Source organism: Copidosoma floridanum, unplaced genomic scaffold (assembly GCF_036245765.1).
Source record: "Copidosoma floridanum isolate Cflo_tuat_1 unplaced genomic scaffold, Cflo_Japanese_pri ptg000034l, whole genome shotgun sequence".
In the NCBI taxonomy this organism is placed as follows: Eukaryota; Metazoa; Arthropoda; class Insecta; order Hymenoptera; family Encyrtidae; genus Copidosoma; species Copidosoma floridanum.
The window spans coordinates 6558618-6630706 of NW_028321911.1; the positions used below are offsets into that span (position 1 = coordinate 6558618).

At 29.9% G+C, this 72089-nt stretch overlaps 1 protein-coding gene across 1 annotated transcript; it reads right to left on the reverse strand.

Annotated features, from left to right (window-relative positions):
- Positions 1–15239: 15239 nt before the first annotated feature.
- On the reverse strand, positions 15240–58517 carry LOC111643201 (uncharacterized). The gene is made up of 5 exons (XM_089597574.1): positions 58094–58517; positions 57500–57646; positions 57400–57433; positions 55225–57336; positions 15240–15318 (listed from the first exon to the last, which is right to left on the reverse strand). Exons 1-5 carry the CDS (start codon positions 58515–58517, stop codon positions 15240–15242), a joined length of 2796 nt encoding a protein of 931 aa, XP_089453700.1.
- Between the last annotated feature and the right edge of the window lie 13572 nt (positions 58518–72089).

Here is a 72089-nt window from a genome sequence, read left to right on the forward strand (position 1 = left end):
TCGCGAGTTAACCCGTCTCTTCCCCACGTAAAGCCGAGAAATGATACCCTTACTCGTGACGGTGCTGACAGTTTTTAGATCGCGAACGGGATACTCTTCAATACGCCGCTCCCGGTAAAATCGACCAACCTTAAGCGAGCTGTGAGTAAGTACATCGGGATATTGCACAGCAGTGGGTCTTAGTCGCGTGAAAGCAGCCGTAGCACCTTTGCGAGTACCACGTTATCAAGTTGAACTACCCCTTTAGCCCCGCGTCCCACCTACGCACCCACTGCGAGTCCCGAGTTATTAAGCGAAAGCTAAGGCTCGAATAGTTCGTTGCGCCGACGTAACCCAAGTTTACATTTTATGAGCAATCTGGAACTCACTCACGAACCTGCTACTGCCTCTAGCCCGATCGCCACCCAACGGCAAAAGCTCAGGCAACGGAGAAAATGCCACCACAGTAAGCCTACCAAATTACCAGCAAATATCAGTAAATCAACTTACTAAAACAATATTTATAGACTCTATTACAGACATTGCACCTCCAAAAATCGATACACTTTTACCCCATAATACAAGAACACCGAGTTTTATCTTTAGCCATCTATACTAAAAACGCAAGAACACAAGTTTAAAAGCCCTCTCATCATGGAGCAAGAAATAAATAAATCTCTAAACTTTATCCAGTAACAAAATTTTCTCAACCACTTAATCGATATCAATGACGCAATAATTTGGACAAAACATCGTAAAGATACATTAACGACTTCTATAGAAATGATCGTCTCCTACAGTTATATATTAGGACTGGTAAAAAAGTGGAACACAACTACCCAGAAATAACACAAACATCTCAGGAGCGTAAAAACAAGCAACAGCTTGTTTTATAGAAGGGCTTAAAGTTCCAGTAGGTCACTACATGTGCCCACCCGCGTACTGTGCAACTCTCAAAGAGTGCCACCAATACGCCAAGTGAGTCGACAATCACTCACGAGATCTTAAAAACCTAAGACTCCAGCAATAATTAGATATAACTATGTTATACAAAAAAAAAGTGATTCCCCTTTAATTTACTTGGAATACCCTTATTTCGTTTTAAGATATTAGAAATGACCTTAAGTTGTATTATAATTACAATCATAATAATGACAAGTGCCGAGGTCATACCTGAATTTCATCAATAAAACTTTAACTTAGGAATCGCTTTTGAACAGACAGAAGACATGAGAATAAAAAGCGAATTTTGGTCCATAGTGTCAAAGGTCCATGAGCAGTCAGAATTCAAAAACTAGGCAACCCTAACTCTATATACTACATGTTGTTAATATTGTATAGAGTAGATAATGCAACTACTGATTCTTATGAAATTAGAAGTTTTAAACAAATGTGTAGCACAAAACAGCAAACCATTGGTAAATATGGAAAATCTACCTATTACATAAAGAACAAAGTAAACCAAAGCAAGATAGCAGCAACGGAGTGACTTTAAAACTAACAAGCAAATCTCACTAAATATAAAAAAATTGTAAGCACACCCACTAAGACACAAGCGCAAGCAGACGTCTTGTTACTTGAAACCTACCACATCTTTGTCATCTTTAAAAGCTCATAGAAAATATTATTAACTCAATGCAACTCAATACAAAATAAATTATTATTTTTAGAAGGATTAATACAATATGTTAGTTACTTTATCAACACCCTTTCTCAACAAAAAATGCCAATTCCAGTTGAAGCAATAAATATTCAATCTTTATATAAATACAGTCAACTTTAATTTTACATAATTGATAGCGAAATCATTGTACATATAAAATTTCCGCTCGTACAAATGATAAACTTCAAGCTATTTAAATGCATATCATGACCAATATTTCAGAAATTAAATAGCCGCATAAGCAGAATCACAGCTTGCATAATACCCAAAGCAGATTCTTTAGCACTAACAGATAGTCACCATAAATTCCTTTTTATTGATCAATCAGAACAAAGTGAATGTCTTTTTATTGACGTATATTTATGCTAAACACTACAGTCTGACATAAAACAAAACTCTTGCGAAATAGAAATATTCCCTCATCCTAAGAATATGGATCTCTACAGGTTTATTATACAAGTATTTAACGCTGGTCCGTCTTATACTATTAGAAAATAGAACTTCTCTCATGGGATCGTTTGAACAGAAAATAAACTCAACGTCACGGTCCTTTGTGGCAAAAATAAATATCACCCACCATCTGTTAAATATCACCACAGTATGAATATCATAAAAGCAAATTCTAGATGCACTATAAAAAACGTAGAAAAACGCTTTGACTCCGAAACCAATAGATACGTAAACAGCAACATAATCATTAAGCTTTTTACTCTTACGATACACGAAACTTAAAAAATTTTAAACTATACTTTTACGTATTTGCCACAACAACAAATGTACCTTGCGGTTAATCCAAAAACCCCGACGAACATCATTATAGCCACGACAATACTCCTGATTAGCATATTGCTATCCCTATTAATATTCATTCTATGTCATGTAGTTTTCACTAAAAGGGCTTTCGAAAAGCTAATAACGAAGCTAGACCAAAGCAACACCAGTTGTACACCCATCGGTAGCATTGAACCTGATTTTTACTGCGACTTTAAAGGCCCGAAACGTACTCCAGAAGATAATGTTAACCCAGCAGCCAAAAGGACAAAAAAAATTGACGATGTCCCAAACTTTCCTCCCATAAGAGTTGCACATAACATAGGATTTCTGCATAGTAATAAGAAACGAGTTACATTCATAGAAGTAGGCACACAAAGGTGGTGCACTCTTTAAACATTTGCAAAGACAATATTATTACTCTGTGACGATAACACCAATATCTCCCACTGTGATGGCCACCCGAGACCTGTGATGCACCCCCAATACCCTTATCAACTAATTATATTTTTCAGTAGCCATGCCCTTGGTCCCAAATTTTTACGAAGTCAAGACCATCTTTTCGCAGCTCTAACTGATGTAAAGAAAGTAAATCTTATCACGCCCATTTGTTTTGTACAACATTTAAACAAGGAAATCCCAAGCGGTATTTAAACGCAAACACAACAAATTTTTCTCATTATTTTTCTTGAGTCTCTCAAACTTATAATACCTTTACTTCCTCAACTCCAATATCTTTTATTCGTAAAGATGGCCCCAATTGTAATTCTGACAGAAGAAACCCTGACACCCAAGATCTGTGTGATGGTCCACGAAAGAACAGTTGGGAGAAGTGCTGTCTCATGACAGATGACTGCTGCACTAACCACACAGAGCGCAGAGATCCGTTGGCGTTGACTAGAGTCTCTCCAATGTGGAAGAGCTTCACTCCTACTTTTAGTACGGTAGCAGCACAAGATAGTTCTTTAACTTTTTTTTTCTTATGAAATACATTGATGTCACTGGCTGTAAGAAAATAATACAAGTACACTGAATTTTTAAATTATACTCAAATTTTTATTAAATTATATTTTATGTAGTGCTTATTCATTTTAAATCATTTCATAAAATGTTAATAATTTGTTCTTGTTGAATTTATCCTCAGTGTATTTTAACAAAACATTTTTACGAATATAATTACAACTCTTGCATGCTTTTATAACACATAACATTGTTTTACACAACAATGTGTTATACTGAAGCTTCTTGTTGTTCATGGAATGTATAGAAATTTTAAGAGTGGTCATTTCTCTTTTACATGCAGCTTTTCAAACGACAACTGGTTTTCATTCACACATACCAGAATAATTTGTAATTCCAATGTATATCAATAAAAACAAGATTACACACAATTAAATAAACTGTTTCTTTTTCTCTTCATCAAAATAAAAACCAAAAGTATGCATCAGGTGTTATTAGACTCACAGGAAAACTGTAATAAAAAAACCAGCTATCTTAGTCGATAAGAAAGCCTTTGCCTCAGATAACTAGTACAGTAACTGCACCATATGGGGCAACAGCAATACTGTATAAGTAGGGCAGCAGCTCTTCCACTTTTTAGGGCACCAACGTGAGAGAACACTGCCTTATCACAAGGTGCACAGCACCTCTCCCAATTGTTTCTCCATGTAGTGCTAATGATGTTAGTGTTTTGGATTTTTATACAAACAGCCACGTCGGATTCCAAGCGAAGAAGGATCAAAACCAGTAAAGAAAACAGGAGTAAGAACGCAGTGCTCACAAGGAGCAATACCAGGACAGTATCAACAGAAAAATACCAGGGCCAGGAACTCCTTTGGGCCCTCAATCCTTCGGGCCTCGGTTTGGGGCTACTTCATCGTAAAGAAAAGAAACTACCATGGAGGTATTTAGAGACAAGATTCATTTTCTGATTAACAAACTCGTGTGGGAGCAGGAGTATTTAAGGAAAATAATTCATGACACCTAGCAAAGTCTTGCACTGAACAAAGCGATAAAACGAGGGCTTAAGATCCAATAAATGCATCGGGAGATCAACACGTTATCGGGTAATCCTCAAAATAACGCGTATGAGCTGCGCTGCCAACAGGCAGTAGCCACTAGTACTCGGAGAGTCACTTACAGAGGATAATTAGGAAAAGGCAACATTAGTGGGAGGAACAGCCTCGCCAACTGCCCTAACTATGGAGAATGCCAGGAAAGTAATAAGGGTCTACCGATATGGAGATCGTGTACCCAATATCATGACAGGTATGTTAACTTTAGATTGGAGGACATCTAAACTAAATGTCTCTTCGAGTGTACTTACAAAGAGCATACACGGGATTTGTCCAAGAAAAAATATTTCTGGAATTGCGGAGGAACCCTGGAGCTCAGGACCGTAATCATCGTTCCACTAGAATTAAGAGATATAAATAATGAAAATGTATACATTTTTTTTTTACTCACAGCAAATAAATGTAAATAACAAAATGTAACAATGATAACAACAATAAAAAAATAAAAAAAGACACAGATACACGAAAAAAAATTAAAGTCAAGACACAAAAATAAGCAAACGAAAAATCGGACAAAAACAAGAAAAACAAGAAAATAAATTGGTCACGTGCTCACCAGCAATTTCTGCTTCCTAATTCCATGCTCGTCAAATTTAACAGCTGACTTAGGTCTGCAGCTGCTCCTCTTATCCAAGAATATGTTAATCAAATTGACCTCCACTCCTTGTTTTACGACAGGTTCCACCCCTGTTTATCAATTCGATTTAGAGATTAAATATAACCGCACCCTGTGACCTCGATCTCTTTCCTGGGAAAACCGCTGATCACCAAGCAAGTAGCCGTACAGTGAGTTATATTATTAAACGTCCAATTGTGTTAATTATCATTATAATTTTCAGTTTCGCTAATTATTTAATTAAGCTTCACATTTCTTACAACATATTATCGGCTTAACACGCAATCTACTTCACCAGCCATCGCAGGTTAGTACTAATAGGTTTTCTTATACCAATCATGGAAGCAACTTTTGTTGTCATGTCGAATGATAAACATGTCTTAAAAAGGTAAAGAGCTGTCAGCTTTGGTCTTAATTGTGAATTGTATAATACTATTAAAACAATTTAACTGATTCAGAATCTTGTTTATTTGTGTTTTTCTTAACAATTGCTAAGATGTCATCTACATAACGCTTGTACAGAAAAATTTAATCTTGTAGTTCAGACAATACATTCTCTTTAACCTGTTCTAAAGATATAGGAGCAAATATCGGGCTTATATATCCACCCACAGTACACACTATGGTTTACTCAAAAAAATTCTTATTAAATGGGAAACAAGTTAGGAAAAGCAACAACTTCACACGTTTTTTAAATTTGTCTATAAACATGTTTACATAATTATGTTAATACTTCCACTTATTTTTTAAACCTCTGGTGATGAGATCTTGGGCTAACTTGATCAACAAAGACTTAACATTAGAAAGACAAGACGAATCACTTCAGGTATTTCAGTGTTCAAAACACAGATTTTTACATGATAAGAATTTTTAACAGTAAGTTTAGGTTTCAAAATGTGTTTTTTTTATTATTTGGCAATTAATCGATCAAGGAAATAGGTCAGTGAACCTATTAATAAGACTAAAAGTCTAGTCAGTAAGTTAGATTTGTGTACTTCCATAGTTCCATATGCCCTTGACAAAAAACTGTTGTAAACCACAGAGACAAAACTGCTTAGTCTATGTACATCAACGAAAATATTCCACTGATCCTACTTTTTTAACAATGTTTTAACTGAGTTTTTATGTCAGCTTCAAGGTTGACATTAAGTTTATTGTAATGTTGTTCGTCAATCAAACATGCTTCTACTTTTTAAATACATTTAAATCTATTAATAATAATAACAACAGCAGCACCTTTATCAGATTTAGTTGCTTAAAGGTCATGATTATTTTTAAAAAAATGTTTGTTGAGGGGATATCGTTTTGTATTCATTTGTTAATATATGAGGATCTGATATTGTTAATACACGAAATATTAAAAATCTTACTAAGTTCTTTTCTCAGTTAATGACTGTAATGATCCTTAAAGCTATTAAAAATTATACTAGATTTAAAACATTTAATAATTTCAAAGAAAAGTTTCTTATTAATGCTTATTTTGCTGTAGTTTAAATTTTGGCCTAAAGATACAATTCAATTTTAAGTAATTTTCTGTGGAATGTTGATATAAGCTCAGTTGATGACTTCGTCGGTTTGTTCTGTTTTTCTTCAAACATCAAATATTTCATTTTAATAAACATTTTTAACAAGCTAATTTTGTCTTAAACTGTGATTAAAATTATGGTTATTTTTACATTTAAGGAGCTTATATATTTTGTGTTAAGGATTATTAGTGACATTCTACTTTCTTAAGAATTTTTTTATTTTTTTTTTTTTAAGAAAAAAGTGTTTTTGTGGTGTTAAAAATCAGTGAGATTATAAGTAATTTGTTTGGGCAAAAATAGCTGTAATGAAAAAATTATTTTACTTTTTTCTCTCTCTTAAAAATTTTATATATTTGTGCAGACCGTCAATTTTATTTTCAAACAGTCTTTTTCAAAATTTGTGGTGTAATTAGTCAAGTTAAATATTATTTATCATTAACTCAATGGCTATACAATTGATTTTTTTACATAAATGTATAAAGTATACAGGTCATATGTCGTGATATCTGCAACGTAGTAAGTATACACTCTGGTAAAAAGATTATTTCGAATTCTTACAGTTTTTGTCAAGTTTAAAAAAAACTTTTCTTTCGACCTATTTCAAAAAGTTGATATAATTTATGCCCTATTTATTTGCTGGAATAGGTGTCTGGGAGTAAAAGTTTTTTTTCGTCTCCTCAAGAATAAAAAAGTTTTAGTTACAATAGTTTGTGCTCGCTTGTAGTGATATGTTAGTAGTAGTCACTGTTGGGGTGTGTTTGTGGCTCTTTCTTGTATTAAATCTAATTCCTTATACGACAAAAACAGTTTTTTTTTCGAAACAAAAAAAAATTTTATAATAAGTACAATATTATTCAAAATTACCAACACAAAACATACAAACCATTCAATAATGACAACAACCATAATTCTAACTTCAGTTTAAGACAAAAATGGCTTGTTGAAAATGTTAATTAGAATAAAATATACAATGTTTATAGAAAAACAGAACATACTGATAAAATATTTAACTTAACTGATATTGACATACCACAAAATAGTACATTATGTGACAAGTGTGCATCACGTCTCACGCACGAGTTACAAATACTATTTTTTGAAACAGTGTGTGAGGAGATCGACTTAATCCGAACAAAATATCAGCGCCAATGGATGGTCGAATATGGTACCAACTTTACCGTGGGGAGAAAAATACAAACCATTTAAAAATCATAGAGAGAGAGAGAAGAAGATCATACAGACTTTTGCAGAGGTGAGGAAAATGTTTTCAAGTACTTATATCTAAAATACCAATGAAGAGCTTTACATCGCTGCACGTATTTAGCTGCAAACGGATCCAAGATTTACTTTTTATTCTCTGTTTTGGTTGCATGTTCACGACGGGCTCCGTCAGGCTGCGTATACACAGAGTCTTGAACTTCCAGGACCATCCATAAGCTCGTGTGAGTGTAAGTGAGAAGCAAGAACATATTATTCTCTTTCTCGCACTTACACGGGCAAATGGGCTGGTCCTGGAAGTTCAATAATAAGTATCATAATCAGTATCATTTGATTTACTGTCCAAACTCGTGTTAAACATTAATATTGTTAACACATACTTATAAAGCGTTGATAATGCACACGGGCTTATACAACACAAGAATAAGTCTGATAAGCAGAGGCGTAGGATTACGCTAAGTAATTGATGCGCTTTTCTGAGTCACTGCTGTTTTTTATTGCTAGGTTATGAAATATCCTTGCGCACCAGTGCCGATTTCTTCACGTATGACTTGAAGCAGTGCGTGAAGGGCGTTCCTTTCGAACTCTATAGGTGCATGTGAAGTTGATCTTCACACACACTATTTTGAAAAATTACTTTTATATCATGTCTAGGCCAAAATTTAGACTACAGAAATATAAACCTGAACAAGGAACTTTTGTTTTAAATTATGAAAAGTATAAAATATAGTATAATTTTTAATTGTTTTAAGGATGATTACGGTCATGAACTAGGAATAAAATTTAATAAAATTTTGATCAAATGGTGTATTAACAATAATAGATCCGCTTATACTGACAAACAAATGTAGAACAATATATCTCTGAATATATGTTTTTTAAAAGATAATCATGACCTTTTAGTAGCTAAATGTGAGTAAGGTGGTGCTGTTGTTACTATTAATAGATCTAAGGACATAAAAAAAGGAGGATCATGTTTGAATGATAAACCACATTACAATAAATTAAATATCAACTCTGAAGCTGACATATAAACGCTCAGTTGAAACATTGTGAGAAAAATGGAGTTGGTGGAATATTTTTGATGATGTTCATAGACCAAGGAGTTTTGTCTCTATAATTGGCAACACTTTTTTGTCAAGAACATATAGAACTTCTACAAGTACAAAAAGATATAATACAGGCCATCATACAGGCCAGTTTTCTTGTCTCAATACTAGGTTCACCTACTTATTCACTAGATAAATTTATCTCTTAATTGATAACAAAACACATTCTAGAACCTGAACATACTGTCGAAAATTCTTGTGATCCAAAAAACTGTCTTTTTATCACTAAAATATTTAGAGAAATTTGTCTGGTCTTTTTTAGTGTTGTGTCTCTTTGCAGCAACCTACCCCGCAATCTCATGTTATCCACTTTTAAAATAAGTCAAAGTATTTACATAACTATGTAAAAATGTCTATGGATGAATTTATAGAAGGTGTGAAGTTGTTGCTTGCCTCGAACAAGAATTTTTTCAGCAAACCATATGGTGTCCTATTGGTGGACGTGTGAGCCCCGTGTTTGCTGATATAGTTTTGGAAGACGTTAAAGAGAATGTACTATCTAAAGTCCAAGATAACATTTTGCTATCCAAACGTTATGAATATGACGTATTAGCAATAGTTAAAAAAATACAAATAACAAAATTCAAAATAATTTAAATAGTTACAATAGTATTATACAGTTTGCAGTTGAGAACAAAGTTGCCAATCCTCTACCATATTACGACATCGTAACTATTAAACATGACGACAAAAGTTGCTTGCTTAATTGGTACAAAAGACATAGCAGTACTAACGGTGCAATTAATTACTACACACACTACCCGATGTCGGTGAAAAATGGCATTGTTATAAATATGATTGATAGAATCTTTCAACTGTATGATAGTAAATTCAGAACTAAAAACATTTTATAGATGCGATCTATCTTATCTGGAAACTGTAACCCAGAAGAATTTGTTACAAAAATAATGAAAATAGATGTAAAAAATACTACTATAGTAATAAGAATCAACAAACTTTTATTCAGGGATCAAAAAAACTGCTAAAAATTATATTTCACTATCAAATAATTGCTTTTAAATGCAATAATTTCTTGAAATCTAAAAAATCTAATGTAATAAAAAAGTATTAATAACAAATGATCTTCAATTATAAGACTGGGAAAAGATATTTTAAACACAGGATATAAGACTTACGTTGTATACTTAATAAAATATCAAAAACGTTACAAAATCTAGAGAGGCCAAATCTTACAAGATCTTATTACCAGATTAAAAGACCATAGGAGATCATACAAAAATACATCTGAAAAATCCGTCTTTTTTCCATATGCGAGATAATATAACCACAGTTTCAACATCAGCATTAACATAAATAACAAAAATATTAAAATAATACGTACTGAACAAAACCAATTACAAAGAGAAATCATAGAAATATTGAATATTTCTTACTTCGACCATAACATCAGTAGAAAAAGTAACTTGGATAAAATATCTAATATATACAAATATACCATATCTCAGTTTAAAAAGAAGCAACCAAGTAATATTACTTTAAGTTGAAACTAACACAAATGTATTTACCCATACTTAGATATTCCTTGTAACTATATCAACGATTACACATTTGTACACAGTCTCACTAATAGTGAGATCATCAAACTTGACTGCTAACGTGTACTTGTGCATGAAGACTGCGTATCTTATAGTTCCATTGCCTGTTTGTCCTTTAGTATGAACAGTGTACCTACAGTTTATTATCGTTAAAGTTTATCTCCTCCGTGTAAGGCATAACGTATTGACTTCGACAAGTTGGTTATATTTCAAGGAAACCAATAGTCTTGGACTATGCTAAGGAGTGAGGTACGGGAAAGGAAGCTGGCTGAAAGTGGTTCCAGCGATAACAGAGAAAGCAGCAACCATAAGACTTTATTTCTGGCCATGAACTCATTTGTGATGTTAAAGGGGCCACTGAGAAATACTTTACAAAGCATTCGGAAACCCTGAAGCCGCAGTTACAATCATCAGTGATACATGTAAGATAGTTATCAGTAACATTGTTAATACTGAGCTTTGCTATATTGATCTACGAAGTAGCTATAAGTATCTACAACTGTTAGCTCTAAAAATTAGGTATTTACAGTTGTAAGATTGGAATGATTTGAAAAAAAATTGCTTATAACTCTTGTTTTTTTAAAGGCAAATCACTTATTAGTGGCATTATTATTCGTATGATCACACTGAAATAGAGGGCTTTAACTACTTGTAGACACGAAAGCAAAAAAAAAAGTTTCTACTTTGGGTGGTTCTTTTTATATTTAGATGTTTAGATGTTTAGTGTGCCCTAAGTAGAAAAAATAGGGCTCGCTCCTCGAGCACAAGAAGTCCCCCACCCACTGTTTTGCAGGTCTCTTGGCCCTGGTGCTTGGCCTGGTGATATTTTTCTAATTAAAAATTTCTTAAATAATATTAAAATTTTTTTTAATACTGCTCAAAAATTTCTCAATTTGTCGTTTTTAAGTTATCGTTTATACGATAACACCTCTATTGGCTGGAAGATCTAAGAAACAATCAGATTTTTGAACAACTTTTCGTCTTACAAATTCACCAAAACCTTACAGCTGTGAATATCTACGTTTGATAATTAAAATTTATTGGTCTTTATAGCTACATGGTAATCGCATGGAGTCTTAACTCAAGTTGATTATAGCTACTATTCGTAACAACAATTATAGCTTAGAATTTTTAATGGTGATGGTCTCCATAGAACGAAAAATGTATTAATTTGCAAAATCATTTTTTATTATTATCATTAGTGCTTTTTTTATCGTAACTATTGGAGGTTCTGTACGCGTAAAAGAAAGAGAGAAGCGAGGAGTGGTGGGGGTAAGGCAGTAGGTAGATGAGAAGTGACTACGGTAGAGAGAGCATACGAGGCCAAAAGGCAGATTCGTTCTGATCGTGGAAGGAGGTGAAGCTACGGATTATGATTGCGGTTTAGTACTCGAGCAGTTATCTTAAGGTCTTTACCTGTCGTCAGAAACGTAAAAGTAAAAGTGACGATCATAGGTTGGGAGCTGATCTCCTTGGATGTCCAGGAGCTGCTCTCCTGGAAAGGTACGCTGACATATCAAAGCTGATTCCCTTGTGTTACGAAAGCTGATCTCTTTGGATTTGAACAGAGCTGCCCTTCCCAATGTCTGCGAGCGCATAAATTGGGTGGGCTGAAGGAGCTGCTCTCCAATTGCCTTCAAGCTTGCTGAAAGCCATTAACGTAAACGTCAAAAATGTACTTGTATCTATGCTTGTATAACTCTCTTTCAACGAGCTCGATGCCATACTGGCAAGCGCGCCAAAGACTAGTCACGCATCTGTTACGAGGTACAGCAGCTCTCGAACTTGACAAGAGCTCCCTGTTTGCATAGAGAAAAATATATGTGTGCGTTTTCACGTTTGCAAGCGTATCATTATACTTAATAACTGCTCGACAGGGTATGCTCGCTTTAAACCCACGTTGTCAATTACGATTATATGCGCTTCTTTACTGTTAAATGAGAATGATTATTTATTGCGCTTCTTGCGGTTCATTAAAATCAATCGGCCCATGGGGTCATAATCGTTTGTGAAGATGTAGATTCAGATCCTTAAATCGTTGACAAGGTATTTGCTAATCAGCAAACTCTATATGAAGAGTTCTTTGACGACCTCCTTACTACACTAATCGAGCTGGAAACAGCTGAGGCACATGACCAGCCCCTCCCCATTAAATAATTCTAATGTATCAGTTAACACTGATCACCAATAAGCAAAACTGCCTCAGTTAGCTCTCCCTACCTTCTCCAAAAAGTACGACAGCTGGAAAAGTTTTTCAGGGCTTTTTGTATCCCTTGTGCATGATATTTCTTCCATATCTGATGTGAATAAGCTGCAATACCTTAAATCATGCCAAACGGGGGTGACTGCAGACCTCGTTAAGCACGTGTCGCTTAAAGGAGATAACTACGCGTCGACTTGGATAGCTTTGCAGAAACGTTTTTGTAACCCTTGCCGAACCATGAACAATCTGTTAAAGGCCTTATGTGCGCTACCACATCTGACTCGCGAGTCCGCTACCAGCCTCCACTCCTTTGTTGACGCAGCTCAACGCACTGTCAGAGCCTTAGACAATTTTAAAATGCCGGCGAAGCACTGGAATGTGTGGTTAGTCCCCCTCCTCTTTAGTTGGTGAGACCCCGTCTCACGTAAAGCCTGGGAGCTACAGTGAATTATCACGGATCAGCTGATGATGTCTAGGGCAGTTGATAATTTGACGACCATCAGCAACATAGACAGATTTTCCACGTTCATCAGATTCATTGATTTTGTGAAAAATCGAGTCCAAAGGCTGTCCATGTTGGAAGTGGCATCAGGCCCCGAGACTAAACCTAACACGCGAGGTAAGGCCAGTGCCTACTCGCGTAAAGTATATATCTCTTAAAAGACAACCCAAAATCATAATTCGAATCACCCTATCTTGCCGTGGGTGGCTCTAGATTCAAGGCTTATGTTTTCACGGCAAGCCTGCCAAGGTCAAATCCTCTCATGGTCTCCGCCACAGCTCAGGTAATTGTAGCTGGTTTTTTAGGACATACCTCGAGAGCAAGAGCCTTATTAGATCAAGGGGCTGAGAGCTCTTCTATTACGGAGTCCTTTGCTCAGTTTCTTAACTTACCGAAAACTCCAATAAAAGTAGTGCTTCAAGAAATCGGAGAATCTCGAGCCGTAGTGGCCAGAGCGCTTGTGACAATAAAAGTGAGGTCCATCGTTTTTCCCGATTTTCAGATTGAGACCACGGCCTTGGTCCTTCCCCGTATTACTTTTTACCTCCTGGAGCGAGGTCTTTTGGACCTTCCCCCACAGAGTCTAATCGGGCTGGATCTGGCAGATCCAGAGTTTATGCGTAAACGAACAATAGATCTTATTCTTAAAGCTGATGATTATGGCCGCTTGCTCAAATCGGGTCTAAAGTGACCTCTGCTCACGAATCTGAAAGTTCAGAATAGTGGTTAAAGATGGATCTTCTCGGGACCATTGCAACTACTAAGTTGGCAAGGTGGGTGGCACCCCCCTCCACTCACCTTATCCAAGTGTTTATTGTCACTTATAAGGATAACCTCAGCGATCTGATACAAAAATTTTGTTAAGTCAAAGGAGTTGTAAAGACTCTAGCACCTCTGAGACCCAAGGACAAAGACTGTGAACGCCAATTCAAAGCCACGCAGTCTTGAGACCGTGCTGGCCGTTATATAGTACAGCTACCGTTACGAGAAAGAATTCCCCCTCTTGGCAGGGATACGAGATAATCAGCGATCTCTGCCCCGTCAAGTAACATAGTTGACTGGCCAGAGACCCATGGCTGCTTACCAAATACAAGGAATTTATGGAATGGTATGAAGCCCAGCATCATATGGCGCATGTACCATTTTCCGAGACCAATAACTCCCAATTGTGGTATATCTCTCACCAGTCTGTAGTGACCAGCCTAAATAACAATTGAAAGGTAAAAGTAGTATTTGATGCTACAAGGAAAACGCATAACCACTGTCTGAATGATTACTTACTTCCCAGGGCCCCTCTTAAAGCCGACCTCTCGCTTCTGCTTCTTGACTGGCTTGAGTATCAGTTTGTATTTACGACCGATATAGTAAAGATGTTCTGGCAAATCAGTGTAAACCCTGTTCATCAAGATCAGCAACGAATTGTATGGTTCTTCAATCCACAAACCCGTCCTGTCAACTACCAACTGACCACGATCACGTATGGAGTGAACTGTGCCCCGTTCCTAGCAATTCGTATGCTTCTCCAGCTTACCAATGACGAATACCATCGGTTTCTCCTGGGAGCCTAGATCTTGAAAAAAAACGCTAACATGGATAATATGCTTGTAGGAGACGAGTCTCTTGCAGGTGTGGTGGTAAAAAGGAACGAATTAGTCTTAATCCTGTTATCTGCTGGGATATCCTTGGACAAATGGGCCGCAAAGCTTCCCACATTGCTTTCTCGAACCACTTTGGCTCCGATCACCAACGACATAGAGCTTTCTCTATGTGATCCACTCTAGAAAAGATGTCGTGGGTATACATTTAGTTTGTTAGAACGGCAGCTGCTTCAGGGTGTGACTCTTTAACATCTTCTGCTAGTTAACGCATGACTGGCAATGCAAGAAAAGGTGTTGATGCCGTGCCATAGGTGACAATGTTGGCTCTATAATCTTGAATGGGATAACTGGCGTCAACACACCAGAAGATACGTTGCCAGTCAGTGTCATTAGGATAAATTAGTATCTGTTAAAATGTTTTCTCTACATCTGTAATGGAGGCATATTTGAAAAAGATGCCAATGTGACAATACTACTGAGATTACTGCCTGAAGCTTGGGGCCTAAAAGCAATATATCGGTGAGCGAAATTCCATTTGATATCTTTTGCAACACGTTAAATACTACGCAAATCTTGTTTTGGTTCCCTGGTCTAAAAATGGCATGATGAAGCAGATAATGATTTGACTGTGAAAGTGAATCATTGGGCACGAGTTCCATCTAATTCAACTGAATTTACCCAAGCATTAAGGATTTATACAAATTGGATGGTTACGTGCTCCTATGTAAGCGCATTTCTAATTAAATAAAATATGCGACAGCAGTATCTCAAGAGGTCATAAACGTAGGAATTTACAAAAAAGGTAAACAGACAATGAATCTACCTTCATTGTTGTGTAAATCAATTTTTGTAAGCTTCTTCTCACAGAAAATTTCATCTTCACTTTGGAAGTTTCAAGTGAGAATTTCTTCGATTTTCCAATACTTAGAGAGTTGTTTGAAAATTGAAGGCTTAGTAAATGTATGAAAAACGTGAATTTGACAGTTATTTTTTTTATTTTTGTTCTTTTACAAGTGTAGGACTTGTCAAGAGACAGCTGAACACAAACTTTTGGGTGATAGGTGTCCCAACTAGACTGTGTATAAGGGCTTCTTGCATAATAGGCAGGTAAACGTCTGTACCTACAATAACATCAACCTTTTTTGGACTACTAAAATGTTGGTCAACAAGGTCAACTCCCTTAACGTGAGACCAGTGAAACTAATTGATAGATGTACAAAGCAAATAACGAGTCAGGTTATTAAAAACTAAAGCTGATGTGTTCGTGTAGAGAATTTTGTTTTAACTAGACAATAATGTGACAAGTACTTCAGAACGAGCACGAGCAATAACTTGATCAACAAAACTCACAACAACAACAGCATTTTTTTAGTATGTAAACTGAGCAATTAAATTGATTGCTGTGATATGAGTAAACGCTCAGCCACTGGATATATTAAGACATAAATTGTGCATAAATTTTCGAATGAATCACTTATTATAATTTGGGCAGTTGCTAATAAGATAGTACTACCAACTGAAGCTGAATAATCTGAGATCGACGATAATGTGTTATTATAAGCATGCTCAAAACTTTGGAAAGAAGCGTCGTTTCCTTTAGATTTGTTAGTTTACGAGTTTTGAACCTGAATTGTGTCAACATTATCACTATGCAAGTTGGTGTGGCGTTGGCATTGACACGAACAACACCATTTTTAAAAGAGGCAATCGTAAACAAAATGATTTTTTGCAAGGAGTTCAAGCATAATTTTTTTTTGAAGTAAAGCTTTTTATAGGGCGTTCTGGAGCTGGGAGTGAGCTGGAAAAAAGTAACAGATTGAAAACGACCATTATGCTTCTCCCACTTCACTCAGTACCACAATAGCAGAAAGTGTATATACATGTATATAGCTGCTGCTGCTGCCGTTGCTACTGTAGAATTTGGAGTTGGTTGTACGAGCTAAGAAGCAATCGAGTTTTACTGCCTTGAAGGCTTTCTCTGATCTCTCACCGACTCCGTCTTCGTATTACTAGGTCATACTGTATTGGAAATATGCCTGTACCACGTGGCATGGTGATATATATATACGACTATTAGAGGAAAAAAGTATAGGCCTTACGGAAGAAATGAAGTTTTTATTTTTTTTCAAGGTGGAAAAGGTGTTGAACACAAAAAGTTTTAGGAGGTCATATATTTAACATTGTAAGAGTTAGGTTCTTAATTTTTTCATACCATGAAGTTATTCATTAAGACAGAAAACATTTTTTTAAAGGTACCAGGTACAAATAAATTTAAAATGAAGTTACTTTTTTACCCCTAAGTAGGCGCAACAGCGACAGCGGCAGCAGCAGAAGAAGCAAGTATCTCAATGTAGGGTTAACTGTACTTCGTACCTTCAAAATACTGTTTACGGCCTTAATAGACGATTTTATCGTACTAAAAAGATAACGATCTAACTCTTATAGTTTACAAAATATGTTATCTAATAACTTTTTCTATTTAACACATTTTCCACGACGAAAAACAATAAAAACTTAGTTTCTCCCACAAAGCCGGTACTACTTTTTTTTTAATTTTCATATACATATACATATATATCGCCATGTCACGTGACACTGGCATGTTCCCATTGTGGCTGCATGTTCAATGTACATTTTTTACATGTGTATCTGCGCGTGTGTGTGTGTATGTGTGTACAGTGCAGATCACTAGCTCTGATAAGGTTATTATACTGAACTAATACTTTATAGGAACATAATTCTTACCTTTATTCATTTTTGCTAATTTTTTTCGATTTCATTAATTTTTTATTTTATTATTATACATTTTCTTTCAGCAAACCATGGATACTTACATATTTGACATTAAATAGTTAGATATTTATCCCAAAATATATGTGTGTGGGTGGGTTAGTATGTAGGCGCTCGCGCATGATTTGGCATGTATATGTATGTGTGTATCTACAGACATTGTTGGTACAATTAATGTCAGATAATGTTTCACGCTTGTTTGTTTTTTATACAAATATTATATAATCGGGCTAAGGTATAGTGTCAAACTTTCTGCATTTGTAGATTGGATGATCACTTGTGGACTCAGGGCTAGATTAGACCTCATAGCTTTGATACGATTGATTATTTAAGTTTTTCAGCTAACATATGCATTAGTAGTGAAATACTTATTTTTACAATAAGATTCGTGTGTAAACTGGTCCTCATTCTTATATAGATCGTTATGTCAATCCACGAAAACTTTCCACTTATTTTCGAGCAATTCTAGTATCGTTCCAAAATGTGAAAGCGTTTGTTTTTTGAGCCTACTTTTATTGTTAAATTTTCATGAAAACTAGTTGAGGAGCTATGGAACTTAAGTAACGCCTTTTACATCTTTCTTAGTCTTAAAACCATCAGGTACAAACGCTTAAAATCACTAGAGAGCTGGATACAAAGAACACTACAAGCTTGGATAACTTTTAAAAGGCTGCAGTGCAATATTCACAACAATACTGTTTACAGGCTAAAGCGTTTGCTCACTACAGTTGTTTTGAGTTAAATACAAATTAAAAAAAGAATGAAAGAACTAAATATAGAGTCCTTACAGTACCGGCCTTTTCCTTGCTTGCTCATAATCGGCTTGAATGCTAAAGAAAGAGCTTACCAATTCAAAACCATTGGAACAATGGAAAAAAAAAAGCTTTTTAGAAAGGAAATTAATTATTTTAGCACAAAGAAGCAAGCAAAAATCCCTGCAGGCTAGGTCACCTTCTTTCTCTCCTCTCCTCTGTGCAGCTCGATGATGGGTTTAATAGACCGAACAGCTTGCGACAATGTTGACGATGACGTCACTTAACTCTTTTAACAACGTCTTGTAGATAGATTAAATGCTATGTCCGAAGCACCACACTTTGCTACCAATAGTTTTGAGTCTTGGCTTGCTAATAACTTTAAGCGGGGGAAAGAATGATCTTAAATATGTACAACTCAGTCAAAACAGAAAGAAAACAAATTAGTCAAAAAAAGAACAAAATAAGTTTGTCAGATTCAAACAAATAAGAATGAAAATTGGCAGCAATATGATTAAGGAGTTAAATGTTTTATCAACGCAAAGAACAAATACAACTAATTTTTTTCAATAAACTTTAGAAACATACTTACAAAATAATCAATATTATTTTGTAACAAAAAAATATAAAACAGTCAAAAAAAGGAAAAAGCAAGATGCACTTGAACAAAAAAATAGTAACTCCATCGAGAAAAAAAACGAACCAGAACTAAATTTATAAGCAATCAGAGTAGATGTAAAAAAAAACTTAACGAATATAAGCCTTATGACAAGACTGCTGACCCACTTTGGCTCTTGTATATCTTTTAACAAAAGAAAAAAAGAAGGCCCAAAAACTGGCTTCGACGATAATGAGCGCGTTATCTTAGTTCCGTTGACTATTAAGAGACAGTGCTGAACTATAGTAACGTCTTCACGAGAAGTAGACCGAGACCTGTCTCTCATGCTAGGAGATAGCAAGAGTCGAGCGCTCCCTACAGGCCATGGAAAGGGGGCCTTACATACGTTTATATACTCATGACAAGATCCAACTAATTTGTAAGCGTTATTTGATTACTTATGACCATTGCAAGCAAACTCCCTCCATCATAGCCAAAGGGAGTGCTCGACTTTGTTTCTAACAGTAGCTAATGCTTACAAACTACAAATGTAATTTATTGAGTATACGTAATTACAGAAGCAGCTAGCTTCAACTGTTCAAATTAATCAAAAAAAAAAAAAAAAATGTACTAAAAAAAAGTTCGTTTACTGATACACTATTAGCAAGAGCTGAATATTTATAAGCTAAGTGTGGAGAATTAATAACTAAAACAATGTTAGTTCACGATTAACAGCTTAGGCATATTGTGTTATGTAACCATTCTAAACTTTCGCAATATGCATTACTCTTTATGTAACTGTAACAGTTAAAGATCTTACGATAGTAAGACAATTACATGTGTCAACAAGGAAACTTTTGCAAATCTATTACTTATTGTTCATAAAATGTTAACCTTAAGGAAGAGTGGAAAAATTTTTTGTATCAAAAAACTTTTGATCGACGTAAACAAGAACTATAATTTTAATTTCAACATATCCGTGAGAACATAAAAATAGTAAGTTGCATGACAAATATCTATTTTTTACATTGTAAAAGAATGGTAAGCTGTTTCATAACTATTTTGTTAAAAGTAAACATAAACATACTGTTACAAACTTCACGGTCGATTTATTGACTTTTTTCTTCGGTAAAAACATTGTTTTTGATGTTTATAATGATAACAAAGAAAGAAGATTTTTGCGAGGCTTAACTATTGACTACCAAAGACGTTTTTTTGTAATGCATTTGTCATAAAAAAAACGCAAATTAGAAAAAAAGAGATCTCTAGCTAACTCTAAGGCTGAGATACAAAAAATTAGCTTTTTTGACAGTAATGGACTAATAGTCAAATTCTGTATTGCAAAAAACATTCTGCATCCTTTTTATGTATTTTTGTATCACACTGCTGAAGTACATAATCCATTTAATTGAAAGAAAAGCTGAAAAAAAATCAGGAAAATCGAACTGTAACAGCCAGGGCAGCTCAATGCTCCCATCTATACCTCTTTTCTGCAGCTAGGTGGCTAACCGGTTGCACACCGCACACGGCTAAACACTGGCTTTGGCTAGCATTTGAATTTTAATAAATTATTTTACATAGTCAAACTGTTTCAAATATAGTAATTAATATTGGTCTTACTTAATTAACAAATTAGACACACAAAAAATTTGTAAAAACAAGGTGATTTTTTTTAAATTTTTGTGTACATTAAACAATAGCTTTTTTAATACATTATAATTTTGCTTTTCTTATGATCTATTTTCACAACATTTACCGTCTGTCTACAAACTTTTGCGTTAAATTAGTATCAATTTTGTAATCTATTTTGTCCAATATCTTGTCCAGAGTTAGAGGAAGTTTTGATAAATCGTATAAGCAGTCTTCTTTCTCACTCAAACTTCAAAGTGCCTTATATTACAGGAATTATTTTCTTAACATTATTTACAAATTTTTGTTCAAGTCTAATTTTCTAGGGAACTTTTGAATCATAATTAAATATTTTTTAATAAAATGTATGGAAAAAAAATGCCAAATACTTTTAAGGGGGGTATCATAGTACACTACGCGTTAAAAACTTGGTGCGTTAATATCCAAGCTAATTACTCGTCCCCCTTTTCCCGTAACGATGAATTTTTATCTGTAAAAGGACTCGCACATCAGCAGTTTTGGTGAAGTTATCTGTTTGCTTCATTTTAATTAAATTCTTAGTTAAATTTGCTACTATACATAACTACATCCCATGAACTATAGAGCTATGCCCTCAGAAATTTAAAACAGTGCTTCTTAATACTGTCAATTTTAACATATTAGAAATTTTAACATGTTATATGTAGTAATAAAGTAAATGTTTTAAAATTGAAAAATTTTACATAAAAAAAAATATCATAATATTCAATTATCTTGCCCACTGCATAAGAAGAATAAATATCATTATTCACAGTGTATTAATTTCTTACTACAAAAAAAAATCTACATGGAAATTATTATAACCCTAGGTAAAATGCAGGATAGAATGGATGATGGAACTGATACCAATCCAACGCAAAAGTTTATAGACAGACGATAGTTAGTACAGAAGTAGATGATAAAAAAAAAAAGTTATTATGAATCAAAAAAAGCTTATGGTTTATGTACACGAAAAATAAAAGTATTTTTCAAATCACAACCACTTTTTGTATTTACGTTCTCAATAAGTCATGTTCAATATTTAATAACATGTTAAATACTGCATTATTGTGTAAAGTAACTTGAAAAATATTAAACGCCAGCCAAAGCCCTTGGTTTTTCTCATGCGCACTGCAATCAGTCAGCTACCAAGCTGCAGAAGAGAGGTACAGATTAGAACACAGAGCTGCCCAATAAGTACAACACGACATTTTATTTATTTTTGCTTCCTTCTTATAACAACTTATTAGGTTATTTAGCAGAGTAATGTAAAAAAAACATAAGACTAATACACAAATATTTACGCAATAAAAAATCTAATTATAAGTCCATTATTAAAAAAAGTAACAATTTTTTTTCGTCTCAGCTTTAACATGAGGTGAAAAAATGCATTAATAATTGTTATACAAAAAACTATGCAAGATTGACTGAAATATTTTTAATAGTTTAAATTGCAGATAAGCTTTCTTGGTGGTAATTTGTCGAAACTCCGAAAAATGAAGTTTTTTTTTTAAATAACTACCATTAAAAACACTAATTTACACAAAAAGGAAGGTCAAGAAAAAAGACGTCAAGTTTGTAACAATATATGAAAGTTTTATTTTAAAAAATTAATTAACAGAAAACTCACAAATTTAGTAAAATTTTTCACAAAGCTGTTTGTTAAACTACTAAGTATACCAAGTTTTAAGAAAACTAATTAAGATTTCCGTAATAAATTTACGTTGAAAGGTTGAGAGTATTTCAGTATACATAATTATTTTTTCTCTATCATGCTGATAACAAAGCATTAACAATTATAAATATATTCAAAAAATGTCGTATTAATACAAAACTGAAAGACAAGAGGTTAAGTGTACAATCACTAAACTTAAAACAACTAAGGTAAAATTTTAAGAAAACAGTATTAGAACTAAGAAAGAATTCTATTATGAATTCTTACACTGACAATGGAAAACGACTTTTTAGTTAAACAGAAATAAAATTTTTTGCATAACAAAAGAGGCTCTGGAAAAAACCACTTGTTTACTCGACAGAAAAACATGCAAAATAATTAAAATAATAATAACAACCAAGGTAAAATTTTAAGAAAACAGTATTAAAACTAAGAAAGAATTCTATTATGAATTCTTACACTGACAATGGAAAACGACTTTTTAGTTAAACAGAAATGAAATTTTTTGCATAACTAAAGAGGCTCCGTAAAAAACCACTTGTTTACTCGACAGAAAAACATGCAAAATAATTATAGTTTTCTGTCTTCAAACAGCAAACTATTTTGCTTCCAAAACCAAGCCCAAACTTTATCTTACGTGCACAATCAACGTATTTATCGATAAAATACTTTATTGAGAACCACGGAGTGCAACCCCAAAATAGCCCTAATTAAATTTGTAAGAAAAATTACATGTTGATGTTCATCGTACGTATTTAAAAGCAACATAGCCTTCGTTAACATTATCAACGTCCACCGTAACCAACATAATAATCATCATCACCATCATCTACATCACCATCTTAATAATCATCAAGATCATCATCATTGTTAAAGATATTTATATTAATTTTATCATTATTGTTGTCATCATAATCGTTGAGACTTCTATCATTATGAACATTATTAAAAATAATATTATTATTATTATTACACTCGTTGTCCGTGTAACCATGAATATCATCAATATAATCATCAACAACTTCATCATTGTCGTTATTATAACCATTATTTTTGAAAAATCATCATCATTTTTATCATTATCATCAAAACCAGTTTATAACTCATCCACATCTTCATTATTATCGCTATAAGTATCATAATAATCGTCATAATCGTTGATATTATCATAAGGGATATCATTATAAATACTATCATTACTATCGATATTCTCAACATCATCATTCTCAATATCATTATCATCATTATTATTATCATAATCATCATTTTCATCATCATTGTTATCATCATCATCATCATCATCATCATCGTCATCATAATAACTTTTATCGTTATCATCATCAGTATTAACTTTCTCATAAAAACTTTAAAATCCGTTTTAATCCTCGATGTAGTCACTATTACTATATTTCATTATTACTATATTTATTATCTTTATTATCATCATTATCATCAGCATTATTATTATAATCATCATCAGCATTATCAACATCATTATTATTATTATTGTCATCATTATTATCATTGTCACTATTATTATCGTTGACATGATTATTTTAATTATCTACATTATAATTATAATCATTATAATCATCATCATTATAATAATCATCATTATCATCATTACCAGCATCATAATCACAATTGTCGTTATTATAATCATCATTATTATCATCCTTATCATAATAATTATTATGACATTTATTATTATCGTCATCATCATCTACATTATCTACATTGTAATAATTGTTATTATTATCATCATTATAAATATTACTACTATGAATATCATTGATGTCATCATTATTATTATAATTTTTATCATTATTATCATTACCGTCATTGTAATCATTCTTCTTATTCACGTAATTGTCATTATTAACATAAACAATATCATCGTTATTGTAATAAACATTATTAACACTATCAAGATTATTATTATAGTTATCATAATAATTATCATTATTATGATTGCCATCATCATCAACATCAACAACATTATTATTAACATCATTAACATCATAAATTTTTAGCATCGACATTATCATCAATATCTTTATCATTACTATAATTATTATCATCTTTATTGTTATTATAATTATTATCTTAATTATCGTTATCATCATAATAAGAATGTTTATAATCATTTCTATCATTATTGTCATCAGCATTATCATTATCATCATCATTCTCATCATCATCATCAACATCATCATCCTCATCATCATCAACATCATCATCGTCATCATCATCATCTTTTCCGCTGTTACTATAAAAATTATCATTGTAACTATCTATATTATAATAATTTTAGTTATTCACATTATTATAACCATCATTATCGTCTTTATAAATATTATCACGCTCATCATGATCATCATCATTATCATTATTATCAATAATATCAGCATAATCATAATGATTGTTTTCACCATTCATTATAATTAACATTATTATTGTCATCAACAGCACTATGTTAACCAAAATTATAGTCATTGTTATAATTATCATAATTATTATGACTATCATCATTGTCATCATCATTATCTACATCAACATTTTCATCATTATCATCAACATCTACATTATTAGAATAATCATTATCATCATCATTATAATTATAAATATTATTAGCGTCGTTACTATCTTAGAAATAATCATCTTAATTTTCATGATTGTCTTTATTATAATCGTCATTATTATCATCTTTATTATAATTATTATAATTATCATTTAACATCATTGTCTTTATTCTTATTATCTTCATTCACAACATTATAATCATCATCATCCCTCTCTTTCCAATCAGCATCTTTATACCTATCATTTTTATTACTATTAATATTATTTTTTTTTAAATAATTGTAATTTTTATCGAATTATCATTACAATGATTATAATTAAAGTATCATTGTTATTATCATCATCGTTTCAATCAACATCATTATCATTATAATTATCTAGGCTATGTTGATTCTTAGTACAGTCATTATCATAATTTTTTAATACTATATTTACTATTATTAATATTATTTTTATGACTATCATTATCATTATTATCATTAGCATGATTATCATCATTATCCTCACAATTATCATCGTCAATATTATTATCATCATTATCATCATCATCATCATCGTCATCATCATCATCATTGGCATTATAACCATAATAATTATTATCATCGTAACTATCATTATTATTTTCATTATTATCATTATCATCGTCTTCGTTAGCATTATTATCTTTATCGCCATTACTATTATCGTCATTATACTAATTAACATCATTATTATCGTCATTATAATCATCGGCATCGTTATGATTATAATGATCGTAAGCATTATTGTCATCATTACTGTCATCATTATTATTATCATCATTATCATTATTATTATTAACATAAACATCGTCACTATTATCTTTATCACAATACATATCTCATCATAAATCAATCAGTATTCTCATCACTATTATAATTTTTATCGTAATTACTATCATTATCTTTAGTATCATTTTTCTTTTGATTAAATCCATTATTATTATAATCATAATCATCTCATTATTATGATTATTTTTATTATTATTATTTTGATCATCATGTTCATAATTATTATTATCATTGTTACCAGTCAATAATTTACGATATCATTATTAATATAATCAAGATCATTATAATGATAATCATTATTATTATAATTATCATCATTATCATCATTAGCACTATCATGATGATCATTACATTATTGTGACAATATTTTCATTATCTCTATTATAATTGTTATTATTATTACTATTGCCACGATTGTTACTCTCATTATAATTATCATTATTATTCTTACTATTATCATATATATTATGATTGTAGTAATAATTAAATAAAAATTATAATTGTTATAATGAAAATTATGATACTAGTAATAATAATGATAAGTATAAAGTTGATGATGATGAAGATAATGATGGTGATGATAACGGTAATGATAATATAAGTAATAATAATGATAATGCTGACAACAAAGATAATTTTGGTAATGATGATGATAATGATAATGAAACTAATAATGATATTATTAATTTTATCAATAAAAATAAAGATAATAATGATGATGAAAATAAAAATTATGGTGATAGTAATAATAATAATAATAATGATATTGATAATAATAATTGTAAAAATAAAGATAATTATGCTGAAAATGTGGTATTGATAATAATGATAAGGATAATGATAATGATAATAGAAATGATAGTAAATATAGTTATAAAAATTATGATTATAACTGTATTGACTATTAACATGGCCTTAATAATAATAATGATAAATCTGATGATTACATTCATAATGATGGCGATGACGATTGCGATGATGGTGATTTTAATAATAATTATAATATTGATAATGATGATAATAATGATGATGATGATGATAATGACGTTAATAATAAGAATTATGATTATAATGGTATTGATAATATTTGAATTAGTATCTTTATTATAAGCATAAAAATAATAAAAAAAGTTATAATGATAAGACATATAACAATGATGACAATAAAGTGGATGATAATAATGATAGAAGTGATAATAATAAAGGTAATAATGATAATAATGATGATGATAATAATTATTATGATAATAATGATAATGATGATAATAAAAGTGACAATGATAATTATAATAGTAACAATGAGAATGTTGATGATAATGATAGTGATAATGATGATGATGATGATGATAATAATGATGATGATGACAATGCTAGTGAATATTATGTTTATAGTTATGAAAAAGATAATAATGATGATAATTAATAAAACGACAATTCCGATAAAGATGATAAAAATGATAAAGATAATAATGAAGATGATGATTATAATAATAATTTAGAAGATAATGATAAAAATTATAGGAATGATGTAGATGGAGATGATAACGATGATGATAATTCGAATGATAGTTATAATGAATATAATAATTACTATGATGTTAATTAACATGGCACATTTAATAACAATAATGATGATAATAATCATAATAATGTCATTTATGGTGAGTATGACAATGATTATAATGATAATGGTGATGATAATAATGATTATGATAAAAATACTAAAAATAATAATATTGATAGTAAAAGTAATAATAATTATCATGGTAACAATAAAAATAATGAGGATACTGATAATAATAATAATAATTATAATTATAATAATAATTGTGTTATAAACAATAATGATTATGATAATTATAATAATAATACCAATCATATAAAAATAATGTTCATAATGCTAACAGTTATAATGATAATTATAGTAATAATAATAATTGCAAAAATTGTTATGACCATAATGATGATAATATAAATAACAATTATGATGATAATAATAGTTGAAGTATTTATCATAATAGTGATGATATTATCTTTCGCATTATCATTATTATCATTATTATTTAATTTATCATCATCGTCATTAATATTAAAATTATTACAATCACAGTTATTGTCATTGTCTTTTCTATAACTGTCATCGTTGTTATTACAATAATAATTATTATAATTATGACTATCATTACTATTATCATCATTATCATTATTATTATTATTTTCATCATATTTAAGCTCATCATTATTACTATTATAATTATCATTATCATGATAATTATAATTATCATCATCATTATTATCATCGACAGTAAAACTATAAATAATATCATCATCATAACTAGAATTATTAGAATTATTTTTATCATTACCATCATCATCATAAGCATTATTATCTTTTTCGCCATAAACATTATTATCGACATACTGATCGATATCATTAGTATTATAATTATTATCATTAGCATCGTTATTATTATTATCATCGTTAGCATTATTGTCATCATGACTGTTATCATTGTTATTATTATCAATATCATTGTTATTTTTATCAACATAAACATCGTCACCATTATTTTCATTATAATCATCATCATTATAATGTTTATTATAAACAGTATCTTCATCATAATCATCATCATCAACAACTTTATAATCGGTATAATCAGCATCAACATAGTTATCATCTTCATCATCAACATCATCATAATCATCATCACCATTATTATTATTATCATCGTTTTTATCACCATAATAGTTTTTATCTTATTGCTATCATTTGTATCGTATTATTATAAGTATTATAACCATCATCATTATAATAATCATAATCATCATCATCACTATAATCAGCATGATTATGATTACCATTATCATCATCATCATCATTACCATCATCATAACCATCATCATTATTATCATTGGTATTAACATTATCATAATCATAGTTATAATTATCATAAATATTGTTTTTATGATCATTATTATCATCATCTCTAGCATTACTATTATTATCGCCATTACCATTATTATCATCATCATCTAAGACGACATCATTATTGTCATCAACGTTATTATCAGCATTATTAAAATAATCATTATCATGAGCATTATTGACATAATTACTATTATTAATATCCTTATAATAATCATTATCAAAATCAACAATAACATTATTACTATCAAAAACATTGTTAAGATATCGTTTTTTCATCACCATCATCATAACTATAATCATCATCATTATCATTATTATTATCATTTCAATCTGCATTAATATAATTATCATTATCATTATCATTATCGTTATCATTATTAAAATAATAATCATCGTCATTACTATCATTATTTCCATTATCATTATTTTTTATTACTATCATTGATATCATCATTATAATGACTATCATTACGATCAATATCATTATCATCATTTTCATTATTATCATCATTATTATAGTTATTATTATCATTATAACCACCTTCATACCTATCATTATTATAACTATTATCATTTTTTTCATCATGATGATCATAGTTTTAATAAAATTATCATAATAATTATTATCTTTATCATAATCATTATTATCATCTTAATCATCATCATTATTATCATCATCATCATAATTATCATAATTAACATTATCATGATGATACTAATTATTATCATCATCATCAACATTAAAACAATAATAATTATCATTATCGTAACCATCATTCTTATCATTATCATTATCAACATCAACAATAACATCATAACTATTAATAACAATATTAACGTATTATTTTTTCTATTCTTTTATCTTAACTATAATTATCATTATCATCACTATTATTCTCATTTTGATCTTTATAATTATCATTATCATTATTATTATCATTATCGTAATCATTATTAAAATAACAATTGTCAACACAACTATCATTATTATAATCGTTATTATTATCATTATCGCTATTATTATCATTAACACCATCCTTATCGACAATATCAACATTATCATTATTTTCATCAGTATCGTTATAAGAATTATTATCTAAGTAATTAATATTATCGTTACTATCATTATTATTCACATTATTATTATCATCATTATTATCATGATTATTATTATTGTAATGACTATTAGTATCATCAATATTACTATCATCATTATCATTATCATCATCATTATAACCATCATCATCAATATTATTATTATCATTGTAATTGTTTTCTTCATTATTATCATCAATACTTTTACTATTATCATCATCATAAACAATATCATGATCATCATTAATTATTTATCCTTGTAGACATTATTATCATTATTATCATCATTATCATCATCATTATCATCTTCATCATAATTATCATAATTAACATTATCATAATAATTCTGATTATCATTATCAACATCATGGGCATTATAACCATAATATTTATTATCATCGTAACTATCATTCCTATCATTATTATTATTAACATCTACAATAACATCATAACTATCAATATCATTATTAACCTATCATTTTTTCTATTCTTTCAACTTAACTATAATTATCATCATTATCATTATTATTCTTATCTTTATTTTTATCATTATTATTATCATTATTATTATCATCAACGTTATTATTATTAAAATAAAAATTATCATTATAACTATCATTATTATAGTCATTTTTATAATTATTATCGCTATTATTATCATTAACACCATTCTTATCGACATTATTAATATTATGATTATTTTCATCAGCATCGTTATGATAATTATTATCGAAGTCATCGATATAATCGTTACTATCATTATTATTAACATTATTATTATCAGCAGTATTAACATTATTATAATAACTATTATTATCATCAATATCAATATCATCATTATCATTATCATCATCATTGTTATATTTATCATAACTATTATCGTTTTCCTTATCATCATCATCATTATCTACATCATAATAAGAATAACCAGCGCAATCATCATTATTAATCAACATTATGGTCATTATCAATATTGTTATAACTATTATTATTACCTGCATTATCATTATTATCATTATCACCATCACTCTAGTCATCATAATCATTATTCTTATCATTATTATCATTATTATTATTTTAATAATTGTTTTTTTTATTATTATCATCATTACGTTTACAATCATCATCATCATTAACGATATCAAGATCATCATTAATTAATTATCCTTGTAGACATTATCATTATTATCATTATCAACAACATCATTATAATTATCATTTTTACTGTGTCTATTAAAAACAGCTTTGTCACCATTTATACTATTATTATTATTTATATCTTTATCATTCTAATCATAATTAACAACATTATTATAGTCATTATCATAATCTTCATAACTATTATTATCATCATCATTATCATTATCATTATCATTTATATCATTATTATAGTCATCATCATGATCATCAATATAATTATAACAATCTTTATCATCATTATCATCAACATCATTATTATCTTTATCATTATTGTTATTATTATTATTGTCATCATCATCATTATCATCATTATCGTCATCATCACCAGTATTATTTTCATCATTATCATTATTATTGTAATTATTGTCATAATTGTCCTAATTATGTTTTTTTCGCTTATTATCACCATAATTATTATCATCATTATAATTATTAGCATAATCATTATCATTATCTTTACCATTTATTATCCTTATTATCATTAATATTGTTATCAACAGCACTATGTTAATCAAAATTATAGTCATTTTTATGATTATTATAACTATTTTTACTATCATCATTATCATTATCATCAGCATTACCATTATCATCATCATTATTATTTTTATTAATATTATGCTTTTTATAGTTACTATTTAAATTATTATTTTTACTTTTATTATTTTTATCATTATTATTATCATAATTATTATAATCGTTATTATCATTTTTATTATAACCATCATCATTATTACTATTATTCTCATAATAGCGCATAATTATTCTCTTTATTACCATCATCCTTATATCTATTATTTTCATCACTATTAACATTATTTTTATCACAATAATTAAAATTTTTATCAAGTTATAATTACAATTATTATAATTATTTTTATCATTATAATCATTATCATCATAATTATTATCACCATCGTCATTGTTATTACCATCATCACAATTGTTATCACTATCATCATCGTTTTAATCATCGGTATTATAATTTTTATTATTAAGGCTATGTTAATTCTCCATGTCGTCATTATTATAATATGATTTACTATTATTACTATCATTATAATCACCAACATTATTATTATCATCATTTTAATTATTATCATTATTATCATCATTATCATCATTATCGTCATTATCATCATAATTATCATCATCGTCTTTATTATTCTCATTATGACCAATACGAGTGGAATTATTAGTATCATCATTGTTATTTTTATCATTGTAACCTTTATATATTTTATTATTATTATTTTAAATAATTTTTTTTATTATCATTATAAGTTTTGACAAATCATCATTACAATTGTTTTTATAGTCATTTTTATTAGTATCATTAAAACCGTTAATATAATCATTGTTATTATAAATATAATTATGACAATTATTATTATTATCATTATCATTAACATCACCATCATCGGGATTCTTACCATTATAATTATTATTATGATAACTATTTTTATTATTTGTATTATTATTATTATTATTATTATTAATATTATTATTACTATCATCCTTATTATTATTACCATTTTTATAATTATTATAATTATTACTATCTTAATAATCATGATTAAGATCATTTTCATTATTATTTGCATAATAACTATAATATTTATTATGATCGTAACTTTTATTATCATAATTATCATTAGCATCATTATCATCTTTATTGGCATTATTATCTTCATCGCCATTACTATTATCATTATTATACTAATTGACATTATTATTATCATCATCATAATCTTTAGCATCGTTCCGAGTATTACAATTGTAAGCATTATTGTGATCTATAGATTCAACATTATTATTGTCATGATTATTATTATTATCATTAACATAAACATCGTCACTATTATCTTCATCGAAATTCATAATTTATTATTATTTAACAATCAGTATTTTCATAAACATAATAATTTTCATCATCATTAATATCGTTATTTCTATTCTTATTTTTATTTTGATCAAATTCATCATCTTTATGATTTTAATCAATTTTACTATCATAATCAGCATTATTATAGTCGTCATGATAAGTTTTATAATCATCATAACTCTCATTGAATTAATTTTTAGTATAGTTATCATCATAATTATAATTATCATTACCAGTATCATTATGATTACTATTATTATTCTCTTATCTTTAGTAATATCATAATCATTGCCATTACCATCATATACATTATCTTTATCGATAAAATCATTATCATCATCGTTTTAATTATTATCATTATAATTTTTATTATTTAGGCTATGTTATTTCTCCATGTAGTCATTGTTATAATTTTTATCACTATATTTACTATTATTACTATCATTATAATCACCAACATTATTATTATCATCATTATAATTCTTATTATTATTATCATCATTATCTTCTTTATCGTTATTATCATCACAATTATCATCATTGTCTCTATTATTCTCATTATGACCAATACCAGTGTAATTAGTAGTATTATCATAGTTATTTCAATCATTGTAACCTTTATACATTTTATTATTATTTTTTTAAATTATTTTTCTTTTTATCATTATAAGTTTTGACGAATCATCATTAGAATTATTTTAATAGTCATTTTTATTAGTATCATTATAATCGTTAATATTATCCTCCTTATTATAAATATATTATTATGACTATTATCATTATTATCATTAACATTAACATCACTATCATCGGGATTTTTACCATTATAATTATTATTATAATAACTATTATAATTATTTGTATTATTATTATTATTATCATTATTACTATCGTCATTATTATTATTACCATTATTATACTTATTATAATTAATACTATCTTGATAACCATGATTATGATCATTATCATTTTTATTATTATTTGCATAATAACTATAATGATTATTATGATCGTAACTTTTATTATTATAATTATTATGAGCTTTATCATCATCTTTATTAGCATTATTATCTTTATCGCCATTACTATTATTATTATTATTATACTAATTGACATCATTGTTATCATCATCATAATCTGTAGCATTGTTCTGAGTATTACAATCGTAAGCATTATTGTGATCATTAGTTGCAACATTATTATCATTTTTATTCATGATTATTATTATAATAATTAACATAAACATCGTCACTATTATCTTCATCGAAATGCGTAAATAATTATTTAACAATCAGTATTTTCATAAACATAGTAATTTTTATCATCATTACTATCGTTATTTTTATTCTTATTTTTATTTTGATCAAATCCATCATCATTATGATTTTATTTAATTTTATTATCATAATCAGCATTATTATAATCGTCATGATCAGTTTTATAATCATCATAACTTTCAACGCATCTATCTTAAGTATATACATTATCATATTTAAAATCATCATTATCAGTATCATCATGATTATTATTATTATTTTCTTATCTTTAGTGATATCATAATTATTGCCATAAGCATCATATACATTATCTTTATCGATATCATTATTATCATCATGATTATTATCAGAACCGTCATAATAATATTTATTATAAGCATTATTATTATAACTAACATTATAATTACTAGAATCATCATAATTATCACAATCATTACTATTATCAATACTGATACTATTTTTATCAATAATTTTATAATCATCATCATCATCATTATTATTCTCATCATCATCATCATTATCATCATTATAACACTTATCATCATTATCATCATCTTTATTTTAACCATTATTAACATTTTGATCATTATTAAATCATAATAATTATAATTTTTATTATATTTTTATTATAATCATTCTTTTCATCTTTATTCTTGTCATTTTCATCAACGTCATTTACATCATAATCATCATCAATTTTAATATTATCATCATCACTACATAATCGTTATAATCAATATTATCATCATCTATATCATTATTATTATTATTATCATCATAATCTCTATTATCTTTATAATTATCATTATTATCAACATCATAATCATAATTATCATAATTAACATTATCATAATGATTCTAATTATCATCATCAACATCATAGGCATTATAACCATAGTAATTATCATCATCATAACTATTATTCTTATCATTATCATTATCAACATTTACAATAACATCATAACTATCAATAACATTATTAACCTATCATTTTTTCTATTTTTTTAACTTAACTATAATTATTATTATCATCATTATTGTTCTCATTTTTATCTTTATTATTATCATTATCATTATTATTGTCATCAACGTTAATATTATAAAAATAATAATTGTCATTATAACTATTATTATTATAGTCATTATTATTATTATTATCGCTATTATTATCATTAACACCATTTTTATCGACATTATTAATATTATCATTATTTTCATCAGCATGTTTATAATGATTATTATCAAAGTAATCAATATTATCGTTACTATCATTATTATTAACATCATTATTATTATCAGTATTATTATCATTATAATTACTGTTATTATCATCAATATCAATATTATCATTATCATTATCAGCATCATTGTTATAGTTATCATCACTATTATCGTTTTCTTTATTATTATCATCATCATCTACATCATTATTAGAATAACCAGAGCAATCATCATTATTGCTCAACATTATAGTCATTATCAATATTATTATTACTATTATTATCACCCGCATTATCATTATTATTATTATTATCATTGTTTTGTTTATTATTATCATCATTACGCTTACAATCATCATCATCATTAACGATATCGAGATCATCATTAATTAATTATCCTTGTAGATATTATCATTATTATCATCATCAACAACAACATTATCATTATCATTTTTACTGTTACTATTAAAAACAGTTTTGTCACCATTCATATTATTATTATAATTTATATCATTATTATTCTAATCATAATCAACAACATTAATAATGTCATTATCATAATCTCCATTACTATTCATATTATCATCATTATTATTATCACTATCATTTATATCATTAATATAATTATCATCACCATCATCAATATAATAATAACAATCATTATTATCATTATCATCAACATCATTATTGTTATTATTATTATTGTCATCATCATCACTATTATCATTATCATCATCACCAGTATTATTTTCATTATTATCATTATTATTGTAATTATTGTCATAATTGTCCTAATTATGTTTTTTTCGCCCATTATTTTCACCATCATCATTATTATCATTATTATTATTAGCATCATCATTATCATTATCTCTACCATTTATTATCATTATTATTATTATTATTATTATTGTTATCAACAGCACTATGTTAATCAAAATTATAGTCATTTTTATAATTATTATAACTATTTTTACTATCATCATTATCATTATCATCAGCATTACCATTATCATCATCATTATTATTTTTATTAATATTATGCTTTTTATGGTTACTATTTTAATTATTATTTTTACTTTTATTATTTTTATCATTATTATTATCATAATTATTATAATCGTTATTATCATTTTTATTATAACCATCATCATAATTACTATTATTCTCATAATAGCGCAAATATTTTTACTATCATCATTATCATTATCATCATCATTATTATTATCATCATCATTATCATTTTTATTAATATTATGATTTTTATGGTTACCATTTTAATTATTATTTTCACTTTCATTATTTTTATCATTATTACGATCATAATTATTATAATCGTTATTATTATTTTTATTATAACCATTATCATTATTACTATTATTCTTATAATAGCGCATAATTATTCTCTTTATTACCATCATCCTTATATCTATTATTTTTATAACTATTGTCATTATTTTTATTACAATAATTACAATTTTTATCAAGTTATAATTACAATTATTATAATTATTTTCATCATTATAGTCATTATCATCATCAATATTATCACCATCGTCATTGTTATTACCATCATCACAATTGTCATCACTATCATCATCATTTTAATTATTATCATTATAATTTTACTTATTTAGGCTATGTTAATTCCCCATGTAGTCATAATTATAAGTTTTATTACTATATTTACTATTATTACTATTATTATAATCACCAACATTATTACTATTATCATTATAATTCTTATCAATATTATCATCATTATCATCATTATCGTCATTTTCATCATAATTATCATCATCGTCCTTATTATTCTCATTATGACCAATACCAGTGTAATTATTAGTATCATTATCGTTATTTTCATCATTGTAACCTTTATACATTTTATAATTATTATTTTAAATTATTTTTTTCATTATCATTATAAGTTTTGCCGAATCATCATTACAATTATTTTAATAGTCATTTTTATTAGTATTATCATAACCGTTAATATTATCATTGTTATTATAAATATAGTTATAACAATTATTATTATTATCATTATCATTAACATCACCATCATCGGGATTCTTACCATTATAATTATTATTATGATAACTATTTTAATTATTTGTATTATTATTATTATTATTATTATTATTATTATTACTATCGTCCTCATTATTATTACCATTTTTATAATGATTATAATTAAAACTATCTTGATAATCATGATTATGATCATTTTTATTATTATTTGCATAATAACTATAATTATTATTATGATCGGAACATTTATTATTATAATTATTAATAGCATTATTATTATCTTTATTAGCATTATTATCTTCATCGCCATTACTATTATCCTTATTATACCAATTGACATCATTATTATCGTCATCATAATCTTCAGTATCGTTCTGAGTATCACAATCGTAAGCATTATTCTGATCATTACTTTCAACATTTTTACTGTCATGATAATTATAATGATTATTAACATAAACATCATCACTATTATCTTTATCGGAATTCATAATTTTTTATTTAACAATCAGTATTTTTATAAACATAGTAATTTTCATCATCATTACTATCGTTATTTTTATTCTTATTTTTATTTTGATCAAATCCATTATCATTATGATTTAAATCAATTTTATTATTATAATCAGCATTATTATAATCGTCATGATCAGTTTTATAATCATCATAACTCTCATCGCATTCATTTTTAGTATAAACATCATCATGATTCAAATCATCATTATTAGTATCACCATTATTATTATTATTATTTTCTCATCTTTAGTAATATCATAATTATTGTTATTACCATTATATACATTATCTTTATCGATATCATCATTATCATCATGATCATTATCAGCACCGTCATAATAATATGTATTATAAGCATTATTATTATTGTTACTAACATTATAATTATTAAAATCATTATAATTATCACAATCATTACTATTATCATTACATATACTATTTTTATTAATAATTTTATAGTCATCATCATCATCATCATTATTCTCATCATTATTATCATCATCATTATCATCACAGTTATTATCATTATGATCATCTTTATATTTATCATTATTAACATTTTTATCATTATAATATCAAAAAATTATAATTTTTATTATATTTTTATGATAATCATTATTTTTATCTTTATTATTGTCATTTTCATCAACGTCATTTACATCATAATCATCATCAATTTTATTATTATCATCATCCCTACATAATTGTTATAATTAATATTATCATCATCTATATTATTTTCATAATTATTATCGTCATCATCTCTAATATCTTTATAATTATCATTTTCATCATCATCATGATCATATTTATTGTTATCATTATCGTCATTATCATTATCCTTATCATGGAATTCATCATTATATTCAACATTATTGTCATGATTATTTTTATTTCTATTATCATGATTGAGATTTTCATACTTATCATTATTGTTATCATTGTTCTTATATTTAAAATTAAAAATTCTTTCATTGATATAATTATTTTTATTAAAATCATCATATTTATGATAATATTAATGCTTATTACTATCATTAGCAATATTATGATAATTATTATTGTCATCATTATAATAATACTAGACAAAATCATCATTATCTCTCTCATAATTATTCTAATTATTACTATCGTCATGATTGTTACTATCATTGTCATTATCATCATAATAATTATTACTATCGTATGAATTATGACCATTATTATAATTATTACTTTAACTATTAAAATTATCCAAATAGTCATTTTTATTATTATCATCATTATGGTCATAACCATCTATCTAATTATTATTATTATCGTAATTATAAGTATAATTGTTAGCATTATGAACATCTCTACTATAAGTGGTATTACTATTATGATTATCATAATTATTATTATTTATAACATTCTTTTAATTATAATTATTATTATTATTTTTATTATTATTATCATCATTTTTATTATCGCTATAATAATTATTATTATTATTACTATCATTTTAATTCTTATTATTATTATTACCATAATCATTATTATTGTTATCATTATCGTCATTATCATTATCCTTATCATTGAATTTATCATTATGTTTATCATTATACCGTCATAATTATCATTATTTTTACCATCATGATCAAGATAATTATACTTCATATTATAATTATTATTGTTATAATGATTATAACTAACAATATTATCATTAATATAATTATGATTATTAACATCTTAATTATTATTAAAATGATCATTTTTATTACGATCATAAGCACTATTATGATAATAATTATTGTCATCTAGATAATAATACTTGACAATATCATCATTATCTCTGTCATAATTATTTTAATTATTATTATCGCCATGATTGTTACTATCATTATTTTTATCATCATAATTATTATTACTATCGTATGTATTATAATTATTATTATAATTATTACTTTAACTATCTATATTATCATTAAAGTCATCATTATTATCATCATCATTAAGGTCATAACTATCTTTCTAATTATTATTGTCATCGTAATTATAATTATAATTGTTAGCATTATAAACATCCCTACTATAATTGGTATTATTATTATGATTATTATAAGCATTATTGTTCATAACATTCTTATAATTAATATTATTATTATTATTATTATCATTCCTATTATCGCCATAATAATTATTATTATCATTACTATCATTATAATTCTTAGTATTATCATGACCATAATCATAATTATTGTTATCATTATCGTCAATATCATTATCCTTATCATAGAATTTATCATTATGTTTAACATTATACCGTTATAATTAACGTTATTTTTACTATCATGATCGAGATAATCATACTTATTATTATAATTATTATTGTTGTAATTATTTTAACTAACAATATTATTATTTATATAATTATCATCATTAACATCATAATTATTATTATAACAATCATGCTTATTACCATCATAAGCACTATTATAATAATAATTATTGTCATCTAGATATTAATACTTGACAATATCAGCATTATCTCTGTCATAATTATTCTAATCATCATTATCGCCATGATTGTTACTATCATTATCATTATTATCATAATAATTATTACTATCATATGTATTATAATTATTATTATAATTATTACTTTAACTATTTATATTATTGAGAAAGTCATTATCATTATCATCATCATCAAGGTCATAACCATCTATCTAATTATTATTGTTATTAAAATTATAACTATAATTTACAGCATTATGAACATCCCTACTACAATTAGTATTATTATCATGGTTATCAGAATCATTATTGTTCATAACATTTTTATAATTATCATTAATATTATTATTATTATTATTATTATTATTATCATTCTTATTATCGCCATGATAATTATTATTATCATTACTATCATTATAATTCTTATTATTATCATTACCATAATCATAATTATTGTTATTATTATCGTCATTATCATTGTCCTTAATATAGAATTCATCATTACATTTAACATTTACGTCATAATTATTATTATTTTTATTATCATGATCGAGATCATCATACTAATTATTATGATTTTTATTGTTATTACTTTTATATTTACCAATATTATTATTAATATAATCAGTCTCATTAAAATCATAATTATTATTATAACGATAATGCTTATTACCATTATTAGCACTATCATGATGATTATTATTGTCATCATCATAATAACACTAGACAATATCATCATTGTCTTTTTCATAATTATTCTAATTATTACTATCGCCATAATTGTTACTATCATTGTCATTATCATCATAATAATTATTACTATCGTATGAATTATGACCATTATTATAATTATTACTTTAACTATTAAAATTATCCAAATAGTCATTTTTATTATTATCATCATTATGGTCATAACCATCTATCTAATTATTGTTATTATCGTAATTATAAGTATAATTGTTAGCATTATGAACATCCCTACTATAAGTGGTATTACTATTATGATTATCATAATCATTATTATTTATAACATTCTTTTAATTATAATTATTATTATTATTATTATTATTATTATTATTATTATCATCATTTTTATTATCGCTATAATAATTATTATTATTATTACTATCATTTTAATTCTTATTATTATAATTACCATAATCATTATTATTGTAATCATTATCGTCATTATCATTATCCTTATCATTGAATTTATCATTATGTTTATCATTATACCGTCATAATTATCATTATTTTTACCATCATGATCAAGATAATTATACTTCATATTATAATTATTATTGTTATAATTATTATAACTAACAATATTATCATTAATATAATTATGATTATTAACATCATAATTATTACGATCATAAGCACTATTATGATAATAATTATTGTCATCTAGATAATAATACTTGACAATATCATCATTATCTCTGTCATAATTATTTTAATTATTATTATCGCCATGATTGTTACTATCATTATTTTTATCATCATAATTATTATTACTATCGTATGTATTATAATTATTATTATAATTATTACTTTAACTATCTATATTATCATTAAAGTCATCATTATTATTATCATCATTAAGGTCATAACTATCTTTCTAATTATTATTGTCATCGTAATTATAATTATAATTGTTAGCATTATAAACATCCCTACTATAATTGGTATTATTATTATGATTATTATAAGCATTATTGTTCATAACATTCTTATAATTAATATTATTATTATTATTATTATCATTCCTATTATCGCCATAATAATTATTATTATCATTACTATCATTATAATTCTTAGTATTATCATGACCATAATCATAATTATTGTTATCATTATCGTCAATATCATTATCCTTATCATAGAATTTATCATTATGTTTAACATTATACCGTTATAATTAACGTTATTTTTACTATCATGATCGAGATAATCATACTTATTATTATAATTATTATTGTTGTAATTATTTTAACTAACAATATTATTATTTATATAATTATCATCATTAACATCATAATTATTATTATAACAATCATGCTTATTACCATCATAAGCACTATTATAATAATAATTATTGTTATCTAGATATTAATACTTGACAATATCAGCATTATCTCTCTCATAATTATTCTAATCATCATTATCGCCATGATTGTTACTATCATTATCATTATTATCATAATGATTATTACTATCATATGTATTATAATTATTATTATAATTATTACTTTAACTATTTATATTATTAAGAAAGTCATTATCATTATCATCATCATCAAGGTCATAACCATCTATCTAATTATTATTGTTATTGTAATTATAACTATAATTTACAGCATTATGAACATCCCTACTACAATTAGTATTATTATCATGGTTATCAGAATCATTATTGTTCATAACATTTTTATAATTATTATTAATATTATTATTATTATTATTATTATTATTATTATTATTATCATTCTTATTATCGCCATGATAATTATTATTATCATTACTATCATTATAATTCTTATTATTATCATTACCATAATCATAATTATTGTTATTATTATCGTCATTATCATTGTCCTTAATATAGAATTCATCATTACATTTAACATTTACGTCATAATTATTATTATTTTTATTATCATGATCGAGATCATCATACTAATTATTATGATTTTTATTGTTGTTACTTTTATTTTTACCAATATTATTATTAATATAATCAGTCTCATTAAAATCATAATTATTATTATAACGATAATGCTTATTACCATTATTAGCACTATCATGATGATTATTATTGTCATCATCATAATAACACTAGACAATATCATCATTGTCTTTTTCATAATTATTCTAATTATTACTATCGCCATAATTGTTACTATCATTATGATTGTTATCATAATAATTATTACTATTGTATGTATTACAATCATCATTAAAATCATTACTTTAACTATAAATATTATTAAAAAAGTCATTATTATTATCATCATTATTATGGTCATAACCATCTATCTAATTATTATTAACATCGTAATTATAATTATAATTGTTAGCAGTATGAACATTCCTACTATAATAAGTATTATTGTCATGATTATTATAATCATTATTGTTCATAACATTTTTATACTCATCATTATTATTATTTTTATTATTATTATGATTATTATTAGTATAATTATTATTATTATCATCATTCTTATCATCACTATCATTATAATTCTTATTATTATTACTATTATTATAATTCTTATTATTATCATTATCATTATTATTATTATTATCATTTTTATCATCATTATAATTGTCATTATCATCATAAATAACATTCTTATGATCCTCATAATCATTACTCTTATTAGCAGCATCATGTAAATCAACATTATAGTAATTATTTAAATTATTATAACCATTATTCATATTATCAACAAAATTATCATTATCATATACGAGATGATAATAATCAACATTATTATCTTGTGCATTATTATTATAATTATTATCTTTATCATCATGATTATAATCATTATCATCGTCATATTCGTTGTCATTATTTTTATCATTAGTATCATCGTCTTTATTATCTGCATCATTTTTATCATCAATATCAGAATTGTCGTTATTACAATTCTCATCATTATTATCCTTATTACAACTATTAACATTACACTTAACAGCATTGTCATTATCACTAAGATCATCATCATTATCATTATTATTATTATTATCACTATCATTACAATCATCATCGCTATCATTATCAGTATAATCATAAGTATTATTATTTATTGCAGCCATGTTGATTATTTATACAGTCATTATTATGATTGTTATCACTACATTCATCATCGTTCCTTTTATTATCATCACTATTATCATTTCTTTAATATTACAATTAAAATTTTTGTTAAATTATTATTACAATTATTATCAAGAGCATTATCATTATTATTATTTTAATTATAAAAATTGTTGTTATCATCATTATATAATCTTTATCATCATTATCATTATCATCATCATAATTATTATAATTAGCATTATCATGATAAATATAATTAACATTATAATTATCACCATCGGCATTATAACCATTATAATTATTATCATCGTAACTATCATTCTTATCATTATCATTATCATTACCAACATCATCAGAAGCATTATAAACTTGATCACCATGACCATTATTATTATCATACCAATTAATATCATTATTATTATTATCATTACCATCGTTATGATTATTATCATCGTAAGAATAATTGTCATCATTACTATTATCATTATTATTATCATCATTATCATTATTATTATAAACATTAACATCGTCAGCATTATCTTCGTCATAATCATCATCATTGTAAGGTTTATTATCAACATCATTTTTATGATATTTATCTTAACCATCATTAACATCTTCATTATCAATAGAATCAGAATCAATATGGGCATTATCTTTATTATCATCATCGTTATAATCATCATCACTATTATCATTATTATCATCGTTTATCACCATAATAGTTTTTATTCTCATAACTATTATTTTAATCGTTAGCATAATTATTTATATCATTATTATCTTTTTTATAATTATCATAATCATCATCATCATAATTAGCATCATTATCACCATCATCATCATTGTAATGATCATCGGTATCAACATCATCATAATCATAGTAAATTTCATGATTTTTACCATTATCATCATCATTATTATCATAAGCTTCAGCATTATCATCATTTTCGCTATTACCATTATCATCATCATCATCAGCATCCAAAACGACATCATCATTATCATTAACATTATCTTTGGCATTATTAGGATAATAATCATCATAAGCATTATTATCATCATTACTATCATTATTATCATTACAATAATTATTATTAACATTAACAATAACATCATTACTATCAATAACATTATTAACATATAATTTTTTTTATTAACATCATTAACTATAGTTCTCATGATCATCATTATTATTATTATTTTCATCTTTGTTATCATCATCATTATTATCATTATTATCATGGACATCATCATTTAAATAATAATCATTATCATAACTATTATTATTATCATCATTATCATAATTATTATCATCATTATCATAAATATCATCATCTTCATTATTACTAGTACTATTACTAACATTATCACTATCATTATCATCTTTATAGTTATCATCATTATCATTATCATCTTTGTACCTATCATCATTAAAACTAATATAATTTTTTTTAACATGATAATCATATTTTTCATGAAATTATCATTATAATTATTATTATAATTATTCTATTTATTATTATCATTATTGTTAATATTATCAGTACAGTAACTAGCGCAATGATTATTATAAAATTACAATATAGTTATTATTATCGTTATTATAACTATCATTGTTACCTTCATCATAATCATTATTATTATAATCATTATAATTGTATCCATCATTATTATTATTAAAACCTTTAGTTTCATCATTATCATTACTAATATCATAATTATTATCATTATTATAAATATAATTTTTTATATAATTGTTCTCATTATCTTAACTATTATCATTATCGTAAGCTGTATCAACATCATTACTATTATAGTTAGTAAAATCATGCTATTATTATAATAATGGTCATTATTATTATTTTAAGTATCTTTATTATTATCGTCAACATCGTCTTAAGCACTCTAATAATTATCATCATTATTATCACTATCGTTATAATCATTAAAATTATCATTATCATCATCATCATTATCATCATTATAATCATCATTATCATTGACATTATTTTCATGATTAACATAATTATGATCATCATCATTCTCATTATCATCAAAACCTTTATCATTATCATTATAAGTATAAACTCAATTATAATAATGAAACTCATTATAATTATCATTTTACTGTCGTTTATTTAAACTTATTATCATTATGGCCATCAGCATTATAATTATCATCGCCATAACCATCATTATGATTATTCTTGTCGATATTATCATCCTCATCATCATCATTATCATCATCATTATCAACATCATTTTTACTGTTACTATTAAAACTATCTTTGTCACCATCCGTAATATTATCGTTATTATTATTATCATCATAATAATTATAACTTACATCATTATTTAAGTCATTATCATAATCTTTGTTACTATCATTATCACCATCATCATTATCATCGTTATCATCATCATCTATATCATTATTATATTCATCATCATTATTATTGTTATAATTATTATAATCGTTATGATCATCATCATAATTGGTATCATTATCATTAATATCATTAACATTATTTTCATTATCAACATCATTATTATCACCAGTATTAATTTCATCATTATAATTATCATTATTACTATACTTATAATTGTCATAATTATTTTCATTATTCTTACTAGCACTATCATGATCATTATTATTATTGTTATTATTATAATTATAATTATTATTATTATACGAGACAATATAATCATAATTTTTATTATATTTTTTAATATAAATCTTATCGTCATGATTATTATTATCATTATTATTATTGTTTCTTTCGTCATTATCACCAATGTGATTATCATTATCATTAATATTATTGATATTTCTACGATCATCATCATTATCATCATTTTGATCATATTGATTATTATGATTGTTTGTATTATTAACATCATTACTATTATTTGTATCATTATTATAATTTTTATTATTATTATTATTATGATTATTATTATTATTATTATTATTATCATGTTTATTATAACTATCATCATTATTATAATTATCATTGTCATCATCATCATAATCATTATTATTATTATAACTATTATTAAAAATTATCTTATTGTCATTATCATAATCATTATCATTATCATTATAATTATTATCCTTATTATTGTTACTATCAATATTATAACCGTTGATAATATTAATGTCATCATTATGACTTCTATTGTCATCATTTTTATCACCACCATTATTACCATTCCCATTATTATTATAATCATTATTATGAACATTACCAATAACATCATTATTATTATCATCATTTTTAACTGTATTAGCATTTTCATTATAATTATCATGATAAATTTTATCATATTATTATTATTATCATCTACATCAACAATTACATCATCACCATTAGTAACATTTTCAACATTCTCATCATTTTTATTATCATCATCATCATAACTATTATAATCATCATTATTATAATTATTATTTTTATCATTAATTATATTATTATTATCATCATAATCGTTATCGTATTTTACTAATAATGATTATCATTTTTATCGTTATTATTATTATTATTGTTATCATTATTAACATTATTATCATTATCATCATCATTATTATCATTATCATCATCATCATCATCATCATTATCATCATCATCATCATCATCATCATCATCATCATCATCATCATCATCATCATCATCATCATTATCATTATTATCGTCATTACTATCATCATCATTATTATCATTATCATTATTAACATTGTTATCATTATTATTCTCACTGTTACTATTAGAATTATTATTCTTCTTTTGATTATTATTAATATTATAATTATCAATTCCATCATAATCCATATCATTGTCATTATTTTTATTACCATTAACATTATCATTATTATTATCATTAGCATTTTCATGATTATCATTATTATCATTATTATTCTTATCATTATTATTAATATTATTATCAATATTATTATTATTATTATTATCAACAGCGCCATGTTGATCAATATGATAGTCATTATCATATACATTATTACTACCATCATTATCACCATAATAATCATTACCTGTACAATTTAAACTTTAATGATTATTACCATCGTCATTTGTATTATTTGCGGTGCTAGTATAATTATAAATTTTATTTTTTTTTCTATTGTTAGTATTGTTATTATTTTTGTCTATATCATTATTGTTACTGTCATCATGATTATCATTTTTAATATTTTTCTCGTAAGCTTTAAAACGGACTTTGTATTGCCTATTTTTTACCATAGGGCCATGGTTAAATTACTTTTTTGATGATTTACTACATTCATTCTAAGTTTAAAATTTTTTTTCTTGTTCTAAGTAACACGAGAAGGGAGTGGTATTTTACATTTTTTGACGTTACTTGTATTGTTTTTGAAGAATTAGCATTTAAATTATAAAGAAATGTCATATGATTTGATTTACTTACATGGCAAAGGAGGCAACTTATTAGAAAAACTCTTGAATTCAGTTTGAACATTTTCTTCATTCAAATTAATACCTGAAAATATACACTTATTATTCTAAATATACTATTTTATTATAGAACTATTATTTTAACAGAAGATACAGAGTACTGTATAGACTTACATTTTTCAAAAAAATTGGTCAAATGTGTATTTATTGTAGATTCTTAGTTCTATTAGGATTTTAAAACGTAATATATTATCTAATTAAACATATAATGCAAAATATGTTTGTGATAAAAGCATCTTGTAATTAAGCTGTTGTGAGGACTTTGTGCTTACATAAGTCATATCAATATTATTAATGTCTTTATTATGATTATAATCATCATCATTTTTATCATCACCATCATTGTTATTATTTCCATTATTATTATAATCATTATTGTGAACATTAACAATAAAATTATTTTTATTATAAACATTTTCAACTATATCAACATTATCATTATGATTATCATTATAAACATCATTATATTATAATTATTATCATCAAGATCAACAATTACATCATCACTATTATTAACATCATCAACATTCTGATCATTTTTATTATCATCATCATAACTATTATGATCATCATCATTATTATTATTTTCATAATTATTAATATTATTATTATCATCAGAATCGTCATCATAAGTATACTAATGATGATTATCATTTCTATCGTTATTATTTTTATCACTATCATTATTAACATCATCATCATCAGCATCATCATCATCATCATCATCATCATCATCATCATCATCATCATCATCATCATCATCATCATCATCATCATCATCATCATCATCATCATCATCATCATCATCATCATCATCATCATCATCATCATCATCATCATCATCATAGAAGTTCTTAGAGATAAACTTTTTTTTCCTAAGTCTGATAATTTGATAACGCGTCATAAGACAATAGTTTAAAATACTAAACAATGCGTGAGGGTATTTGTTTGCAGCTGCTTTATGATGAAGGAAAAAGAAAAGTTTTAAGTTATACGTAAAAGCAATTTTGCTCTCGTCAATAGCTGAAAATAATTGAAGTTTTTTTGGCACTTTAAAAATGTTATAGATCAACAAAATTGCACACTTTCAACTTTGATATTAAAAGCATTTGCTTTTTAGTTAAGAGACTGAAAGTTTATTGAATATTCTCGATGGGCTTAGAATTAACCTTTTTACATAGACACAGTTAAAGTGACTTCTGTATTTTGTACTATTAATTAAGGTACTAAAAAGTTAAAATCTCTAATTTATACATTATTCTTAACTTAAGGATACTGAAGCCTTTGCTATTCCCTATAATAAAAAAATTAGTCTTAACATTATAGGGCGTCTGATAAAATCACTTTTTAAGTAAGCCATAAATGTACAGAGTTTGTTAGGATGGAGCAATTATTTTTTTTATTCAAGTTTACTAGAATAGTAGGCCTTGATTGAAGAAAAAGCAGTTGGGTCAATTATCATGCATTGACTTATTTAAATAAGAAAAAATAATTTACTCTTTAACACTACACTGCTCAAATTGATAAAGAAGATCCTAGATTTATAATAAAGAGAAAACAGTATTAAAAATTGTAAGGCTCAATTCAAATTAAAACACTGTTGAGAGATGAAATGATTGTCTTACTGTAATAATTTTTTTTTCTTATTACATATCTTTCTCACTTTTTTCTCACTAAATTTTAATATATACCTCCATAACGCGGGAATAACAGCACATCAGTTATATTATACTGTCTTAAGCAAAGAGCTAAGTTAAAGGCAATAGAAAAGATTATAGGTAGCTTTTTTATATAAATAAATACACAAAAATGTTCACTACAGCCTCATGTGAGAGACTCCTAAAATACTGTATAGCTAACGGGGTATGCTTTGACTTGCACACAATATACTATGCTTGTATATAAAATCAGATGTTGAACAGCTATGGTCTATCTACAACGTGAATGCTATTTAAAAAAAACATATACTCTCGATACATATTATGCACTTGATAATATTGCTACGTAGGCTTATTGGAATAACACTTTTATAGAAAAATTACTTTTTAAAAAGCTTCTGCAATGCTTGCTTTAAAAGGCATGTAGCTCTAAGCATGTTGCTCCAGATTTCTTCACCGTTAGTTTCAGTAAATCTTTAAAAGTGGTTAAGTTACTGAAAGTAGCAGCAAGCAATTTTTCAAATACAAAGAGATCATTTCCGTACAACTATTAGGTTAAAAGATCCAGTGCTCTATACTCAAGCCATTACGACTCAAAGAATCATTAGTTGCCTGTTAAATCAGCCTAAAGGTGGTAGCCTGGGGACTACTTTGGAAGCAATCGCTCGCAGCAGTTTCTCTGAGCCTTATGCACGTTTTCATCGCGTTATTTTTTATTCAATTGCCTTGCACTTTCGCTCTTAAAGTTCTTGGCTTTCCCTCTTTGGCAGTGGTAATGATTGATTTCATTTTCTACGTGGAATCTGTTTGCTTGTGTCATTTCATAACCAGTCTAGTACGTTATATCCATGTACGAGTATAGTTACGAATTATTTCAAAACTTCTTTCTTGGCCTACCACCCTTAAGTTCTAGTTGAGATTTGCTTCGTTGATATTTGGTATATCGAAAAAGTGAAAGAATACTCACACGTCAATTCAGAAACATTAGTGTGGTCTCCGGGTGATAAACTATTGTGCGTGAGTTAAGAACTTCCGATAAATAAAGGAGGTACGTGAAAAAAAAATTAGAATAAAAGACACATCAATAGTAATAATACGATTATCTCTACGAGGGTCCTTAGATTTAATATAGATCTTGGCAATCTCAGCGTTAACTGTCATGATAATTGAAACGAATTGATTAGTGACTGAAATATGTGCAACTAACCAGTATCTAACGATGGGTGCGCATCTGATTTTGACTTTCCGTTTAACTTAAGCATCGCAGTGTCTCGTACAAATCGGAACCATAACACTATGCCAACTTTAAAATCTATATGACAACGACTCACGCATATTAAATTTCAATTGAAGTCATACCAACCTGTACAAAATATACCAAATTATGGAATTAGGGATGCGCCAGAGTCTGTCCTTAAAGTGGGAGGCTGAATTACGCTGATCTTGAAGACGAAATTGCCAACTTTAACAGCAATGCTGTTTGATCACCTAATGCGTTATATTTGCAATTTAACCGATTTTACGAAAGGCATGCTCATTTCACCAAATGAATTCAAGTATGTCGTAAAACAGGCACTAAAAGGATCAGCCGAGGATTAGTAATAAGTTGTTGCAGATTTGGTTGGTGATTTTCCTATGTTTGTAACGAGATTTTATCAGAAATATTAAAACGAAAAAATTCAATCTATCACTAAACTTGAACTAGAGTTGGAGTATTATCATGTATAATGAAACCACTCACGTAGTGATTATGTTATCTACCTATATAATTAGGCACAACACGTAACCAGAGCCTCTATTTAATACAAAACAGTTAGACAGTTTGCGAATCAATTTGTCGCGTCAATTATGTATGTCCCCACTTTACAATAGTAAGTTGTGGACACAAATTTAATTATGAAATTGACTCTTCCACTCAGTCTTTGAGTATTGATAAGGGAGTAACGGGACCATTAAGTAATGTTGTAATTAACTCTTTTTCGTTGGTAGAGCGTAATGAGGTCCTTGATAAAATTCAGTATGCACCAATTATTCATGACTCAAATACAAGCTAAAATTTATCGGAATGCCCGAAAATAAAAATAAAAATTTCAAATACACTGGTTGGAGCTTTACTCGATACAGATTGTAAGGTCACATATATATATCAGCGCCATTTTTTCAGAAGTATAAGGTAGTATTTAGAAATTGTTTATCTTTCTCTATGTTTGAGGTACTAGCAACGGATTTTGTCGGAGAAAATCCAGCACGAATCAAACGACAAATTGGCAGCGTTATTTAAGTTGTAAATCATGAATTAACACTTGATTTTTTTGTTACCTCGTAGTTATTACGTGATTGCATCATACTTGTCGATAGTCGAAAGGGCATGGAATTAGTTGTTGATATAAGAAAAAATATCCTAAAAATTGACACAGAACATTGTTTTGAATTAGTGCCATTTTTTAGCGATTAATCTTCAGGCAACGATGTGATACGTATCCGAAATAAATATTTTACCAAATTTAAAGATTCATAATCGTCAAATAACGAAATTAAAGACAAGTCAACTGATATTCCAAGACTATCAAGTAAAGACAAGAAGTCCCTCCGGTCTTTACTCATAAAATATTGTCTTATTTTTTGCAAAAATCCGAAAATTTATGGGTAACATTTACATAAACACAGTCTTATTGTAAATGACTTTTTTTTAAATGGTTTTTTTTTTTTTTTTTTTTTTTCGATGCCAATTCGTTTGGTGGGTCAAGTTTATGATGAAATTAAGAGCATGCTTGTGTGAGGTATGATTAAATGTTCATATAGCCTATTGATAAGCCCATTACGATCAGTTGTTAAAAGTAATAGGACTATTTGTTTTTGTCGAGATGCACGAGAACTTAATAAACGTCTACAAGATTAAGATAATGGTTCCCTTGACTTCAAGAATCTTTTAATACGTGCTTGGTCTGTTAAAAGCTCCAGAGTAAATAAATTTTTTAATTAATTTTATTATACATAGAAGCAAATCGAATTAAACATTGGTACACAGTACTTAAGTAAGCGTAAAAAAATACAGAACCAGTGGACAGTGGGTGCTTGGGTACCCAAGTATTAAGTTATAACTCTTTAAAATTATATGGCAAACAATATAATTTTGAGTATAAAAATACCTTCTATGAAACAATATTGTGTACGAAGGTGGTGCAATTATCGTGGAAATTAGTGCACCTACGTAAAGTAAGTGTGATTTTGATTAATGTTTAATGAGTTAACGATTATGAACAATATATGACGGCACAATATAATAAAAATAATATATAGGCTGACTAGTCCAAGACTGTGCACTTTCATTAAATCTTCCGGTGATTTTAGAACAACATTCTACTGCCTACGCTAATTACATCTGTAACGTCACGCTTACATCCATCACGTACGAATCCACACTTATTTCTCGTCTATATTTAATACCCAAAATATGATTGTATACAGAAAATTAAGAAAAACCATCCTGTAGTATAGTTTTCTTCAATAGGGTAGTATTGCATGCCAGTGAATGTCCCTTTAGGACGTTCATCACACGTAAGTTTTTTTGACAGATATTATTCGAACGTCAAACATATACTGAAATAGCATAAGAAATACCCACGAACATTGCAGCTCGTTTGACTGTACCATTATTTTATACATAATACATTTTAAAAAAATAGATGTTTAACATGTAACCATATAAAAAAATTACATCAAATGTCATTTATATGATTTGTAGAAATCTCTTAATTTTTTGGGTACAAAAGATTACTTTTAGAAAAACCTCTCAAATTTTTAAATAGTCACACAAATTAAATTTCAAATAAATTAAAAAAGAGGAAATGAGGTGTACGTAAAGGCATGTATTTGAGTACATCCACATAAGAAAAAGAACTAGTATCTTTACTGTACACATTAGCGTTCCTATCATTTCTCTGAACTTTCCCCCAAAAACTATGTAAAGAACGTCTTTAAGTCAAAAAATCACTCCAATCACAAATAAAAAAATTTTGGAAGAATAAAGTACAACAAAAATTAATTATTGTATTTTTACAGTACAAAAAATTACTAGTAATATTTAAAAATTTTGAAAAAATATGAAATAATTGTTTAAAAAATTATTCATTTATTTCAAAAGTAACAAATTAAATACGTAGGAATTAATGTATGTTTACTTATCAGGGTATATAATCCTCATGTGGGCTCGACGAGAGAGATTTGATTTGAAAGCTAATTTATTCATGCCAAGGGCATTACACCCGAATGGCAATTTTTTGAAGTACAAAGATTTTTTAATAATGTTATAATCGACAGTATTAAACAAAAGTTACAGAATTTTTACAGATTTTGATTTAGTTTGAACGGCGACAATTTAACATAGCAATCTATACATATATATATATATATATTCGTTAATTTACATTTGGTCGTACTTAATTTTAGTTTCATTTACAGTATACCCTAGATTTGAAAAAGACAAGTAATAATTAATCGTAACAAAATATTTTCAGTCTTGCCATAATGACTTAGTAGAGCTTACAATCTCAAACATAAGCGTGCTTAGTAGTCAGTCCCCCTGTTTTTCTAAATAAAAACGGTAAAGAGTCATCTTAAAGACGTTCAGCGAATCAACCTGCCTAATACTTAGTGGGATAGTATCCCACAACCGCATAAGTCTCTGGGAGAAGGCTGATGCGTATGACGATAGCGATGCAGTGGGAATCATAAATGTCGGCCGATCACGACGCGCTGAACAACGGAGCCCATCCGCAAATCGAGGGAGTAAGTCGAACAAGTACGAAGGCTCACCCGAGGCCAAGAGTTTATAGGCAAACACAGCAAGAAAGTACTCCCTTTTAAAGCTTGGCCGTAACAAATCCAGCCTTTTATAGTACTAAGAGAGTGATGCATCCCTCCTCAACCGAAAGATGTACCTAACAACAGTATTAGACAGACGATTGAGCTTGGTGGCCAGGTACCCTGAAAGACCCATGTAGACTAAGCAGGCATAATCGAAGTGGGGAACAACAAGACTCACAACAAGAGCAGCTCTAAGTCGGGATGACAGAGTGCCACCCCGATACCGGAGACGATACAACACACCATGTACCCTTGAGCATATTGCTGCAACGTGGGCATTCCACGAAAGGTCACTCGACAACGTCACCCCTAAGTCCCTAACCGAACTAACAAGTGGAATCACCTTCCCATCAGCCAGCAAAGGAGGTATGGCGTCAACGTCAATTCGCATTAAATTCTGACAAGTAGTCAGAAGCATAGCACGCAACTTTCCAAAGTGGAGCTGAAGACCAAACTCAGATGCCCAGGCTACAACCCTCCCGATATCCTCATTGAACCTGCCCACAGCTCCAGCAATCTCTGAAGGCCTGCATTGCATATACACCTGAAAATCATCAGCAAAAAGTATGCCCGTACTATGAGACAGCACCGCCAAAATAGAATCTATTACAATTAAAAACAAAATTGGTCCCAAAGAAGAGCCCTGAGGCACACCCGACGTACACGGCAGAAAATCAGTCTGCACCCCATCCAGCCCAACAACGGCCTGCGATCGGTCAGACAAGTACGAGTGGAACCACCTAATAGCGTCCGGAGAGAAGTTGATCCTGCTCATAGCCTTTAGCAGGACCACATGGCTGATGGAATCGAATGCACGCCTGAAATCAAACAGCACCAAAATCGTGACCTTTCCGGCCTCCATCCCAACGCGAACATCCTCCGTCAACTTAAGTAGAACTGACTGTGTGCTATGGCCCCTCCGGAAACCCGATTGCATGGGCGAAAGGAGTCTCTGACCCTCCAAGTAAGCCACCACCTGTCGCGACACAAGAACGTCCAGAACCTTTGCAAAATGCGCCATATTCGCAACAGGACGCACATCAGAAGGGCCAATGGGTTGCGCAATCTTACAGAGTGGCACAATCACAGACCGACGCCAAGGTGCAGGATACCTGCAAGATTCAAACGAGCGATTGATAAGGCTGGTGAGGAAATGCACAATTGCGGCAAGAGAGCCACGAAAATATGAGAGGGACAGCCCATCCAAGCTTCTACCCCGTGAACGAACCATGCAATGTGCCATCGCCTGAGACACGCCCACAAACGACACCGGAGCCAATGAGAAGCCGTCAGGCCGGGCACCAGCATCACTCAAGATACCCTCCAGCTCCCACACAGTGCACGGCAAGTGAGTACAAGACATCGCCGAGAAGTGCCGGGACAGCACCACGGGTGAAATAAAATGCAAAGGTGATCGCTGTGAGCCTCCAACTATTCCAAATCTACGGAGAATACTCCATCGCTGGGATGGCTCCCGTGCACCCTCCAAGGCACGACGCAGATACTCCTCTCGCGCCTCTCTTATGTCTCGCTTCAGGGCCGACCTCAGACCCTGATACCACAGCAGACAGCCAGGATCACCTGTGCGGCGAGCAATCCTATACACACGATCACGCGCCCTACAACGCTCACGCAATTCCGCATTAAACCAGGGCGCCGGCCTACGACGCTGCCTCCTCTCCACCAACGGTGCATGGATATCCAGAGACGACCTCAATACCTCCTGGAAGTGCCAAAGTAATGTGTCCACGTCCACACCATCATCCACATCGACCCTTGCCAACCCCGACGATACCGCAGCCGAGAAATCCTCAGCCGAGAAGTGTCGAAACTCACGAATCCGTGGCAAAACCCTCACCGATGGCTCACTCAAAGCGTAATCTATGTACAAATAATCGTGACCGTTGATGTATGGAGCATCAGACGACATCACAGACCGCACCACTTCACTTGAATTTGTTACTATCACATCGATCCAAGTATCGGCCGACGGACAATGGTGCGTTGCTCCTGTAGGCGCGAGGTACATCGAATTCTCAAGAATCAACCGCCGCAGGTGGCGCGCGTAGTAATCGTCTCCCAGCATATCGGAGTTCAAGTCACCCGCTATTACAATATCTGAGAAGCGACCCGAGCTAGCCTGGATTGTGCCAAAAAGATCAGTGAGAACATCACCCTTCGGACGCCTGTACACAGACGCAAAGAGCATACGTCACCCTCTTCCAGGCCGTAAATCCAATAACATGTACTCAGTTTCATTCAGACGCGTTATTTGCGGTGTCGCTATAATCCGAAAGAACAAATCATGTCGTATATAACAAGCTACACCTCCACCCTGCATAAACTCACGCCTCCCATTGTTCGTTCTGAGGCTCCTGTCATTCCGCACAAGAGTGTAACCAGGCAACTCGAAAAGCGATGAACAGTGGCGCGGTGTCAGCCAAGATTCTGAGATCGACAGCACGTCTATATTTTTCTGCTCGAGAAGAAGGCGCACTACAAGAAGATGCTCACGCAAAGAACTGGCATTTAGTTGAGCGATACGAATAAAACCACGGACCCCCACACCATCCCGACAAACATTAGATCTTGACCGTCATTTGAGAGATCTTAAATCATCTTCCGAGGCAACACAGTGGCGCTCCGACCGATCATCTCGCTTAACATAAACATATCTTCCTTTAGCCCAAACGTACTTGTAATTAAGGTTTTTTGCTGCGGCTTTAGTTTTTAATAATAACGAATTAGTAGCAGAAGACAACATTGGATAAAGCTTTATTAAATTGTTGCCAGTGAATTCCGGATAGAGCTCTGTAAACTTCAAGTCACCGAACGCTTTTTTTTTTCGCAGAATGAAGTCACGTGCCAAAGATGACTTAAGCCAAATAGCAAATGAGCCAAACCCACCCTCACCACCAAGCCCCAACCCCTCCCCACGCTTACTAACCAATGGCCGAACCTCAATAATATCGGACATATAGGCCTGCAAACTCAGAACCATCATTATTCTGTTTGCAACCTCAGACAGGTCATACCCCCTATTAAGAGGCAACCCCGTTACTCTCAACTCATCGGCGGAATTGTCAGGATATTCCCTCACACTATCACGGCAATCAAGTCTGGTTCTCAATGCAGCATTTGACGCTTCCAACTCGTCAATTCGGCGTTCATGGTCGTCTAAACGACGCTCAACACACTTGATGGACTCTTGAACCGACCGACTGGAGCTTCTAATTTCCTTAAAAAGGACGGCAAACTGTTCCGAGGGTGAGAAAGATTCCCAACCAACGGGCAGGTCATCACCAGATGCACTCGAGGCAACACCTTCATTCGCCCCCTCAGGAATATTATCCACATTTAAATCCATATCGGAGTCAAAGTTTGATATATCTGAATGATGAACAAACGGTACAACCACTCCCCTAGCAACGTCAAATTGGCGAGAGCGTCGGTCAACCTGAGGCTGAGACAAGGCACGAGAGGACACAGGTCTGGCACGACGCACGGACTCCGATAGCGCACGGGCACAACAATTGTCGGTTCCCGTGTTTAGAGGTATTCTAACAAAACACGATTTATGATAAGATCGATTACACGAATCACAAGTCCTACCACTACTCGAAACCTTGCGCGAACATCCGGAACACAAGACAACCCCACCCAGCATCTATGCACAAAGTTGTCAAACTTAACAAAAACAATCTAATCACATTAAAGCGGTACGCTAGTAAGGCGCTAAAAATGTATACAAATTAAACAGATAGATAAATACACAAACGATGACATAAAATATGCTACATAAAAATACCCACTTACACTAGCACACTAAGTTTACTTATAGCTCTGAAGAACGTGTTAAAATAATTTTAAATTTCAGAGGGTAGACTAACAGTACAGAACCGGCATACCAAGCACGCAATCACTATACAACGGTAAAACAATAGAACAAATCGGTAAAACAATAGAACAAATTAACAATAAGACGGTCAAATGCCGTACAAAATATAAAGTAGTCAGCACAACTTAATAAACTACCTTTAGAATTCACATTAGATGTGCTCATTTATTACAGATGCTTTCTCAGCCAATCTATATCGTTCGAGGCCGCTAATAGAGTCTTACTGTTCAATCCCTTATTACCATTACCTGTCGTCAATTTGCAGCACATGTAATAATGGGTTACCATTTGAGCAGCTATCAGCAACAGCAACCCAGCATCAGCCAACAGATGTCACCACTGAGCGAGCCGAGACAACCTCCCGACCCCAACACTTCCTGGCCTCGGAGATGATGCACCAACAGCTGGACACGGCAGCAACACAAATGGCACCAACAGACAGTCCCAGGCCTCAACCGCAACACCCTGGACGTTACTCAGCCTCGGCAACAACACTACAATGTAGGGATGCAAGCGATGCCTCCCCCAACGGAGCAGCAAAAGTCAGTCGGGAAAGTCTCCTAACCTCCAAAGGCCTCCGTTGTAGATTCAAGCTCGCCGTGGCTCAGATTACTTGAAGGAGCCCGTAGCTAGTTGCTCAAAAGTTGCGCGAGCCTACCAGCGAGCGAATCTACAACAAATTGAATAAAATTCACGGCAGTAAACAAGAAAAGGCACAAACCTGGAGGAGCACGCAAGAGGCACGTCCAGTCACACTCACCAGCGGAGCAAGAGAGAGAGAGAGAGAGAGAGAGAGAGAGAGAGAGAGAGAGAGAGATAGAAACCACATATGTATCGTGCTCCGTTTCTTTTTCAAGTGGTGCTGGGATTCGACTGGGAGCTCGAGTAGAAGCCTTCTAACCTTGGACTAGAGCAGTCGAGTCTCTGAGCCCATTAGCCTGTAGATCTGCCTCTTCTCTTAGCCTTTTTGCCATTTTGCTTGTTTGTTGCTGCTCATCACTGCAGTGTGGTACTTTTGTTATCGTTGGTTGTGACTGCCATTGGGGCTTAGTTTGTACCAGATCTCTCTCTCTTGTTCGACTTCGCACGAGGTAGGCCAATATACTTATCTGTACTATTAGCCGCCAGCACATCAATTGCTGAAACGGCTTTTATTATTCAATTTTGAAACAGTGCCAGAGTTACAGCTCGAATTAAGATACAAATCACTAATAATTTTGTACTGTTTATGAATCATAACTTTGTTACGCGACTTTCCTCGCAAGTTAAATTACATACTGTTTTATATGTAGTCTCATATATATGCATTCTTCATTATATTGAATAAATCAGCATTTAAGTTGACAAAGAAAAAGTAATTCAAGTTTGTCGTAGTCAATTCTAAAATCTCCACCTCGAGATTAGTAGCCAGCATGAATCTCACGACCCACACTAACTCCTGCTGTACGAGATCTCCTCTCGATGCAGCAATTTACATACTGTTAGCAGCTTCCACTGCGTATATCAGCTCTCGACAAAACAATTAATGAGTTGGAAGAATGCTCTGCTAAAATATAGTAATTGCTTAGTTTTCTTAAAAAACAAAAAAAAATTATTTGATTAAATAAATTGTTTATTTATTTAATTTATTACTAAACCAAACAAATAAATTAACACTCAGTAAAAATTTGTAGGAAAAATAAGTTAAAAACTTTAAGATAACATGAAGTAATTCATTTTTCTATGTTGGGCCTGCTCATAGCAGAATAGGTAAGGGCCGTAGCCAGAAAGTAAGAGGTTGGGGGTTCAAATCTATTTGAAAACTATTTTTTTTTTCTTTTTCTAAAAGTAGTTGAAAGAAACAGAAATGAGATTCATAAAATTTAAAATGTGCGGCACACTTTTTCTGAGGGTCAAAATCTGAAATCGTTAATTTACCCCCACGCATAACGCGCCTATAGAAGTATTACTTCAAAAAGGTTGGGATTCCAACGTTTCGTCCTAGATCGTTGGCTAATCTCTTCTTCGTATCTATGCCAAAAATCTTAGCCACAAATTTACAGTGCACATAATGACGATTTGCGTATCTACTTGCTGCGAATAGCTATGAAGGATAAGTGCTATTTTTCTCTTAGGCATAATAAGGATTCAAATCCCATTATTTTCCTATACCTTTCTTCCGCTCCACAAAGTAGTGTGTACTTATGTTGAATTAGACCTACTTAGAAATGTGAGTTATTAAATTAACTGAAAAATCTTCTCATCCGAGAGCACTTAATATGCCATGTGTATATTGTAAAGAAATACACGGTATTTAATGTCTTCAAAAGCAGAAACGATTGTCTTACCAACCCTGATATTGAATGCAAAATTATAATCAACGCTTTTAAATTAATTATACAAAACTTACTCTAGGTATTTATGTAAACAATAATCTTGTGTTCAAGAAAATATACTAATGTATTAAAAATTCAACATAAATGATAAATACTAGTGATTCCTAATTATGTACAGAGCTCTTGCTTAAATAAATTATAATAAGTAATCTGTTCTCGTTTGTTAAAAAAAAAGACAAATGATAATTCGGAAACTTTAGAATTGCCATGCTTGAAGCTTCTTTATTAAAAAAACTTAGATTCCTATAGCACTATTTAACTGATTACCTGACGAGTTATCACTCGAGAGTATTTATAATGGACACGGATCTTTATCTAACAACAAAGACTCATCACTATCGATTTTCCAGCAGAAGTAATGAATGCTATTTGTGCGTCTTTCAAATATTGAATGCCGAAACATTATCTATCTTTATTTTTACTGGAAGCCAATCTTATAGCTAAGAATATTTGTGTAAGCAATGCGTATTTTGAATGCGGACTCTGACGGTAAGAGTCAAGCTACTTGCAGCCAGCTCTCCATCAGCGAGAATAATAAGGAATGACTGAAAGTATCACGACTGTTTATTTTCAGTGTAATTATTAATATTTATGTTCTCTAATACATTAAATTACCTTAACGTGGATGGAAAATTTAATACTAACTAAGTCTCGTTTAACATGGTAATACAAAACCCAATAAGATTTTTTGCGAGATTATCACTAAATACGCTCACGGTGCATACTATGGCACAAGAATATTTTTGTTACAAGCGTTAAATTTAAACTTGACGCTGATAAATAGAGGTAAAGAAAGAGGACAAATCATAGAAAAAAAAGGGTGGTAATGAACTCATTTTGTTTTCAACCACTAGCTGAACTCTCTAGTATGGCGTGATAGTGATCTTAGCCGTAGACAACCACGACTGATACTTGCACTTATGCGCACGTATTTAGTGATAATCTCGAACAAAAACTTAGTGGGTTTTTTATTACCATGTAAAACAAAACTTAGTCAGTATTACATTTTTTATCTACGTTTGATTTAATAGATTATCATCGAGAAGAAGACACCAAAATTATTAAGTTTAATCAAGTTACCTAGAAATCTAATACATTTTTATAACCATTTCCAGCCATTATTCAACCAAGTCAGTCGTTCACTGGCAGACGTCACAAGTGGAGTGTTTTGGCTGCAGGCTGGATACTAGGACTACCAACAACCCTGAATAATTCTCTCAACTCTAAAAATTTAATTATAAATCACCGACCCTCTCCAAGGTCTATACTGGGCGAATCATACAGTGAAACTATAAGGGAAAAGTAAACTCAAGCAAATGGGACAGTCTGCAACAGGCAAGCATTATGGACCAATGTTCCTACTTTAGATCACCGAGAGAGCTGAGCTGTGCAACATAAGAAGGCACTTTAGACATCAACGTCCCTGGCTTAACACAAGGAGACGTTGGTAAAGAGCTTTGCATTTAGCTCCAGCGCTTCAGACGTTGTAGTTTTCTTTTCAATCAGCCTGGTGCTACAATAGCAGGCAAGGTAGTTAAGTTTGCTGGATACTTCATTTGAGAAAGAATTAAGCTTATAGGTCCTTTTTAGGTCCATCGGACTTGTCAACGAATGTATTATAACATAACAAAGTTAGGAAAAAAAGCCTTTAGGGCTTACAAAAGTTTTAACCATGCTAATAGTCATAAGAGAGTGAATTAGAGTTGAAACTTTAAATACTTTAAATGTATACTATTAAAGACGTCAAGAAACCGTTGCAGAACACTTGTCAAAGTTGAAACAGCAGCGTCAAAATTGACGAGTAAAGTATCCATCAAATAAGAGATCAGTTTACCATTATAACCCTAGTAGTAATTACTTACATCTTCTGGATTTTTTAATAAGTATAATAATATGTATGTGTATTTACTGTGGCAATAAAAAATGAAGAGATTAGTCCCCAGGACTTTGCTGCTTGAGTTGTAAAGTTTTGTGATTAAAAAAAAATTTTGAACTGTGTATTCTTTATCAGTTTGGAATCTTTACAACTCCAACAAATAGCGTTCTTCATTTTCATAACATGAAAAAGTGAGAATCAAGGGCTGTTTTTAGGGGCAATTATTATTTTATAAGTGAAAATAGCACGGTCCTTTCAGCATCACTATATTTTTGTTGCTTTTTACAGCTTGTTGTTTGACCAAACAAACTGCACAGCTTCCAAACTAAAATTTTTTAATAAGTCATTTTTTATTGTAAGAAGTATCAAAAATAGACGAAAAATTCTTGACTGAAAACATTTGACATTTCTTCTCAACACACTGAGGTGTTTCATTCAGTGAGTCTTAGACGGGTAAGGGGGGTGCTAGAACCTAATATTTATTACTTTGAAATACCCAGCTTCGATAAAGAATTATAAAATGTATTACATCGTAGCTCTGCAACGAAACTTTTACGTACGGACATTTGAGTATGGCGTGCAGTGTTTGAATAGCAAATATGTTTGTGTAAAGCAATATTTCGTGCAATAAGATTATGAAAAGAAATTTAGTAGTACCATTAGGTATAATAAACGATCTAACGTCAATAGTTATCCTGTGATAGCCAGTGAAGTAAGTTAAATGCTGCGTCAGTAGTTTTTTTCACGAAAAGAAAAGCTTACTACAATAATGAGTAAGACTTTATCTATGATTTTCAAGTATTACAACAAGAACTTAGACAATTAGATGAATGTATGTAAATATGACTCGCTAAATTAATACTGGCTACTTGCTCACTAGTTGGCTGCTTCTCAAGTGAAGAAGTTGAGCTAGTATGGCACGGTTCTATTTAAACTCTCAGTTAAATTAATAATTATAGGTAAAAGTGAGAGCAATTCATGACGTGGAGGTTTCAATTTTCTAGAAAAGATACAGCATGCAGGCTAAGGCCAGATGTTAAATTTAACAGGGGTGAAGTTAAGTAGCTAAGATCATTGGTGATCAGACAACCAATTAGCCAAGCGTTGGTATCAATCTGAAAGTGCTGCCAATATGGCAAGAGACGCCATATGGTAGTTGTTACCAATGGTAGATGGACGTCACGAGACGTGACACGTCTAACCTCAATTTTTACTTACCAGGTGAGCTGATAATTATTATTCCAAGGTTATGTATTATGGATATATATGTTTTCATAATTTAATAACCAATGCCTATAAGGTTACATTTGTATAAAATATCATTCTACCACAAGTAGTGTACTCACAAAGTGCTCATATCATTAATATTTTTACAAAGTCTTACTTACTGTTATTTTAATTATTGTTATTATTATCAATATCATTACTATGTCAGTGCTTGAGAAGATAACATTTTAGTATGAATATTGGATTCACTTATTGACAAAGCACATCTGCACCCTGCTGATAAAGTTTCTTAACTATGTTCTTATTTCAAATTATGAAGATACTACATTAATGAGGTAGTGAGACATTTAAGATGATATTTTGATCAAGACTTAGATGTGATGGTAAAAGAATAAGAAAAATAATAACTACTGAACCACAAAACTAGATTTGTTTTGTTTGCAGTTGATTTATAATGAAGGCAAGCATTACTACCCGTGGTTTGATGATATACTGAGTTAGGGCAATCAAGCTGGCGTCTTGCGGTGGTGTCAGCTCCATAACCTTGAAAATAGTAAGCAATGCATGCATAGCAATCTTTTATGGATTTGTATGACGTTTGTCACACTTTCCTTCTAACGTAAATTACTTTGAAAAGGCAGTGTATGTAATGCCAGCTGAACTAATTGTGAATTGCTCTCATTGACGAATTTTGGCTTGATCCTGTTCTGGGTGTTCTATAAAATTTTTTACTTGGTGATGCTAAAGATTTTTGTTTAATTTTATAAGGGTTGCCTTGAAAGCTCTTGCTGTTTGATACATGGTGGTGATTTCGGAAATAAATTCAGAACTGTCCTAAAGTACATTTATCACAATATCTTTGATGAAGCTATCCAAATAGCAATTGTAAGTGTTGGCTGACTCATAAAGATGCCTAACATTGTAAATTCAGGGAGCTAGTTCAAGAAACATATGTTTTACTATCAGCTTTTATACGATGATTCGTTACATGCTTGCTTGTGTTAAGTCGGTTGCGTATGGGTTGGTATGTGACAAGCAATAGCTGATTTCTCCTTCTGTTAGAGAAAATTGGCCCAACTTTTTGTATCTTTCTAACGATGGTTTTGGCATTTTTTCGAAGAACATACCTAATTCTCAGAGTTACGATTATAGTCCATGCATTCATAAATGCAATATTAGGGTGATCGAAAAATCAAGTTTGGGGGTAAATTTGCAAATGATATGTTTTGTAAGTAGTGTGCATGATTTCAGGCACGAAAAAAAATCAGTGACTGAAAAATGGTTTACCTGGCAAGTTTTTTAGCTGGACAAGCAAGTGAGGGTAGATTTTGCTCCAAAGTTTAATTTTTCAAGGATTCTTACATATGTTACTTTACGTCTGTCTGCTGCCACTTCCTTTGAGCAACAAATTTCGTAAGCATCGTTGCCTGGATAGTTTTATAGCGCGTTCACTTCTCAGCATTCCACTTGGTCATTGTAGACCCACTGCACTATCCTCTCCAATTCAAGGCTACGGCTGGTGTTTTAAACTATTTTGCAAAAAAGTTAATCTTCAGGTAATTTTCCATTGATAATGAAATGAATTCTGTCCTTAAATGCTTGCAGTGGTTGTTTTTTTTTTATTGGAAGTAAAGATGACCCAAGCCGAATTAGAGAATACACAGTAAATCCACTCCAGAAAATTTCTCCTCAATCTTGTTAGTTTTGGGCAGAGCTGGCCCTCTCAACTTACAGACTTTCTTAAATACTTTAGGCTTTGCAATTTTTTGCTGTTGGTCATGAGTGTAAAGATTCAAAATTATAATACTGATAGTCCTATCAGTAGAAAGATTTCTGTGGCCAAATTTTATTATTTGCGGGTAATTGGTGCCATCTTAGTTAACACAAAAGACAATTAAGGCAAAAAAAAATATATATTAGTTAAACAGACTTGAAAAAAAAAGAGAAAAGTGTTGTGCTCGCATTAAAATACCAGTGGTGATCATTTTGTTTGGATGTTGTGCGAAAAAAATCGGTATGACGACGTATGTTTTCTTCACTTCAGTTAGAGCTGCGACAAAAATGATCTTGGGTTTAAAAAATTTGCGATCACTAGCTTGTGTACCAAAAAATTTAGTAAGACATAAAGGGTGTACACTTTTGACTACTCCTATTTTCTTGGAATGTCCTTTATGTATTTTGGCAACTTAGGTGGGCGTCATAGTGAAAAATGTCAGTGTTATGATTGTAAGGTTATTCGATTGTCTTTGCGAACGTTAAAATAGTTCACGGTATCTTTGTATCTGCTTCTACATAAGTGCCTCGGTTTTCATAACTGTATATAAATCCTTCATAGGGAGAATATTTGAAATGTCTTAAACTTGCTCTGTCCTTTTGGCTGCAAAATTTATATTGTTCTCTGTAGTCAGTGCCAGGTCTTAGAGATTGTAGTAAGAATAGAGATCTAATAAATGTATAGCTTAGGCTTCTTTGGGCTAGTTTTAATATTGAGTTATAAAAAATTCTTAAAGTAAAAACTACATAATAAATTGTAGCAGGATTAGGAAGCCATGAGTGCATGTGTGTACGTGTGTGGGCAACGAGAAGGTAAAATTCTAGGTAGTACGGACACGTGTATTCAAATATACTTTATTATATATATATGGGATAAGGGCTTACAAGTGACTGCGAGCACAGCTAAACGCGGACTGACTAGAGTAATGGAAACACTACACTACACCGCAATATATATAGCTATCCATGTACACCATATACTATACATGTGCTCTCTGCCTACAGTGTACATAAATTGAATTGACTTATAACACCCTTCCACAATTCAAACTTATGAAAATACAAAAGAAATATAAACCAAATATAAACCAAATATAGGAAATATAATAAGAAATATAAACGCATTATAAGCAATTATAGCAAACGAATTATAAGCAATCAAAATTATGATAAACCTATGCCCTCTACAAATTTTATAATTTTATCTTTAGGAACAGATTTAGTTAAAGAGTCAGCCAACATATTGACCAAAGGTATATGTTTTAAGACTACTTCGTTTGACTCAGTTTTTGATTTGATAAAGAAAAACCTTCTGTCAATATGTTTAGTACGAGCACTATAATTCTTATTTTTTGCTAATTCAATTGCACTGGTGTTGTCACATAAAACTGGAATGGGCTGAGCTTCTTGCATGTAAATTTCTTCGGCTAATCTTTTTAGCCAAAGACCCTCTTGAACTGCTGATGTTAGAGCCATGAATTCAGCTTCTCCGCTTGACTGTGCAATTGTAGTTTGTCTCTTGGATATCCAACTAATTGCACCGCCCTGGAGTGTAAAGATGTATCCTGTGACTGATCTAAGATCATCTGGATCAGTGCTCCAACTGGCATCAGAGTAACCTTGAATTATGTCATCTTTATCTTGGCTGAATTCAAGTTTGTAGTTTTTGGTCCCTTGGAGATACCTTAAAATCCTCTTCACTATATTCCAATGTTCCCTGGTGTAGCTGTTGTTGAATTTACTTGCAGTGCTTACTGCGAAGCCCAAGTCTGGTCTTGTAGCTTGGTAGGCATACATGATTGCCCCGACTGCATTCTGGTAAGGAATTTTTGCAAGTTTTTCAATCTCTTCTCTTGACTTTGGTGACAAGTCTGTTTTAGGCATGTGACCAGGTTCGATTGGAGTCGCCGAAGGATTACAGGTGTCCATAGAGAATCTTGCAAGAACCTGCTCTATGTACTCAGTCTGGTCCAACCAAATTTTTCCTTTTGATTTGTCTCGTGTTATGTTGATGCCTAAACATTTTTTTGCTTCGCCAAGATCCTTTAGTGGGAAAGTAGCCATTAAAAATTCTTTGCACGAATTCAAGTGTAATTTGCTGTTCGTGAAGACCAGGATGTCATCGACAAAAACTCCCAAAAGGAAAATGACAGTATTTCTTATATAGTAATACAAGCAAAGATCATATTTAGATCTTGAAAGATTCATGCCTTTTAAAACTTCATCTAACTTTTGGTTCCAGGCTCTGCTCCCTTGTTTTAAACCATAGATGGCTCTAGACAATTTGTAGACCTTGTTTGGTGATTCCTTATCTATAAATCCGTCTGGCTGCTGAAGATATATTTCTTCTTGTAAATCGCCATGTAAAAAGGCAGTTTCAATATCCCAGTGGTGAATCTCTAAATTATATCTCGCTGCGCAAGCAAACAACAATCTGAGAGTTGTATACCTGATTACCGGTGAATACGTCTCATCAAAATCAACTCCTTTGACTTGAGAGAATCCTCTAGCAACCAGTCTGGCCTTGTATTTAGTGCCATTCTTGATGTCCGGTTTTTTTTTGAATACCCATTTTGTCGAAATTATATTTTTACCTTGAGGCAAATCACACAATTTCCAAGTGCCAGACTTGTTGATTGACTTCAGTTCTTCCAGCATAGCTTGTTGCCATTGAGCAGCCTCTGGTGAACTTTGGGCCTCTTTGAAATCCTTGGGCTCAGATGATATATTCGCTGAAAAAAGATAGTAATCATCCAAGTACTTGGGTTTGTTTTTGGGCCTGGAAGTTCTAGGCTTAGGAGACTCAACAAGTCCCTCATCTGAACTTTCATCTGAAGTTAGTGTAGGGTCCTGGCAATGTGGTTCAGTAAAAGGTTCCGCATCTATGAAATCATTGTTATCTGTAAGTTCTTCCTCTTGAGTGGGTAATAAAATGCTAGTCTTGGTCACTTGTTTTTTACGTTCGTTTTCTTCAAAAAACACTACATCTCTGGAGTAAAATATCTTTTTATTGGCAATGTCCCAAAGCTTGTAACCTTTTTGTCCAGAGCTATATCCCAACATGTAACAGTTGATGGACTTGGGGTCCATTTTAGTTCTAAACTGTTGAGGTATGTGTGCCAAAGCTTTGGAGCCAAAGACCTTCAGATAAGATAAATTTGGTGTTTTTTTTGTCCAAATTTCCTCTGGAGTGAGTCCACATAAGCTGGTTTTGGGTGAGCGATTCGTTAAATGAGTTGCAGCAGCAACAGCTTCAGCCCAAAAGAGTTTATCCAAACCAGAATCAATCAGCATGCAGCGAGCTTTATCCATTAAGGTCCGGTTAAGTCGCTCGGCTCTGCCATTCTGTTGTGCATTATAAGGAATGCTTGTTTGGTGTTGGATTCCTGCTTGATCCAAGATTTCCTTGAGCCTTTTATTGACGTACTCTCTTCCGTTGTCTGTTCTCAGTATTTTTATTTTTTTTTCAGTTTCATTTTCAACTAAATTTTTGAAGTGTATAAAAATGTCCGGTACCTGATCCTTGGACTTCAAAAAATACACGAATGCTTTTCTGCTATGGTCATCTAGAAACGTCAAAAAATACTTTGAACCACTTACGGATGCGGCATCTATTTGGCACAAGTCTGAGTGAATTAAATCCAACACGCCAGCTGCTCTGCTGTCACTAGGCTTGAAGGGTTTTTTTGCATGCTTGCCATAAACACAAGTTTCGCATTTATCAACGTGCGCTGGTACAGAAAACTGTACTCCTATGGCAGCACCCTTTTTTAGTTTACACATATAATCGGTATTTAAATGTCCTAATCGCCTATGCCACAGATCAAAACTTTCAGCTTTAAATGCAGATATATTTTCACTTGAATCAGACGCCAGATTGTTTGCCACACAGTCTTTGCCTAATTTAAATATTCCACTATTTGTTAAATAGCCATTGGCTATTACGTGATTTCCTTTTGCTATTTCACATATTGAGTTTTCAAAGGTCACTTTGAAACCACTTTTAACTAAACTTCCAACGGACAACAAATTTGAGCTAAGGTTGGGAACATGAAGCACCTTGAGCAAGTTAATTCTACTACTAGTCGAGCCGTTGTATACATTTAGATGTGCTTGACCTTCGCCGGCTACGCTTATTTTCTGTTTGTTTGCTGCTGTTATACTCGGAATTTCACTCGGACGTATGTTTTCGACTAAGTTTTGATTACAGCACATATGTCTCGATGCTCCGGAGTCAACAATCCAGTCGTCCTCACTGTTATTATCTATTGCGGCTAAAGCCAAGTTCGAACAGGTAAAGCTTTCATCATCACTGGCCTCTGTTACATTAGCTTGATTTTTCTTCTTCCTTGGTTTTGAGCAATTCCGCGAATAATGTCCACAACCGTTACAATTATAGCACCGTATTTTCTTAATATCTGTTCGTGATCCATCCCGATTTTCGGTTTTATTAGCACGCGAGAAAAAACTGCTTTGTATCGAGTTTGCATTTGCATGCCACTTAACTTCTTGAATTATTTTAGATTTAACCAAGTCCGACGAAATCGTTGTATTAGAATTCTCTAGTGCCATTATCATGGGCTGAAATTTGTTTGGCAATCCGGCCAACAACAATGCTCCGATCCATTCATCCGGGATATCCATTCCTGCACCTCTTAATTTTTGTGCTGTCATGATTATTGCATTTACATAACTTTCTTCGGATTCACAGTCCGTCAACTTAGTGGTAGTGAGCTCAATAAGAAGACTCACTCGGCGCGAAATACCTGTGTCCGCGTAAGCTTTCTCTAGCTTCGTCCAAGCCTCGGCGGCTGTTGTAGCTCCTTGCAGATGTACATATACGACGGGGTCGACGGAAAGCGTGATTTTAGCCTTTGCTTTCATGACCTTTTTGGCATCAGTGGAGACGGCGCCATCGGGAGTTGACGGTTTTATCGTGTCCCACAGTTCTTCGTGTTGTAAATATGCTTCCATGGCTATCGACCATGTTTGAAAATTATCACGGCCCGTTAACAACGGAACGGGTTGAGCAAAACTCACGTGCTGTGCTCGATTCGACATTATCCGACGGACACGTGCTTACTACTCTTACGCAAGCCCAAATTCTTTTAACACAACACAAATGAACTCCTTTGTAACTAAAGGCCCATAACCTGTAGCAGGATTAGGAAGCCATGAGTGCATGTGTGTACGTGTGTGGGCAACGAGAAGGTAAAATTCTAGGTAGTACGGACACGTGTATTCAAATATACTTTATTATATATATATGGGATAAGGGCTTACAAGTGACTGCGAGCACAGCTAAACGCGGACTGACTAGAGTAATGGAAACACTACACTACACCGCAATATATATAGCTATCCATGTACACCATATACTATACATGTGCTCTCTGCCTACAGTGTACATAAATTGAATTGACTTATAACATAAATAATGAGGACTAAAAGGGATACCGTTATACCTATTCAAAGTATTATTACTGCTATGATAATGTTTGTCTGAACTCTCAAATTAACTTGTAGATATGTTTGTTGTTGGGGTGTATACGTACAAGCATAGTTTAAAACTTTTTCTAGCTCAAATTTCGTGAGGGTAAGAGGTGAAATGATAATAGTACTATTTCCGTATTAATTGGTTGTAGAGTCGAAGCATTTTTCTGCATCTGTATTGCTGCATTAAAAGTCTGCTTTTATAATGTCATATCTAGTAGATGATGGGTAATATTTATTTTCTCCGCAAAAGATTGCGATATTAAATTTATTTTGTGTCGGAAAAAGCCAATGCAA

What these genes read in the sequence shown, in the direction of transcription:
- LOC111643201 (XM_089597574.1), bottom strand. Translation starts at nt 58,517, where the DNA reads ATGGATTTAAATGTGGATAATATTCCTGAGGGGGCGAATGAAGGTGTT. An exon ending in CAGAACGAACAATGGGAGGC is followed by an intron (nt 57,434 to 57,499) that starts GTGAGTTTATGC and finishes TTCGGATTATAG; the next exon opens with CGACACCGCAAATAACGCGT. An exon ending in CTGTCTAATACTGTTGTTAG is followed by an intron (nt 15,319 to 55,224) that starts GTACATCTTTCG and finishes TATTGCTTTTAG; the next exon opens with GCCCCAAGCTTCAGGCAGTA.